This window comes from Lathyrus oleraceus, chromosome 7 (genome assembly GCF_024323335.1).
Source record: "Lathyrus oleraceus cultivar Zhongwan6 chromosome 7, CAAS_Psat_ZW6_1.0, whole genome shotgun sequence".
Taxonomy (NCBI): domain Eukaryota; kingdom Viridiplantae; phylum Streptophyta; class Magnoliopsida; order Fabales; family Fabaceae; genus Lathyrus; species Lathyrus oleraceus.
Window position 1 is genome coordinate 338,730,863 of NC_066585.1, and position 72,089 is coordinate 338,802,951.

Sequence of the window (72,089 nt, forward strand, 5' to 3'; positions counted from 1 at the left end):
TACTTGAATTTGGTCTGACTTCATGATTTTACTTGAATGCCTTCCTCTCATCCAAATGCCATGAAATTTTACATGCTTGCTATGTTAGATGTTAGGATTGAGTGTGATTTATTTCATAATTTTTGAGATTGTTTGAGTTGACTTTTGAATGAAGTCTTTGCTGTTGACTTTTGTATGCTTCTCTTGCCATGCTTTGCATCCTTTTGCATATGAAATGACCATGATGCATGATATAATTATGAATCCAATTGAGAATGCTTCTTGAATGTTTAAACTTGGTTTGGGTTGACTTTTCCTTGCTGCCTTGATTTTTTCTTTCATCTTTGACCCTAGGCTAGTCCTAGTGGTCTTCTAAGCTTATGTTGAGTTCATCTGTTTCAGGTTGAGCACCAATGCCCCAGAGACCTTTCAATTTTGATTGAGTTGGTTTGTTTATCATGTGCTAACACTTGTTTTGTAGGTTGACTCATATTGCTTGAGTCCTTGTGCCTTGCACAATTGATCCCTCTGTGGTTGACTTTTGTTTATCCATTTGCTTTTGATTTTGACTGTTGAGCTGTTTGCTAATAAGTTTGACTTTTTCAGGTACTTTAGTTGCTTAAGTTCTTTGAACTTGCTTGCTTGCTTTGCTTTTTAGCATTTGCTTTGAGGTATAAATACTTCTTCTTCATGTAGTCTGGAGACCCGGTCTGTTATTTGACCGGGCAAACTGTCTGAAGTCCTCCTTAAGAGGCAATGCCTGTGTTTGTTTATATTTGTCCCAAGCAGGAAAAGTCCTTCAAGTAAGGCAATTGGTGGAAGGTAGGGATAAGCAATCTATCCCCCACTATTCAGTGTGTCCTCTCTTTGCTCCCATTACATGGTTGAAGCATTGCGATAAAAACCCAAGATCTATCGAGTCAATAATGTGGAGAGAGTTCCTACTTTCTGAACTCCCACACTTTCTTTGATGCTCTCTCTGATATGAGATTGAAGCAATGAGGCACACCCCTCATCTCCTATTCATCTGCTTCACCTTAGCCTCTCAATGGCAAGGTTAAGAGCGACCTTCACCTATTACAGTGGACTTTTAAAGTCAAACCCTCTTGTGTAAGCCCCCATTGTTTGGCTATAGAGTGTGTTGTTTGCTATTCATTGATTGACTGTTTGCTTCATGTGCACTTGCTTGCCTGTATGCTATGCATTTATCATCATCATCAATTGCCATTAATGCATGATCATCTCATTTATCTTTGTGATGCTATCATTGTTGTTTGCCCATTGAGGACAATTGTAAGTCCATTGCCTTGGCATTTGTTCCTATGACATGGAAGGATAGAGTGTAAGACCTCATTGGTCACTCATATCTTCTGTTTATCTGTGTGTATGTGAGGATACAGTTATAAGTCCCTGTGAGTTGGCATCTGCTTTCCTGTGATCATAGTTTGTTCATCTGTTTGTATGAGAGGTTGCAATTATAAGTCCCTGTAAGTTGGCATTTGCATTCCTGTGATCATATTGTTGCTTTTGTTCTTGTATGTGAGGATCCATTATAAGTCCCTGTAATGTGGCATTGGATTTCCTGTGAGCATACTGTGAAGTTAACCTAAGTCCAGACAAATTGGCAGTTGACTTCCATATTTCATCTTTGTTTTTCTTTTGAGGAGATTGGTGTAAGACCATTGAGTGGCATCTGATATCCATTTCTGTTTTAGGAGACTGGTGTAAATCCATCTATTGGTATCCGGTATCCGCTTTATTTCTTTGCCTGTGGAGATTAGTGTAAGACCATTGAGTGGCATCTGATATCCCATTTTGTTTTAGGAGATTGGTATAAGACCATTGATTGGCATCCGATATCCGCTTTTGCTTGCTTTGCCTGTTTATTATTATTAATTGCTATTCCAAAGGACACACTTGAATCATCTGTTATATGATTTCAAGAAGTGAACCTTCTAAGAAGTTTTACAATCCATTTCCATCTATTCATCATTCATTATGTCCTAAACCTTTTCACACTCTACCTTTCAAATTTGACCTAAGTGTTGTGCAAACATCTTCATGTTTTCTAACTAAAAACCTGGACCCAAGTCCTTGACTTTTTTCAAACTCCATTTTCATAATACTTCTTTCGAATCAATCTTAATCATACTCTGACTTCACTTTTCATAATCACAATCAATTAACTTCACTCATTCACTTGTTTTGGCTCTGTCCATTGTTAATCTTTTCATGCATTAGCCATAGGTTTCAATTATCTTTGTGGTTGATGTAAATCTTGCCTATCCTTAGTGAGTCGACAGTAAGACTTCCGTACTGAAAACAGGGCTAACCCCTCAAGTACGTCGAAGCTATCCTCGCATGGTGGATGTTGTTTTTGGTCGAGTGTTCTCCCATTGATAATGAAAAGCCTCAGTGCTTGTGTTTAAAACTGAATCCACCAACTTTTGGAAATCTTTTAGCCGAACTACGGTGTTCTGATCCTTACCTTTGATGGAAGGTACGTAGGCAACGGGTTCATCCGTTCGAACCCAATAACCCAATAACCTAATAAAATGTATATTCTTTTCTCATCATCCCAATCATGTTTGCACAACCTTTATGTCATAACAAATAACAATTTTTTACAACAAGTGTGAAAAGGGCTCCCTAGGAGTACCTAGGACGTAGTGGGTGCCTAACACCTTCCCATTGCGTAATTTACCCCTTACCCAGAATCTCTGATCTTTTTATTAGTTTTCTACGTGTAAAACTTCTTAGGCTTTTGTTCGCTTTTTAGCCAGTCCTTTGGATAAATAAAAGTGCGGTGGCGACTCGAAATTTTCAATGTATCCCTAGCTTATGATTTAATCGATAGATCATATAGCGACGAATACACCGTCACAGAAAAGTGGCGACTCTGCTGGGGAGAATATACATCAGAATCCTTGGTGGTATTGCCTACTTTTCACCCTTTGTTGTGCTATATTATTATTTGTCATTTGACATATTTTTGTACAATTTGGGATCACTGTATTGATTGTAATGTGTGAATTGCTTGATATACATTTGCTGTTTGCTTTGGTGATCTGTGAGATGAGTTCTATACCCGAACTCGAGTGCTCTCTAGGATAGGAGAATGGCATAGTCTTGTTGACTGGTGTGGAGTATTCCTTAGCCAGTTGACTTGCGAGCCCATTCACTTGGTGGAGGTCATGTTGGATTAATAATGTCACACAAGTTATTTGTGGTTAGGCATTATTCTTTCAATCATGTTCCGCAGAAGCCAAGGACCTTAGTTTACCAAACCCATCTTGGCCTATTTTTTAGGACCGTAGTGCGGAGGTCGTTCAGATGTCAGTTCTGATACGATTGTCACGCGATACTACACTCATAAGAGTTTCTCTTGAGAATATTCTTGGAATACGAGTATTCGTTCCTCCGATAATATTCGAAAGATGGAACGATGATTATGGGAACCTCTGATAGAACATGTCTGGCAGGTTTAAACCCTAGTACACTCCCTTTGGGTGGTTCTTAACCAAGACTCCATGCTCGTGACTCTCAACAAACCCGTGATTCGTGGTTGAGTCGTTCAAACATTGTTAATATCAATGGATCCCGGATCAGGTGTAAAACCTAAATCCACCAAAGCGGCTGGTTGATATTAGGAATGTTTGAACCGGTTCATGTACCGTTAATATCAATGGAACTTGGGTGTCGATAAGGTGAAAACCTAAAATCCACCAAAATGGATGATTGATATTAGGGATACATAGAGCTTTCCCACGACCTTTGTTTGGTGTGCTTTGCTTGATCCTTGAGTGTGTTTGTTGCATTCATGCATTCACGCATTCATCCGCATTCATGTCATCAAAAAAGAGAAATTTTCAAGGAATTTAAAGGGTTATTTGCAAAATTTTCAGACATGGAAAGACCGAAAAGGCATACAAAGAAATACAGCTTCAAGCAGCCTGATGTAAAAGAGTTAAGGAATCTGACATCGTATGTATTAGATCCCTTGGGTTTCAAAGCTCGATATGGGAAGCTTCTGCCGCTGTTGACTACTCAAGTGGATGAGGGATTGATGAGCACTCTTGCTCAGTTCTACGATCCGCTCTATCATTGCTTCTTATTTCCGGACTTCCAGCTATTGCCGACCTTGGAAGAATACTCTCACCTCATTGGGATTCCGATTCTGGACCAAGTGCCGTTCAGTGGCTTAGAGAGTATTCCAGCTGCTCGAGAAATTTCTAGCCTGTTGCACATAGATGAAGATCTGATTAGAGCTAATCTGACTACCAAAGGCGGAATTCAAGGTTTTCCTTCCGAGTTCCTCATTGCCCAAGCTACCTTTTATGGGAAGGCCATGAGTGAGGATGCCTTTGAGGCTCTATTCGTATTGCTCATCTATGGATTGGTGCTGTTTCCCAACTTCGACAAGTTCGTCGACATGAATGCCATTAGGATCTTTGCAGTCCTTAATCCAGTTCCGACCTTGTTGGGTGATGCGTATGTCTCCATGCACTTAAGGAATATGAAGAATGGAGGAGTCATTGTCTGCTGTTTACCCCTGCTGTACAAGTGGTTTATTTCGCACTTGCCGCAGACAGTTGCTTTCAAGGAGAACAAGGGATGTCTACGGTGGTCTCAGAGACTCATGTCTCTCACCAATGATGATATCACCTGGTATGATCGCGTGTACGATACCGTTCAGATCATCAATTCTTGTGGCGAATTCCCCAATGTGCCTCTTCTTGGTACATGTGGTGGGATTACCTACAACCCTACGCTTGCACGTCGTCAGCTTGGGTTCCCCCTAAAGGATAAACCCCATAACATTCTGTTAGAAGGTGTGTTCTTTCAGGAGGGTAAAGATCCCCAAGGCCTGAAAGCCAGATTTGTCCGCGCTTGGCGCAATATTCGCATAAAGAGTAGGAATGAATTGGGTCCAAAGAACTGCATTGCTTTGGAACCCTATACCTCTTGGGTCAGACAGAGGGCTGCTACCTACCTGATGCCGTATGATCATCCGAAACCTACACTGTTGGATGTGGCTGGGCCTTCAACCCTCCCTACCCAACGTGTAGAGGAGTTGAGAGAAGAAGACCTTTCGCGTGCCTGGATCCGCGAGAGAGAGGAATTGCTGCAGCAGCTCAAGGAGAAGGATGATATGATTGAATTTCTCGAGCACCGAGTGATCGATGATCCGAACGACACTTGGACTTCTCTGCTTCCTCAGTCTTCCAAATTCTGGAAAAGGAAGTATGATCAACTTGCTAAGGAGAAGGCTGATATGGAGACTGCCTATGAGAGAGAGATCAAGAAGTTGTACACTTCTCGTCTTCCAGCATCCCGAGCTAATAGGGATCCATAAGATGTTATTTACCTTTTCTCTTTGTAATATTTAAAAGAATGCTGTACTTCTTTGTCTTAATATTTTGAATGAAATATTTTCCATGAGCAATCAAAATGTTTAAATATTCGAAATGTTGCAAATGATACCCTAAGGGTTCCTTGAAAATCAAAGCATTTGCACAAAGCATTTCATGCATCATTCCTGCATAAACAGGTACCCATGTTTCTGGTCTTCTGGTTCTAACCCTCTGCTCTTCATTTATTTTGAAGACAAGCTGACTCACCGGTATTATACGAGAGTCAACTCCGCCAGAATCATGGAGCAGTTGGAACAAGAGAACCAGAGTTTGAGAGATGAAGTCGCCAGACTTGGCGCTCTGATGGAGCAACTTCTTGCTGCCCAGAATCAGCCTGCTCCTCAACCAGCAACTCCGGTTCAGCGGACTGTTATATCTGAAATAGCTACATCAACGGTGCCTGTCAGTGCCCATCAGCCAAATGCCATGCCTCCCGGTTTTCCTTGGGGGATGCCTCCAGGCTTTATGCCCGATCTGCCAGCTCCTACGTTTGCTCAAATGCCGGCATCTAGCCCGATCCCTATTCCCGTTCCTCCTGTCGTGCATACCATGCCTAGGGTAGACGACACCATTTATCATTCTGAGGCATCTGAGGGCTCAGATGTTCACGAGAAGATGGATGCTATGAACGATCAATTCCTTGAGCTGAGAAAGGAATTGAGAACTCTCCGTGGCAAAGATCTCTTCGGCAAGTCAGCAGCCGAACTTTGTCTAGTTCCCGGCGTTAAAATACCAGTCAAATTCAAGGTCCCAGACTTTGAAAAGTATAAAGGGAACACTTGTCCTTTGGCACACTTAGTCATGTATGCCAGAAAGATGTCCACGCAGACCGACAACGATCAACTCTTGATCCACTACTTCCAAGACAGTTTGTCTGGTGCTGCTCTCCGTTGGTATATGAGTCTGGACAGTGCCAACATCCGCTCTTTCAACGATCTTGGCGAAGCTTTCGTCAAGCAATACAAGTACAACGTTGACATGGCGCCTGACAGAGATCAACTCAGGTCTATGTCACAAAAGGACAAGGAGTCGTTCAAGGAGTACGCCCAGAGATGGCGTGAGCTGGCAGCTCAAATCACTCCACCATTAGAAGAGAAGGAGATGACCAAGATCTTTCTGAAGACTCTTGGGTCATTTTACTATGAGAGAATGGTGGCCAGCGCTCCCTCTGATTTCACCGAGATGGTGAACATGGGGATGCGTCTCGAAGAAGGTGTCCGCGAAGGACGGTTGGCAAAAGATGATGGTTTTTCCTCTAAGCGATATGGAGCATTTAAGAGGAAAGAAGGTGAAGCGCATGCCGTGCAATCTCAGCCAAAACAAAGAAGACCCTCTGTTCAGAGGAAGCCTGCACGACATTCCGGTCATCAGCACCAGGTGGCTCACGTAGCACCTGTTTTCAAGGACAATGCTCCTCAACGTCAGCAATATCAACCTCAACAGTATCAACATCAGCAACAATATAAACAACCCCAGTATCAACAACAATCTCGTCCACAGCAACAGGCTTACCAGCCTCGTGGGAATACGAGTAATCAAGCAAACGCAGGTTATGAAAGGAAGAAGATCAGCTTCGATCCAATTCCGATGTCGTATACGGAGTTATATCCCTCTCTGATAGAGCGGAAGTTGGTTTCTCCAAGAGATCCTCCGGCTATACCGGCCAACCCTCAGTGGTGGTATAAGCCTGACGAGCATTGCGTCTATCACTCTGGCGCTCCGGGCCATGACATTGAAAATTGTCTCCAGCTGAAGACTAAGGTTCAAGACCTTATGAGAAGCGGAATTCTGAGTTTTGAAGACTCCAACCCAAATGTCACCAGGAACCCATTGCCTTCGCATGGGAAATCTGTGAATATGATCCAGGAGGACCTTGGGAAGTACAAGGTTAAATACGTCAGCCATATCCGACAGTCATTGGTTGGATTACATAAAATGCTGTGTCAGCACAGCTATTTGAAGCATAACCATGATCAGTGCCGCGTCTGCTCGGTCAATCGTTTGGGTTGTGACCAAGTTCGCAAGGAATTACAAATGCTGTTGAACGAAGGTACCATTGAGATTCTCCAGAATCGCAATGTGGATGTTGTTGAGCCCGAGGTAAGTGTCATCTCCCCGGTGTTCAAATTGCCTGAGCCTGTTGTTATTCGCTACAATAGCAACAAGCCGAAGGCTCCACCTGCTTTGATCATCAAACCAGCCGGCCCTGTGCCGTATTCATCTGATAAAGCCGTACCTTTCCGGTACAATCCTGTTGCTGTCCAGGATGGGGTTGAGGTACCTCTGCCGTCTACTTCCGTGACCACTATCGCTGATGTTAGTGGGTTGACCCGCAGTGGTCGTGTGTTTTCTGTGCCTGCTAAGGCTACCGCTTCTGACACCGTTGTGCACCCTGTAGGGAATGCTGTGAATGTTCAGAATCCGGCACTTGCTGTTGCCCAGCCTTCCTCCTCTGTACAAAAGACTCCTGTTTCTTCAGGTGGCCCGAGTGGCATTATTGATGAAGAATCTGATGAGATGCTGAGGCTCATCAGAAAGAGTGAGTACAATATTGTAGACCAGCTTCTACACACGCCCTCCAAGATTTCTATTCTTTCTCTATTGCTGAATTCAGAACCCCATCGGGAATCTCTGCAGAAAGTCTTGGACCTGGCGTACGTTGATCACGACGTCACCCTGGAACAATTTGATAGTATTGTTGCAAACATCACCGCTTGCAACACTCTGAGCTTTTGTGACGCTGATCTCCCTGAGGAGGGAAGAGACCACAACATGGCTTTACACATATCAATGAATTGCAAATCTGATGCAATGTCCAATGTACTGGTGGACACTGGATCATCTCTGAACGTATTGCCAAAATCCACACTCTCTCGTCTGTCATATCAAGGTCCTCCTATGAGGCAGAGTGGGGTTGTTGTGAAAGCATTTGATGGGTCGCGCAAGACCGTGATTGGGGAAGTTGATCTCCCAATCAAGATAGGACCAAGTGATTTCCAGATCACTTTTCAAGTAATGGATATCCACCCATCATACAGCTGTCTCTTAGGCAGACCATGGATTCATGAGGCTGGCGCCGTGACATCCACCCTACACCAAAAGCTGAAGTTTGTCAAAAACAAGAAATTGGTTGTAGTAGGGGGAGAAAAGGCTCTCCTGGTCAGTAATTTGTCTTCTTTCTCGTACATTGATGCAGAGGATGAAGTTGGAACTCAGTTTCAAGCTTTATCTATTGATAAACCAATCGAGAAGAAGTCTCCTTCATTCACTTCCTACCGTGATGCAAAGCTGGCCATTGAATGTGGTGCAGTTGCTGGATTAGGGAAAGTGCTTGAACTTGAAGATAACCGATCCCGGGCTGGCATTGGCTTTGGTTCTGGGGCATGCAATGAGCAAGGTCTGTTCACCAGTGGAGGATTCATCCATGCTGATCAACCTGCTGAAGAAGAAGCTGTTGCTATCTTTGAAGAAGATGCAGAAGATTTGAACAATTTTGTCATTCCTGGTGGTGTCTTGCCACAATTGGGTCGCTGTGGATGTTCCTACGGTCATTCATAAGTCAGCGTTGATTTGTTCATTTTGTTTAAAACCCTTCTCCCATGCCAAAAGGAGAAGTGATGACATTGTTGGCAGCATTTAATACAATGATGTTTTCATTCAATTAATGCATTGTTTAACATTTGTTTTTCCTTTGTTTTCACTTTTTGCTTTTGCATGAAATCAGTGATCACAAAAAACCATGAAAAACAAGAAAACAACTTTTTCATCTGCATAAATGATTTGCTTGTTTAAAATTCAAAAGCTTTTCATTATCCAGAATCATTATGCAGGGATTTCTAAACCCATTGAACATAATGATCCAACGCCATCTCCCAATCTTGAAGTCCTTGTATCTGGGGCAGAGGAAGATGATGATGAAGGGGATTCCTGACGAGATTACCCGCCTTCTTGAGCACAAAAGAAGCTCATTCAGCTGTATCATGAGAATCAGCAAAACAGTCAAACTGGGACATTAAAAAAAAAAAATCAAAAAAAAAAAAAAAAAAAAAAAAAGAAAGAAAGAAGAAAGAGGGTGAAAAATAAGAAAAAATCAAAAAAACAGGAAAAATTTTTTCAAAATTTTTCCAAGGGAAAAAGAAAAAGTATACCCTCAAGTCCCAAGTTGACTGATGCTGAATGGATTCAGAGTCGTTATGACCAGTTGAATTTGATCGAAGAGAAACGATTAACTGCCACGTGCCATGGTCAGCTATATCAGCAAAGAATGAAGAAAGCATTCGACAAGAAGGTCAAGCCTCGTGTGTTCCGAGAAGGTGACCTTGTGCTCAAGAAAGTTTTGTCTTTCGCGCCCGATTCCAGGGGCAAGTGGACTCCAAACTACGAGGGTCCATATGTTGTTAAGAGAGCCTTTTCAGGCGGTGCTTTGATGCTTACAACAATGGATGGGAAGGATTTCACTCGTCCTGTGAATTCAGATGCAGTTAAAAGATACTTTGCCTAAAAAAAAGTATATGCAAATGAAAAAAAACAAATGAAAAAAACAGAATAGCTCGCTAAGTTGAAAACCCGAAAGGGCGGCTTAGGCAAAAATGAGCGTCTCGGTGGAGAACCCGCAAGGGTAATCCAGGCAAAAATTAGAGACTTAAAAAAAAAAAAAAGAATATATTTGCATCCCGCTAGATTGAGTACCTCACCCTGGGGCAATCTAGGCAAAAATTAGGGATTTGGCAAGTAACTGCATCCTGACAAGACTTTTTGTTCATCAGTCGTCATTTTGTCAGAAAATTCTCGATTCGTCGTCAACTGAAGCTTCGGATACATCGAGATTCAAATTGGTAGAGAAAGGATCATTATGTTCAATGTAGCCCTCTTCCAATATATATCACTGATTTCAAATTTGTATAGATCTATGGAGTCTTGCCATTTGCAGACTACCATTCCATCAAATCAATTTGAGCTTTTTATCCAATTATTTGCACTCTTATTTGTTTCAATTCAACAAATGTTTTGCATGTTTTAAATTGATAAAATGTCATTGTTTTAAACAAATCAAATTTTTTCAAATTTTTTTGTTTAAACAAAGTGAACATTCACAAGATTGAAAGGATACTCAAGAATATCTCAGTGCTCTCCCGAGGGTGGCATGATTCCCAACAGGTAAGACATTTGTTCATATTCCTGGTTTGGCGGTACCTTCTTTCTTCAGATATTTGTTGAGGTTGTTCCTCAGACAGAGTTGTTGATGGGGTTGTTTCCCAGTACAGTCGCAAGCAGTGATTTGTTGTTGAAGGCTTCGTTTCTCCAGCAGCAGTTTCCCCCAGCATGGGTGTTTTATTGTGAAGTTTCGACGATTGATGGTTTGTCATCCTGGTACCCCGTCACTCTCTCCAGTGGGTCGTATTCCCCAGAATTTATTTGTCTCCTCAGCACAGTCATGAGTGTAACTGATTGATTGATACTCCCCCCGGAGTCGCGAGTAGAGCTGTTATTAATATCCCCACCAGGGTTGCAAGTGGATTTGTTACCGCTTTTCCCCTGCAGTGTGTCAGCGGATTTGTCTGTTTCCTCAGCACGTTTGTTTTCTTTTGAAGACTCGGTAAGTCAGTGGTTTGATACCCGGTACTTTACCTTTTCCCCGGCGAAGTCGTCTGTGGAATTGTTGCTGTCTCTCCATCAGAGTTTTTCTCTTCAGCAGGGCAGGATTTATTTTCCTACTCAATGGTTGTTTGGGTTGACATCCCAGTATTGCATCCATCTTTTCCTCAGCTTAGTCTGCAGGATGCTTGTTGTGGCGGTTTTGCCTGTGAATACTCCTTCAATCCCGATATGGTCGGATGATGGCTCTAGCCTCCAGTGAACGGATTAATTTCCTGACTGTTTGTGATCCCCAGTAGAGTGGCTTATATTGCAGAATCTACTTGTTGTGATCAGTTTGCTATGTGTATTCTCCCCAAGTGGAGTGGTTCGTCGCAGAATCTACTTGTTTGATCTGTCCTCCCTCAGTGGTTTGTTCCCAAGAGAGTAGCCGACAGTTTTCCCCAGTAGAGTTGCTTATGCAGTTAGATTCTACCTGGATGATATCATTCTCCCTCAGTGGGTGGACCCCCAGCGGAGTTGTGTGGATTTGCTTCTACAGCAGTTTGTGCTCGTGCGTATGCACTTGTTGTTTCTCAGTTGACACTGAGATCCCCTGCAGATACTTTGGGACTTCTCTTGTTCCCTACAGATTCGTCTTGGTGGCTGTTATGCCCGTTGTGACTTTCTGTACCCTGTTTTGGGTTGTTTCCTGATATCTCTGATTCTCTGCTTCTTCAGCAGTACCCGCAGATCTTTGCTTTACAGCATGTAGATCTCCGCAGATTGGCTCTCCAGCTGGTTTTTCCCCTGGAAGTATAATACCGGACGTTACTCCTGAACCTGTTTGTGTTAGAATTGTCTGTTTTGTCAGCATTCATCAAACATAAATCAAGCATATTCATGCATATTCATTAAACATTCAGATATTCATGTTGCATTTCTCGCCATATATCTTTTGTTTGTCGTGTCTCCTACTATGGTGATATAGATCTCTTTATAGATCTCCCCAAGCAGATGTCGGGTGTTTAAAATCTCTCCATATAGAGTCAACCCCATAAGCAGAGAATGTTTGTCTTTACTCCTGCAGTTCCCCACTGAGATATATCCTCGTGGATGACGGTTTCTTCCGTTTCCTCCCAACACATATATTGGGATGGATTTTTCCTATTTGAGCTATATCCTCATTAGGACGTGTCTTTATTCAGTCTGTCTTTTCGGATCATTCCCAAATTGGCTATTTGTCAGATATCTTGTGTTTCCCAGTGGGTTGTTCCCCAGTGGAATGTTTTTTGGGCCTATGCCTACAAACCAGCAGTTGTAAGTCCTATCTTTCCTGGCTTTCTTGACAGAATTTGTGGTTATACACCTTTTATTCTCCAGCCAGAGTTTTTGGTTTTCTACCTACTACCCGGTAGTTGTAAATCCTATTTTTCTGCTCTTCAAGCAGTGGGTGGTTTGTTATAAACCCTATTTTGGTTTCCCGTGCGGATTCGTGATTTGTTCTATCCCCACGCGGAGTTGTTGGTCTTCTACCCCGTATTCGGTAGATGTAAACCCTAATTTTGTGGTTATCTTCATTCAATTCTTGATGTTGATTTTCCTCTATTTGGATAAGTTGCTCAGATCAGCACTTTTATCCCTAGCAAGTCTTTTGTGGATAAATTGCCGTATGCTAGCAATTTTATCCCAGTGGGTCTTTTCACCGTATGCTAGTGATTTGTCCCCGGATCATTGGTTGTTTATCAATGTATCCCCAGCTAGTCCCTGTCGATAATTGCCGGATGCTTGCAAATTATCCTCAGCAGATCGCCTTTCATTCACCCTTTTGTTGGTAATGTCTGTTGCTCCTTTTGATTGGTCATCATTATATACCTATTCTGGTACCCCGATGCCTTTCTTTTCGGTTTTTTATCCTTAAACAACCCAGTAACCGGTTCAGGATAATCTTCCATGCGAGGTAATTATTCACGTTTTGACGGCTATGAATAATATATCTCATGCGCTCTTTAGTTGGAATCCTTTGTTGATTTTCCCCAACTGAGCAAGATTCGTATTCTTTGTAGAATCGAATAGCCATCCTTTAACCAGTTTGCGTTTTGGATGATGAGTGTTTTGGAACACACACCAATTCACGCCTTTTAGCCATCCTTTAACCAGTTTGCGTTTTGGATGATGAGTGTTTTGGAACACACACCAATTCACGCCTTTTAGCCATCCTTTAACCAGTTTGCGTTTTGGATGATGAGTGTTTTGGAACACACACCAATTCACGCCTTTTAGCCATCCTTTAACCAGTTTGCGTTTTGGATGATGAGTGTTTTGGAACACACACCAATTCACGTTTTTGACCATCCTTTAACCAGTTTGCGTTTTGGATGATGAGTGTTTTGGAACACACACCAATTCACGTTTTTGACCATCCTTTAACCAGTTTGCGTTTTGGATGATGAGTGTCTTGGAACACACACCAATTCACGCTTTTTGTCCATCCTTTAAACAAGTCTGCTGTTCTAGCTTTCTTTCGGATGATGAGTGTTTTGGAACACACACCAATTCACGTTTTTTGACCATCCTTTTAACAAGTCTGCTGTTCTAGCTTTCTTCAGGGTGATGAGTGTTTTGGAACACACACCAATTCACGTTTTTTGACCATCCTTTTAACAAGTCTGCTGTTCTAGCTTTCTTCAGGGTGATGAGTGTTTTGGAACACACACCAATTCACGTTTTTTCAGCCATCCTTTAAACAAGTCTGCTGTTCTAGCTTTCTTCAGGGTGATGAGTGTTTTGGAACACACACCAATTCACGCTTTTTGTCCATCCTTTAAACAAGTCTGCTGTTCTAGCTTTCTTTCGGATGATGAGTGTTTTGGAACACACACCAATTCACGTTTTTTGACCATCCTTTAAACAAGACTGCTGTTCTAGCTTTCTTTCGGATGATGAGTGTTTTGGAACACAAACCAATTCACGTCTCCGGATCTTATCCTATAAACAACCCAGTACCCGGTTCAGGATAACTTTCCATGCGAGGTTATTATTCACGTTTTGACGGCTATGAATAATATATCTCATGCACTCTCTTGTCGAACATTTTGTTTGTTTCCCCAACTGAGTAAGATTTGCATTCTTTACAGAATCAAATATCCATCCTATAAACAAGTTTGCTTTCGCTCTCTTCAGGATGATGAGTGTTTTGGAACACACACCAATTCACGTCTTTGGTCGGTCACCTGTTACATACCTACAACCCGGTATCCTTGGTGTTCCTTCCTGTTGTTTGTTACCCTTATGCCGGTAACATCTCATTTCTTTGTTGCTTCCCTCAGTGGAACTTTTTGTTGCTTCTCCCCCAGGAGTCAGCTTGTGTCTCTCCAATGGATTTATTTTCCATTGGGATTTCTTTTCCCAGTGTGAGTCCTTCACTCCCCAGTGAGTTCTCCTGTCTGTTTTCTGTTGTTCCTTAATCAGAGTCGTGTCTTGTTCACGCTGTGTCAGTTTCATCTTCCCCAGTTCGGAGTCGTGTATCGTTCACACATTTCTTTTTTCTTTTATTATCCCCAATTAGAGTCTTGATAGAGTCTCTGTTCCTGGTGAGTGTACTACTCCGATGGATCGTCTTTTCTTCTGTGTGAATCATATTCCCCACAGAATTTGTGTCTTTTGCATACATACATCTGCATCATGAGGTCTCTTAGGGACCAAAATTCGTCTCATTACTGTTATTTAAGTCCATTCTACCGCGTCGAGATGAAGATTTCTAAACTTCACTTCTCCGGCTAGAATGACCTTAAATAGGGGCATCTGTAAGACCCCAATTTTGGGCCCTAAGATCCCTCATGGCCCATATCATATCATATCATAACCTCAAGGATCATTGCATGCCTTTGTCCCTTCCTGGTGGGTTAGATTGCCTTGTGGGTTTGTTTTTGGATCACCAAGCATACTTTGCATTTGTATATCTTTGCTTTCATATGTTTATCACTCAAAAAATACAAAAATATTGTCAGTCTAACCTTGTTGCTTGCAGTTGAAGCAATCATCAGCAATTAGGTCAAAGTCAGTCATTGATCAGTCAAAGCCATGGATGGTGGCCATTCTTGCAGAATTTGGGCACCATGATCAATAATCAAGAGTTCATATAACTTGGGACATCATTTGGAATCAAGGTCTCAAAGAATTAGGGTTTGGAATTCATCAGAAGTGGTTCAGTCATGCAAAACCCTAGACAAGTCAACAGAAAGTCAAGCTTGGTCAACTGTGGATTTAATCAATGATTTGATGGATAGAATTGATTTGAAGGAGCTCATTCATGCTTGTATAAGCCTCATATATCATGTCAAGCCTCATCATGGAAGAAAATCAAGCCAATCAGAAAAATTTCCAAAAATAGCAAGTGGACCTGTAATTTTAACTGCCAAAAATGGAAACTTCTTGATCCTCAACTTACATCATGATACAAGCTTCAAATGAATTTTTGCCCAACATGAAAGTTGAAGATCTTGTCTTCCCATTTTCAAAAAGTCCAAGAACTCTCAAATCCCATGTGTGGTTGTCAAGATATGATCAAATCATTTTCACCAATTTTTGAACTTCACAGAGCCATATCTCTCAAACCATAAGGCCAAATTTGGTGGGGTTTTTTCCTACACACCACATTTTTCATCCTCTTTCCAAAAATATAAATTTCATGACCTAAAACCTTACCATTCAAAATGGCATTTTTGGACCTTTTCATTTAAAATCAAAGTTTGACTCAAAGTTGACTTTTTGATCCTTTGACTTTTTCTCATTTTTGCCAATTGGGAAATGTTTTAAATCACATTTGAAACTTGTTCCAAGCCTTAAACCATGTTCATTGCACCATTACATCACCATTATGGACCAAAATGCCAAATTGGTAAAATGTGCAAAATGACTTCATTTGAACAAGGCAAGCTAGCAATCCAAGTACAAACCAAAAACAGCAAAAGCAAGGTCATTTACAGCTGGTTGCAGGCCCAATTCGGGTACAGCTTTGCACCACCATTTCCATTTGTACACAATTAGCAAAATGGCATTTGGATTTCATTTGACAAAACCTGGTTAGCACATGATTAAGCAAGGATAAACAGAGGTATAAGAGCTCATTCTCAGCATTTCTAAACCTAGTTTTTGACAGCCACCAAACAGAAAAACACATATTCTCTTTCTTGCATTTTGGCATTTGAACAATTTCTGCAAAACCCTTGAAGAAACTCGAGCAAGCCTTGCATCCTTCATCATCCAGCCCATCTTGTGAAGCTTTTTGAACCACCATTTCTCAACTGGAACTTCATCTGCAGAACCTGTTTTCTCCAAGCATCTCAAATGGCAGTTTGAATCGTGGGAGCTTCCAAGCATCATCAAGCTCATTTTCCTCAAGGATTCATCATTGCCAAGCATCATCTTCACCTGTTTGCCTTTAAATCCATCAAAGCAGCCCTGTTTTCGATTTTTCTTCCAAAACAAGTAAGTAACCGACCTTCTCCTTTTGCCATGCCATAATGTGTTTATGAAAGGTTCTTATATGCTGGTTTCAATGCACTTTATTTCATTTAAAATGGTGCTCTTATGAGGGAGAAATCTGAGTTTTTATTTTTGCCTCCAAACCTATTTCCCATCGATTTGCTCACATGGTTGTGATTTCATGAAAACCATTGCTATGTGATGTTTGTATTCAGTTTGATGAAGCTATTGATATGCGTATGGTTGATTTCTGGGCATGTTGATTCTTGTTGATTCTGCATATTATTGATGAAGGCATGTTGCTGTTTTGAAACCCTCATACTGTTTCCAGAAATCCAGCTCATATGTTTTGGTTGCTGTGTGTTATATGTTGTATAAGCATCAGGAGTGTATTATCATGTGGTATCCATGTTGTTGTTTGATTTTTATTTGTTAATGAACATGAAGATAGTGCCCTGCTGTTTGAAACCCCATGAATATCCCAGGAAATCCATGTGAGACATGTTGTATGCTGTTGTTTGGGTTGCAGCATGAACATTACCAATGCCATGATTAGTTGTATGTTGTTGAAATTTCGATTGATGATGATGTTGGTGAACCAAATTTCAAACCATTGCTGCTAAAACCTTACTGCTGCTGTTAAACATTACCCTGCACCAGAAAAATCCCATGTTTGTTGCTGTTTAGTTGTTCTCAAATGTTGCATGGGGATAGAATGTCATGGCCATGTTTGACTTTTGATGTTGGTTTATGTTTGTTGTTCATGATGATGAAGTTGAATGATGAAGCTTGCCCTGCTGTTTTGAGCCTTATGAACATTGTCCTAAAAATCCATTTGATTGTGCTGTATGCTGTTGATTGCCTGCTGCTACACATTGCCAAATGCTATGCTGCTATGTGCTGTTGTTCATGTGTTGGGTGATTTAAATGATGAACATGATGATGAATGGATACTGCTGCTGTTGTTTGTTTTGATTGCATGAGCCACTACCACTTGCTATGCCATATGCCTTGCTGTTTATTTTTTTCAATTAATGATGAGTTTTCAATGACAATGTGTATGCTGTTGTGATTGCTTAGATGAACTAGGTTTGAGTTTTGTTGATGAACATGAGCTGCCATGCTAATTAAACCCTGCTGCTATTTGAAACCCCATGAACCATGCTGCTGAAACTTGCCATGATAAATCCTGTTGTTTTTCCAGAAAACTAGCTCATGTATGTTGATTGCTGTTTGTTATATGAGCATCATGGTTGTGTTGCATTTGTGGTTTCCATGTGGTTGTTTAATTTCGATATGATGATGAGCATGGATGATGAATATGAAGATGCTGCTAAAACCTTGCTGTTGTTCAAACCTGCCCTGTCCAGAAATTCCATTTGTTTTTGTTTGTTTTGTTGTGGGTTAATGATGATGCTGTTACCATACTATGGAAATATCGATTGATTGTTGAATGTTAGTGATGATGTTGCTACTGCTGTTACATGAACTATAACTCTGCCCAGAACTTGCATGTTTGTTGTGTTGGGTCGTAGATGCTTGATCATGGTATGATTGTTATGTTGCATGCTGCTGTTAGTTGATTTTGTTTTGTTGGATTGCTTGAAGATAAGTTGCCAAGCCATGCTGCACATAAACCCTAGGGTTTTTCTTAAACCCAGAATCTTCAATCCATTGGCCACGGTACTGTTTTATTGCCAGCCAGCCAATCACGTTATTTCCCACACCTCCCCAATGCACGGTCGTTTCACTTAAGTTGGCCATCAACTACAAGACTGCCACCGTTGACTTCATGTTGACCCCATATGCCATGCATTTTGTTCATGCTTGCCTCCATATTTCATCCAACTTCAATAAATTATTTCTCATTCAATTTAATTCCAAAAATCCTGAATTTTTTCCATCATGACCACAATTGAGTCTAGTATTTTATGGTGAATTTTAATTAATTTTTCAGTGGCTGGATTTTAAATGATAATTATTTTCTTCACATGTGTGCATAAATGATACATTGAGCCATTCCTTTTGTGAAATTCTCATGTTGCATCCAATGAGCCTGAAATTTTTTGTGGTGAAACTAGACACATTGACCTTCATTTCCATATAAAGTTTGTGCATTTATCATTTGTGGATTGAGAATTATGATTTTCTGAAGTTATGTGTTACATTTGGTGCTACACCATGATCATGTATTTTCCCAATTTTTGTTCACATGCTTTCTCTTATCCAATTGACCCCAAATTTTGCATGAGTGATCTATCACATGTCTAGTTTGTGTATGAATTTTCTTGGAATTAATCTTGCTGTTTTCCATTTGAGTGAGAATTTTCTTCCATGCTTGGTCATTTGTTGACTTTTTGTGCTATGCATTGCCAAATCTTTTGTGAAATCCTCATACCATATTGTATGTCCCTGAAATTTCATATGTGATAACTAGACATCTCAAGCTTTGCATTGGTGTTAATCTCATTCATTTCTCTTCTGTTTTCAAATTGATATGATTTTTTGAAGTTGACCCATGCTTGTTGACTTTCACCATGCTTACTTGAATTTGGTCTGACTTCATGATTTTACTTGAATGCCTTCCTCTCATCCAAATGCCATGAAATTTTACATGCTTGCTATGTTAGATGTTAGGATTGAGTGTGATTTATTTCATAATTTTTGAGATTGTTTGAGTTGACTTTTGAATGAAGTCTTTGCTGTTGACTTTTGTATGCTTCTCTTGCCATGCTTTGCATCCTTTTGCATATGAAATGACCATGATGCATGATATAATTATGAATCCAATTGAGAATGCTTCTTGAATGTTTAAACTTGGTTTGGGTTGACTTTTCCTTGCTGCCTTGATTTTTTCTTTCATCTTTGACCCTAGGCTAGTCCTAGTGGTCTTCTAAGCTTATGTTGAGTTCATCTGTTTCAGGTTGAGCACCAATGCCCCAGAGACCTTTCAATTTTGATTGAGTTGGTTTGTTTATCATGTGCTAACACTTGTTTTGTAGGTTGACTCATATTGCTTGAGTCCTTGTGCCTTGCACAATTGATCCCTCTGTGGTTGACTTTTGTTTATCCATTTGCTTTTGATTTTGACTGTTGAGCTGTTTGCTAATAAGTTTGACTTTTTCAGGTACTTTAGTTGCTTAAGTTCTTTGAACTTGCTTGCTTGCTTTGCTTTTTAGCATTTGCTTTGAGGTATAAATACTTCTTCTTCATGTAGTCTGGAGACCCGGTCTGTTATTTGACCGGGCAAACTGTCTGAAGTCCTCCTTAAGAGGCAATGCCTGTGTTTGTTTATATTTGTCCCAAGCAGGAAAAGTCCTTCAAGTAAGGCAATTGGTGGAAGGTAGGGATAAGCAATCTATCCCCCACTATTCAGTGTGTCCTCTCTTTGCTCCCATTACATGGTTGAAGCATTGCGATAAAAACCCAAGATCTATCGAGTCAATAATGTGGAGAGAGTTCCTACTTTCTGAACTCCCACACTTTCTTTGATGCTCTCTCTGATATGAGATTGAAGCAATGAGGCACACCCCTCATCTCCTATTCATCTGCTTCACCTTAGCCTCTCAATGGCAAGGTTAAGAGCGACCTTCACCTATTACAGTGGACTTTTAAAGTCAAACCCTCTTGTGTAAGCCCCCATTGTTTGGCTATAGAGTGTGTTGTTTGCTATTCATTGATTGACTGTTTGCTTCATGTGCACTTGCTTGCCTGTATGCTATGCATTTATCATCATCATCAATTGCCATTAATGCATGATCATCTCATTTATCTTTGTGATGCTATCATTGTTGTTTGCCCATTGAGGACAATTGTAAGTCCATTGCCTTGGCATTTGTTCCTATGACATGGAAGGATAGAGTGTAAGACCTCATTGGTCACTCATATCTTCTGTTTATCTGTGTGTATGTGAGGATACAGTTATAAGTCCCTGTGAGTTGGCATCTGCTTTCCTGTGATCATAGTTTGTTCATCTGTTTGTATGAGAGGTTGCAATTATAAGTCCCTGTAAGTTGGCATTTGCATTCCTGTGATCATATTGTTGCTTTTGTTCTTGTATGTGAGGATCCATTATAAGTCCCTGTAATGTGGCATTGGATTTCCTGTGAGCATACTGTGAAGTTAACCTAAGTCCAGACAAATTGGCAGTTGACTTCCATATTTCATCTTTGTTTTTCTTTTGAGGAGATTGGTGTAAGACCATTGAGTGGCATCTGATATCCATTTCTGTTTTAGGAGACTGGTGTAAATCCATCTATTGGTATCCGGTATCCGCTTTTATTTCTTTGCCTGTGGAGATTAGTGTAAGACCATTGAGTGGCATCTGATATCCCATTTTGTTTTAGGAGATTGGTATAAGACCATTGATTGGCATCCGATATCCGCTTTTGCTTGCTTTGCCTGTTTATTATTATTAATTGCTATTCCAAAGGACACACTTGAATCATCTGTTATATGATTTCAAGAAGTGAACCTTCTAAGAAGTTTTACAATCCATTTCCATCTATTCATCATTCATTATGTCCTAAACCTTTTCACACTCTACCTTTCAAATTTGACCTAAGTGTTGTGCAAACATCTTCATGTTTTCTAACTAAAAACCTGGACCCAAGTCCTTGACTTTTTTCAAACTCCATTTTCATAATACTTCTTTCGAATCAATCTTAATCATACTCTGACTTCACTTTTCATAATCACAATCAATTAACTTCACTCATTCACTTGTTTTGGCTCTGTCCATTGTTAATCTTTTCATGCATTAGCCATAGGTTTCAATTATCTTTGTGGTTGATGTAAATCTTGCCTATCCTTAGTGAGTCGACAGTAAGACTTCCGTACTGAAAACAGGGCTAACCCCTCAAGTACGTCGAAGCTATCCTCGCATGGTGGATGTTGTTTTTGGTCGAGTGTTCTCCCATTGATAATGAAAAGCCTCAGTGCTTGTGTTTAAAACTGAATCCACCAACTTTTGGAAATCTTTTAGTCGAACTACGGTGTTCTGATCCTTACCTTTGATGGAAGGTACGTAGGCAACGGGTTCATCCGTTCGAACCCAATAACCCAATAACCTAATAAAATGTATATTCTTTTCTCATCATCCCAATCATGTTTGCACAACCTTTATGTCATAACAAATAACAATTTTTTACAACAAGTGTGAAAAGGGCTCCCTAGGAGTACCTAGGACGTAGTGGGTGCCTAACACCTTCCCATTGCGTAATTTACCCCTTACCCAGAATCTCTGATCTTTTTATTAGTTTTCTACGTGTAAAACTTCTTAGGCTTTTGTTCGCTTTTTAGCCAGTCCTTTGGATAAATAAAAGTGCGGTGGCGACTCGAAATTTTCAATGTATCCCTAGCTTATGATTTAATCGATAGATCATATAGCGACGAATACACCGTCACACCAGGGAAGAGAGTACTACTGGAGCAAACAAAATCTTCCACAACACTCTGCTCTGGGGATTCTTGCTGGAGAAGAAAACGAAGTCTTCAACAACATTCTGCTTAGGGAACAACCCTAACAAAAGCTCTGCTTGGGGGACAACCCCAACAATCCAGCAAGAGAAAGAGGATACAACCAAATGCCAGGAATATGAACAAATGTCTTACCTGTTGGGAATCATGCCACCCTCGGGAGAGCACTGAGAGATTCTTAAGTATCCTTTTGTCATCGTGAATGTTCACTTTGTTTAAAACAACAATTTTGAAAAAATTTATTTGTTTAAAACAATGACATTTTATCAATTAAAACATGCAAAACATTTGTTGAATTGAAACAAATAAGAGTGCAAGTAATTGGATAAAAGCTCAAATTGATTTGATGGAATGGTAGCCTGCAAATGGCAAGACTCCATGGATCTGTACAAATTTGAAATCAGTGATATATATTGGAAGAGGGCTACATTGAACATAATGATCCTTTCTCTACCGATTTGAATCTCGATGTATTCGAAGCTTCAGTTGACGACGAATCGAGAATCCTCTGACGAAAAGACGGCTGGTGGCCAGAAAGTCTTGTCAGGATGCAGTTACTTGCCAAATCCCTAATTTTAGCCTAGATTGCCCCAGGGTGAGGTACTCAATCTAGCAGGATGCAAATATACTCTTTTTTTCAAGTCTCTAATTTTTGCCTGGGTCACCCTTGCGGGTTATCCACCGAGACGCTCATTTTTGCCTAAGCCGCCCTTTCGGGTTTTCAACTTAGCGAGGCATTCTGTTTTTCATTTGCATATACTTTTTTTTAGGCAAAGTATTTCTTGACTGCATCTGAATTCACAAGACGAGTGAAATCCTCCCCATCCATTGTTGTAAGCATCAAAGCTCCGCCTGAAAAGGCTCTCTTAACAACATATGGACCCTCGTAGTTTGGAGTCCACTTGCCCCTGGAATCGGGCACGAAAGACAAGACTTTCTTGAGCACGAGGTCACCTTCTCGGAACACACGAGGTTTGACCTTCTTATCGAATGCTTTCTTCATTCTCTGCTGATATAACTGACCATGGCACATGGCAGTCAATCGCTTCTCTTCAATCAAATTCAGTTGGTCGTAACGACTCTGAATCCATTCAGCATCAGTCAACTAGGGACTTGAGGGTATAATTTTTCCTTTTTTCTTTTGAAAAAATTTCTGATTTTTGATTGATTTTTTTCTTTTGATTTTGTTTTTCATCCTCTTCCTTTTTTTTACATTACATTTGTAATGCCCCAGTTTGACTGTTCTGCTGATTCTCATGATACAGCTGAATGAGCTTCTCTTTGTGCTCAAGAAGACGGGTAATCTCATCAGGAATCCCCTTCAACATCATCTTCCTCTGCTTCGAATACAAAGAATTCAAGATTGGGAGATGGCGTTGGATCATTATGTTCAATGGGTTTTAGAAATCCCTGCATAATGATTTTGGTTAATGAAAAACTTTTGAATTTAAACAAGCAAATCATTTATGCAGATGAAAATGTTGCTTTTATTCTTGTTTTTATGGGTTTTTTTTTGTGATCACTGATTTCATGCAAAAAGCAAAAAGTGAAAACAAATGGAAAAACAAATGTTTTAACAATGCATTAATTGAATGAAACATCATTGTATATATGCTGCCAACAATGTCATCACTTCTCCTTTTGGCATGGGAGAAGGGTTTTAAACAAAGTGAACAATTACTTTGATCTATGGATGACCGTAGGAACATCTACAGCGACCCAATTGTGGCAGACACCACCAGGAATGACAAAATTGTTCAAGTCCTCTGCATCCTCTTCCAAGATAGCAGCAACTTCTTCTTCAGGTTGGTCGTCATGGATGAATCCTGCGCTCTTGAACAACCCATGCTCATTAAATGCCCCAGAACAGTAGCCAATGCCAGCCTGGGATTGGTTAACCAGGAATAAATCCATCAATAGCACTCAGTCTAGCAAATTCCTCCTCTGAGTTCACAACTCTCTTCCTCAAAACAGTCCATAAATCCGACAGAGTTGGCTCTGGTTATAGTACCGGCGAGGTGCGTCTTCAAAATAAGTGAAGATCGCAGGGTCAGACCACAGAACGGGAGACCGGAACAAAACACCCGCTTATGCAAATGATGCATGAAGTGTTTGTGCATATGCTTGTTTTTGATTTCAAAGAAACTCGAGGGTTTTATTTGCAAACTTTGAAATATTTAAGCATTTTGATCGTATATGAGAATATCTCATCAGATATATCAGGTGAAAAAATTTTCCCGGTTTTTTCATGTTTGAAATTTTTGCAAATAAACTCCTTTGAGTTCGTTGAAAATTTTCTTTGTATCTGATGATATAGATGCAGATGAATGCATGAATGCATGAATGCAACAATCACACTCAAGGATCAAGCAAGTCACACCAGACAAAGGTCATGGGAAAGCTCATTGTATCCCTAATATCAATCATCCATTTTGGCGGATCATGGTTTTCACCTTATCGACACCCAAGTTCCATTGATATTAACGGTACATGAACCGGCTCTAACATCCTTAATATCAATCATCCATTTTGGCGGATTATGGTTTACACCTTATCAACGCCCAAGTTCCATTGATATTAACGATGTTTGAACGACTCAACCACGAATCACGGGTTTGCTGAGAGTCACGAGCATGGAGTCTCGGTTAAGAACCACCCAAAGGGAGTGTACTAGGGTTTAAACCTGCCAGACATGTTCTACCAGAGGTTCCCATAATCATCGTCCCATCTCTCGGATATTATCGGAGAAACGAATACTCGTATTCTAAAAATATTCTCAAGAGAGACTCTTATGAGTGTAGTATCGCGTAACAATCGCATCAGATCTTACATCTGAACGACCTCCGCACTACGTCCTAAAAAATAGGCCAAGATGGGCTTGGTAAACTAAGGTCCTTGGCTTCTAAGGCACATGATTGAACGAATAATGCCTAACCACAAATGACTTGTGTGACATTATTAATCCAACATGACCTCCACCAAGTGAATGGACTCGCAAGTCAACTGGCTAAGGAATACTCCACACCAGTCAACAAGATTATGCCATTCTTCTATCCTAGAGTGCACTCGAGTTCGGGTATAGAACTCATCTCACAGAGATCACCAAAGCAAACAACAATTATATATCAAGCAATTCAAACATTACAATCAATACAGTTATCCCAAATTGTACAAAAATATGTCAAATAACACATAAACAGATATCATACAACAAGGGTGAAAAGTAGGCAATACCACCAGGGAAGGTCTAATGTTATCCCCAGCAGAGTCGCCACTTTTCTGTAGCGGTGTATTCGTCGCTATATGATTTATTGATTAAACCATAAGCAAAGCATACAATGAATCGAGTCGCCACCGCACTTTTATTTATCCTAAGAACTGGTTAAAAAGCGAACAAAAACCTAAGAAGTTTTACACGTAGAAAACCAATAAAAAGATCAGAGAATCTGGGTAAGGGGTAAATTACGCAATGGGAAGGTGTTAGGCACCCATCACGTCCTAGGTACTCCTAGGGAGCCCTTTTCACACTTGTTGTATAAAAATATTTATTTGTTTATGACATATTGTGCAAACATGAATGGGATGATGAGAAAAGAATGTACAAGTTAGTTATTTTTGTGTTTGAACGGATGAACCCGTTGCCTACGTACCTTCCATCAAAGGTAAGGATCAAAACGCCGTAGTTCGGCTAAAAGATTTCCAAAAATTAGTGAGTTCATTTTTAAAACACAAGCATTAAGGCTTTTCATTACCAATGGGAGAAAACTCAACCCGAATCAACAATCCACCATGCGAGGACGACTTCAACATACTAGTGAGGGGTTAACCCTATAATAAGTATGGAAGACTTACAATCAACTCACTAAGGATAAGGTAAGATTTACATCAACCACTATGGTAATTAAAACCTAAGGCTAATGCATGAAAACATATTAACAATGGACAAAGCCAAAACAATTGAATGGGTGAAGTTAATTGATTATGATTATTCACAAAATATGGTCAAGGTACGATTAAGATTGATTCAAAGAAGTGTTATGAAAGGTGGAGTTTGAAAAGTCAAGGACTTATGGTCCAGGTTTCTAATTTGAAAAGACATGAAGATGTTTGCACAATAAGTCAAAGTTTTTGAAAGCAAAGTGTGAAAAGGTTTAGGACAAAGAGGGTGTGGATAGTGGAATGTAAAACTTCTTAGAAAGGTTCACCTCTTGAGATCATATAGAAGATGATTCAAGTGTGTCCTTAGGAATAGGCAACGAGCAAGTAAAGATAAAGGCAAGGTGATACCGGATGCCATCAATGGACTTATACCAATCTCACAAACAAAAGCGGATATCGGATACCAATAAATGGATTTACACCAATCTCCTAAAATAAAACAATGATACCGGATGCCATCAATGGTCTTATACCAATCTCACAAAGCAAAAGCGGATATCGGATACCAATAAATGGGTTTACACCAATCTCCTAAAGTAAAATAAAACTTGGATGTCAGATGCCAATCTGTCTGGACTTATACCAACCTCCAAAGGATGATCATGGGAGTACAAATGCCAACAGCATGGTCTTACAATTGCATCCTCACATACAACAAACAAACAATGCACTAAGCAATAGACATGAGTGACCAAGTGAGATGGTCTTGCACTCTGTCCCTTCCAAATCATAGGAACAATGGCCAATCAATGGACTTACTGTTGTCCTCAATGGGTAAACCAAACATGGATCACAAAGATATGCAATGATGATCATGCAATAATGAACAATCAATGATGATAAGTGCACAAAGGCAAGCAGGCAAACATGTACAAATGCAACAAGCAATCAATCAAACAAATTCATTTAGCACACGCTATAACCAAACAATTAGGCTCAATCAAAGGGTTAGACTTAAAAAGTCAACTGGAATAGGGTAAATGGTGCTCTTAACCTTGACATTGAGAGCCAAGGTGAAGCAGATGAAAGGATATGAGGGGTGTGCCTCATCACTCTTATCCCTGGTCAGGGAGAGCATTGAATATCAGAAGGTGTGGGAGTTCAGAAAGATGGAACTCTCTCCACAAGTTAGACTCGATAGATCTTGGGTTTTTACTCACTATGCATCAACACATGTGGTGTGAGCAAGGTGAGTGACTCACAAAATAGTAGGAGATAGGCTACATATCTCTTTTGTCTACCAATTGCCTCACATGAGGTCTTTTCCTGCTTGGGGACAAAATTTAAGCAATCACAAACATTGCCTCTTAAGGAGGACTTCAGACAGGTGCCTGGCTAAGTAACAAGCCAGGTCTTCCAGACTACATGGAGACAAGAGAGTCTACCTCAATGCTTAAGCAAAGCAAAGAAATAGGAAGTTCTCAAAGGAACTAAAGCAACTATGGTACCTGAAATCAATCAATTATATTCAGTATACCAATCACAAAGTCAAAACAGACAAGATATGAACCAACAGTCAACACAGTCAATCACATGTGCAAAGCACAAACTCAAGGCAAGTGAGCTAAGCATCCTACAAAATAAAACAAGTTAGTTCATAACAATCAACCAAATTGAATCAACTTGAATTAATCTCTTCAAAGCATTTGCTTCTTAACCTGAAAAGTCAAACTCAAACATGAGAAGTAAGACCACTAGGACAAGCCTAGGGTCAAAAGGAGGTGAAAAATTCAAAACAGCAAGTGAAAATTGATCAAAATCAAGATTTATCAAACAAGAATAGAATCCAATTGGTCTCACATCAAAACTATGCACCAAATCCATTTCATAAGCTAAACATGTCAAACTAGGCAAGTTGGGAACTCAATGGTGTAAACAGAATGAACACAAGCATATCAATACCAAAATGGCTCAATAAATTCCAGGAAAAATCATGCTTAAACAGAACACATTGAATGAGCAACACACCAAATTTCATGTCATTTGGACAAAGGGAAGAAAGTCAATTAAAATCAACAAATCATGGTATGCAAAAGCAAGCTCAAACAAAGCCACAAATCAATTATCAACTTTAGGCAAGTGTAAAACAGAAATGGCATAAGATAAATGAACCACACCAAAGCCAAAATGAAGTTAAACATGTTAAGAATCAATCCACAAAATTTCAGTTTCATATGATAAGGCATGAGAATTTCACAAGTCATGTAAGTTGAACACTCCACAAAAGTTCAAAAAATGACTAAACAGCAAAGAAAATCCCAATCAAATAGGAAATGAATTTAAAAAATTTACAAAAAATCATGCTCAAACTAGACATACAGAAGTAATCACATGCAAAAATTCAGAGCAATTGGCATAGCATAAGCATGGAAACAAAATTCAAGAAGTTGGACAAAACCTAGTGTGACATACATTGTTACACTCATGAAGATCACATCATATCTCTCAATCCAGAAATTCAAAATTAGCAAACCATATACCAAAATCACCAGGAATGAGTCTAGATCATGCATATAAAATTTCAAGCATTTTGGAGCAAGCATCAACATTTCATGAATGAAATGGCAAAACATATGCAAAAAACATACATGAACAAAGACGTTAGACCAAAATAAAAACCAGCCGTGCACAACCTGTGTTATCATGCCTATAAAAAACTAGATGAAAAATGGAGATGAATGCAAAAATTCCCAACCAATTTGGATGCTCCATGAATTATTTATGATTTTTTAAAGTTTAATCATGAAATGAAATAAAATTGGAAACACAAAATGAAATTAAAATGGCGCAATGGCAAACTGGTAAATACAGCGCTCACTTAATGAAACGCTGCGTTTCATTAAGTGAGGTGTCAAGCCATTATTGGACACACGGCGCGGGAAACACCAATTCAAACGCAAGGCAAGGCAATGTGAATCAAACGCGAAATCTGGAACGGAACTTGAATGTTCATCGCGCGTTCTTGATGTTCATCATCATCATGAACTTTTTCTCACAAAAACTAGCAAGCGATATACCAATCGAATCATCACATCATGTAGATCACTAATCTAATAAGCAATTAACCTAATTCTAATCATGCTTCGCGGATCGAGCAAAAATAAGTTTCACATCCAAACTTTAAATCAAGATAACTAGATCAATTCTCAATGAAATTACACGATTCAACTTGCAGCAAGCTCAACAATAAGAGATCTATCAAAGCCACATCATGATTTTAGCAATTGTAAGAATCGAATTCTTACCTCTTGAAATTGCAGATCTTGATTCTGGTGATTTCAAGGCTTGGAGGTTGAAAACAGATAGCCTATGATGATTAGGAAGATGAAAGGAAGTGGAATTTTAGCTCGACAGCGCTCGATGATGAAGAAACTTCAAGATGCCATGGATGCTCAAGATGCCAACAGTTGCGATTCATCCGGTTTCTTCCACAATTCTCCTTCAACAGTTGTTCAATAACACCTGCAAGTGAAGATCAACACGAGAGAAAGCAAAAAGAATGATGAATTCTTGATGAACAAGTGAAAAAAAGTGTGAGAAAAATTGAGAGAATTTGGAGAATTTTTGCTTTGGATCTGAGAAAATGAATTGTGATCTCGATTTTCTGTTACAATTAAGTATATATACCATGGCTTAATCCAATTGTTAATCAAGTTTAGCCAAATCAAGTGAATTAGTGAAAATGCAAAAAATGTTAAATGGCCAAAATGACCTTATGCACAAATGACCAATGGAACAGTAGAAATGCATTTGAAGCAAATCCAAATTTCAGTTTATGAGCTGTTGGAAGTGGTTTGGAGTGAAAATCATGTATATTTTTCAAATTGACTATTTTTCCCACCAAAATGCAAAATGAACACTTGAAAAATGGACTTTTGATGTGATGATTTTTGATGAAATATAATGATGGATTATGATAGTACATGTCAAATGGGATTTGCTCAAAAAAGAATCACCCAAATTGGCCAAATGGTTCATGAGTTATGCCACTTTGAAGTTCAAGATTTTTTTGAAAATGATTTGATCATAACTTGCCAACCACAAATGAGAAAAAAGTGTTCTTGGACTTTTTGGAAAGGAAAGAGCAAGATCTTCAACTTTCATGTTGGACAAATTTTGATTTGAAACTTAATTGGACATGTAATCTTGAGGAGAAGGACTTTCCATTTTTGGCAGTTGAAAATTATAGGTCCTTACTATTTTGGGAAACTTTTTGTCTGACCTCCAATTCCTCAATGATGATGTTTGACATGTTATATGAGGCTTGTATGGACATGAATGAGACCTCTCAAACCATTTCCCACCTTCAAATCACTGATTAAATGCACAGTTGACCACAGTTGACTTTGCTAGGGTTTTGGTTGACTGAGCCATGTTCTGATGAATTTCAAGCCTCTACCACTTGAGATCTTGATACCAACTGGTGTCACAACTCATATGAATCTCTTATGAATGATCATGGTGCCCAAATTCTTCAAACATGGTCACCATCTATAGCTCAATGAATGATTTGACTGTTTTGACCTAGTTTGCTTCATCTGCAAGTAACATGGTTAGATGACAATATTTTTGTACTTTTGGTTAGTAAACAAATGAAAATCAATGATATACAAATGCAATACATGCTTGGTGATCAAAAATCATACCCCTAAGATAGCCCACCCACTAGGAGAGAAGCAAAGGTGTACAATGATCCTTGAGGCAATGATATGATATGATATGATGCCATGAGGGATCTTAGGGACAAAATTGGGGTCTTACAATCAGATTTAGAGTCTTCAGACATCATATATGAACTTCAATGCCAGATTCTGTATGTGATTTTTTAAGAAGTGTTCTTGTTCAGAGTCAGATATGATTTCTTCATTGCCTGATCAACTTTTTTGGACTACATTAGATGCCAGATATTGTTTTTCTCGAATTCATTTTTCCTTAGAAACCTGCACACTTAGAGAAAATTATTAGGGTACCAAATTTTTTTATTCTTTTTGATGATGACAAAAACTCATACTTTTGATCCAACAATGGTACTTTACAAAGAAACATATTTTAATGTCAGAGTCAGATAGAGTATGACCCTCTTAGATTTGAAATCTCCCTCTAAGTCTGATACTTAGAATTTTTTTTAAAGATATTTGTATCAGAAAAAGGGTTTCTGGGGTAGAGTTTCTTACAAGATCTTCTTAGATTGCTTGACTTGTTTTTATTTGTTTCTTAGATACTGATTCACTTTTCCTTGTTCAGATATATCCTGTAAAGACACTCGCAATTGATTTAGAATGTAATCAGTGCATTCTGAGAGTTAGATATATTATTTCATCAGAAAGGCTACTATTCATTTCTCCCCCTTTTTGTCAGACTCAAAAAGTTAACAAAAAAAAACACAAAAGTTTAAACCAGAGAAAGCACAAACTTCATTGATAATTCAGAGAGATACAAAGCAGAACATTCAGAAGAAAGGGAGCCTTAGAGGAAAAAACTCTTAGAAAAAATACAAGCAATTAATCCTAGAGTGCCTAAGGGTTTGGAGGAGGCATCTGCTGAAGTAGCTGAGCAAGCAGGTTCTAGATGATGGAGTTGACTTGATCTTGTTGGTCAAGTCTAGATATTATGAATTGTTGTTCTTTTTGAAGCTCTTCTAGAGTCTTAAGAACCAAAGGAGCTAGATCAGATGTTGATGACTCTCCTCGAGTCAGAGCAACGTCATATGTCTTCACAACTATGCGAGCAACTTCTTCAACGTCAACTTTTGCTTTAGCTTCAGCAGCAACAACAGCTTCAGCAACAACTCTCTCTTCATCTTCTTTCCTGGCCATTTCTTCAGCTTCCTGCGCCAGACGCACCTCCAGCCTCTTTTCAACACCTCTGATATAGTCATTTCTGACTTGTTCAGAAAGTCCCTTGAGCTTGAAGACTTCAGATGTCACCCATATAAGAAATCCATTCTAGTGAGTCCTTACTTCAGAAGGATTATCATTGAGCCTAGATTCTTCAGATAGTTGCCTGTGTCTCGGAGTGGTGTTCTCTAAGAACTTGGCAAAAATCTCATCGATGGTTGGAATGGTGAGGTCAGGTTCAGAGATTTGAGAGGTGGGTTCAGGTGGATTGTGTGTGGGTTTAGAGATGGGTTTAGAAGGAGATGGAATGGTTTTAGAAGGTTCTGAAGTGGGTACAGAAGAAGTTGGTATATGTGCAGAAGATTCTGGTACAAACTGAGTCTGTTCAGATTCAACTGTGACTTGAAGTTGTGCAAGAGTAGGGGATGTTGGGTCAGGGATGTCTGAATGTTCAGAGTTTAAGGTTAGGTCATAATATGAAGGGTAATTTGGGGTAAATAAGGGAGGTGATATGGGTTTGTTTAGATAGATGGCATAAGATAAGGGATTGAGGTAGTTGTGAGGTTAAATTGTGGTAGTGGAGGTGAGGATGTGTTTGGTTCAGAAATGTGGGTTTTAGAAGGAATGGGGATGGATAACGTTGGTTCAGAGGGAGATATGATATGAGGTGGTTGAGGTAGGGCTGAGAGAGTTTGCTTAGAACCAGGACTTAAGGGAGGTTCTGAGATATTAGACTTACACGGTGCTGAGAAGCTCAGAGGCACAGGTTGTTTCTGAGATGCTGAAGATTCTCTCAGCTTCTGAGTCTTCTTCTTCTTCTCAGAGGGCTCTCTCTTCCTCTTCATGAAATTTGGTGGCTAATCTAGTAGCATGTCCAAGTTGAACCCATAAATATCTATTCCTTGGGCTTCCAGATCCTGAAGATAACGGGAAATTACCTCTGGGGGATCAATCTTAGAGAAGAGATACATCCCATTGTATATCTCCCTATGATCCTTTAGAGCTTCCCAGGAGGCGTCCAAAGTGGGTTTGACTCTAACCTTGTCAATTAGCCCCATGCTCTTCAGATTCTTGGCATTCAGAGACTTGCTCACGTCCACTGTGACGTCTTCCATCATATTGATAGAGATGAGGTGGTCCAACATCCCAATCTCTATCAGAGCATCAGAAATTAGTCTCCTCAAAGGAATGTAAATTCTGGGTTTCATGTTGTTTCTGGTATCTCTGACGGAGTCCCTCAGATACTTGAAGAGGAGGGAGGGAGGGTTTAGCTTCAGCCCTTTGTGCAGACAATACATGATGCACTTCTGGTCCATATTGATGTAGTTAGAGGAGCTGGAAGCTAGACGATGATGGATTGTACCCATAATGATCTTCAACCAAACTCTCAGATTTTGGTGAAGTTCTTTGTTCTTATAAGTTCTCCCTTCTGGGTTCTGAGAGAAAATGGTAGGCATAACTTCCCGGGACATATACTTTTCCCTAAGGTTGATGTTGTATATCCTTCTTCACTAGAGGCTTGGCAATTGACTTCTCTGTGATCACTGTCTTGACCCCCAGAACATAGGATACGATGCAGTGGTCATCATAATCAGTGAACCTCCAAAATTCCTTCACCAGGAAAATGTCAACTAGCCCATAAAGGCGTTTGAAGTAGTTTCCCCACCCTTGGTTCTCCAGTTCTTTAGTTAGATCTATGCCATTCCTCTTGAGGTTGTCAAAAGCAACCAAAAGTTTACACAAAAAACCTCCAGTTTTTCAAAAGGGGTGGTGTAGCACCTCAAAATTTGCCCTCCTCATTCATTGGAACAAAACCCTAGCTAACTAACTAATCGGCAGCAGCCTCCAAACACTGAAGAGAAAAAACTCACTTGCACAGAATCACTTATATCAATTCCATCTCACATAAACTCTAACATTGCTTTGCAAACCCAACCGTGCAATTCAATTTCAATCGATCTCTCCAATCAGGTTTGCCCTATTTCCATTACTTTGTGTTTTCAATTTGAAAATTTTGAAGTATGAGACATTATGGATGAATTTGGGAGAGTGGGTATCGTTAGGTTTTGCATGTGGGTTTAGATGTGCATGAATGTGTAGAACAATACCTTGAATGTTTGATCACTCAGTTTCTGAAATGGGTACCATAGGATTTAGGGGTTTCTGAAATCGGGCTGTTATCAAATGAAGAACCCAGAACCCGTAGGCATTCGCTAGCCCATCGCTAGGCGAGCCTGCAGCGAAGCTTCGCTAAGCGAAGCAGTAGCGATCATGACAGCAGTTTTCTTTTTCTGTTTGCTCTTCAATCTGATTTGTGTTTGTTGTGACATGTTTTCTATTGCACCCGTGCACTATTTACCTGACTTTGAGTTTTGATACCCTTTTGATGCATTTGTTTGACAAGAGGTTTAGGCCTCCTATCTTTGGTTGTTTTTTGTGAGCTTTTTGTGAATTTTAATAGAATGACTCATGTGGTTGCTATGGCTCTTCTGTTTGGTGCAACTCTTGATTGCACCCCATCTTGTTATTCTAACGTGTTTGTTGGGTTTTTTTGTGAGGGCTCACATGACTCTTGAAGAGATAGCTTGCTCGGTATTCCGCTTTATTTGTGGGATACCATTTGGAGGTTTATTCTGATTGCTTTGCTGACTTGTTTTCTTTGATGGTGCTAGCTTGAGAGACCTTCGGGTTTCTTGTTTCTTTAGTTGCTGTTACTTCGGATCTTTATCCATGTGGTAGATCTCTTGATCCCTTTTACATTTTTCCAGCATTTTACCGCTTTCTTAGCTGGAAGACCTCGATAAGAGGCAATGTTTTTGTGTGTTTACTTTTGTGCCCCAAGACCTCCAAGGAGAGGCACCAGTGGTAAAGACCTCCATGAAGAGGCAATTGACGGATAAAAGGGATTAATAGTCAATCCCCCGTTATTCAGTGTATCGTTCTTTATGCTCACACTACGTGTCGATGCTTCAGAACAAAAGCCCAAGATCTTTTGTCCAGTCAGTCAGTGGAGAGGGTTCCATCTTCCTGAATCCCCACGCTTTGTCATGAGCTCACCCTGTCCAGTGTTAAGAGCTATGAGGTCTTATCCTCATTACCCTTTCGATCTGCTCACCCTGACGTTCAATGTCAGTGGTTAAGAGCCCATTTGATTACCTATCCATGGCTTGTTTGTCGAGGTTGATATGACCCCTCTTGACTAAAGCCCTACCCACGTATGCTTGAGCCCCCTTGTTGGTATGTTCACTTTATGCTATATGTTTTTGTGTGGTGTGATCGTCTCCCCATAGGATTGCTAGGCTTCGTATAGTCTCTCGTCTGCATGTCAATTAAGGTAGCACGGTTCCTTCGTCTAGGACTTCCTTTTTGCATGAGCATTCCTAAAACACAACAAACTCTTTGATTTTTCTTCTCCTAAGAACACGTTAACTCCTTCTACTACAGGTGAGTAAGTCTCCAAAGGTCGAGCATCCGGTAGATTGCGTAGTAACGTCGTTCCTCTAAAAAACACAAAACAAACAAAAATAGGTTAGCCGAGCTACGGTGCTCTGATTCTCAATCCTTCCTGAGATACGTATGCAGCAGGGTAGGGCCTGTGCGAGCAATAACTTTTTCTTTTCCCTACTTTGATTTTCTCTCTTTCGCATTGCATATAGGACTTTTTATACACACACTTTAGACATAAATAACAAACGTGGATCCTGTGGAGTACCACAGACGTGAAGGGGTGCGATAACCTTCCCTTCACGTAACCGACCCCCTTACTCAGTTTTCTTTGGTTCGAGACTTTGTTTTATCCGTTCCCTCTTGGTTATGCAGTACTACATTTCCCTCCTCTTAGGATAAAAGTACATAGCTGGCGACTCTACTCTTTCTCCGCGCCACCTCTTTTTCGCGTTTGTACTTGGATTCGGGAAATCCAGGGAGCGACAGCTGGCGACTCTGCTGGGGATTTATTTTCCCTAGTGGGCCTTTCCTAGCGTCTGTCTGTTTATTGTCTATTGTGTGTTATTTATTTATTGCTTTGTATACTTATCTGCTTGCATTGCATCCTATGTGCGCTTTACTGTTTCATGTATACTATGCTGGATGTGTATCTGTTTTGCTGTTGGGTGGGATTCGCAAGAGGTAAAAGGTCCAATACACAGGCTATGAGTGAACTTTATGACACCTAGGAATAGAGTGATTCATGGGAAGCGGGTGGTATGGCGCCACTTAGCGGAACATGGTATCACGAGCAGTTCAGATTCTGATGGGGTATTATCGTTGCATACACCTGGTGTGCATATGATGATATTCTTGAAAGGATTATTTATCCCGCGTTTCTCTTGACCTTACCCTGGCCTAGATTACACCCGTGAGTGGGGCGGGAATGAATCATTTACAGGTACTGATGGAGACTTATTCTGTTGGTGACCGTGTACTGATGGTGACTTGTTCTGTTGGTGACCGTGTCCTGATGGTGACTTTGTTTGGTTCTTGTTGGTGACCGTTGGTTCTAAAGTATGGGTTCTAAGTTGATGACTGTGTTCTATGGATCCCGGTTCCGAATTCATGCTGAAGTTCTGATCCTGTGCCTTGTGATACACAGCCGACCAGCCATTGTTTCGTCATTTTGCATCATAGCATGTTTATTTTCAAAAAAAATGCATAAAAAAAAGTTAACCCGCATATGCATATCATTTTTCGGGTTTATTCATGATAAAACATAGCATACGCATCATACACACATCATTCTTGCATCATTACAGGTGTTCTTAGAGAGGATTTCTCATTCTGGTCCCCGTTTTAGGCAGAATTGCTGAGTATCGTTCGCACCGTTACGCAACAAGGCGGAATCAATAGAAGACCATGGATCAATTTCAAGCAGATCTAGCAGAGATGAGGACCAACATGACCCAATTCATGAGTATGATGCAAGGGGTAGTGCAAGGGCAAGAGGAACTCCGAGCCTTGGTCTAGAGACAAGAAACTGTGATTCCCCCTGTTGGTTAGAATCCGCCAGAAGAAACCCCAGTCGATGACGCTGCTGTTACCAACCCTGTCAACAACTATGCTATTGGTGACGAATTGCGTGGTATCAGGATCGATGGACAACCCATCATTACAGAGGCTGCTAATGCTCGAGCGGCATGTGCTCCAGTTCATCATCCTTCTCATTTGGTTGACAAGCAAGAAGATATGTTCACTATTCCCAGTGATGATGATGAATTTGGAAAGGCGGAAGAGAGAGATAGAAAGGTTGACGCCCTTGCTGAAAAGATTCGTGCCATGGAGTGCCAAAATTCTTTGGGTTTTGATGTTACTAACATGGGTTTAGTAGATGGTTTAAGGATCCCATACAAGTTCAAAGCGCCATCTTTCGACAAGTACAATGGCACTTCTTGTCCCCGAACTCATGTGCAAGCTTACTACCGGAAGATATCCGCTTATACTAATGATGAAAAAATGTGGATGTACTTTTTCCAACACAGCTTGTCTGGAGCCTCTTTGGATTGGTACATGGACTTGAGAAAAGAATCTGTCAGAAGCTGGAGAGAGTTAGGTGAAGCTTTTCTGAGGCAGTACAAGCATAACATGGACATGGCTACGAGCAGAACCCAGTTGCAGAGCTTATTTCAAAAGACCGGTGAGAGTTTCAAGGAATACGCCCAGAAGTGGCGTGAGCTAACTGCGAGGGTACAACCTCCGATGTTGGAGAGAGAATTGACTGATATGTTCATTGAAACCCTGCAAGGTGTGTTCATGGATCGTATGGGAAGTTGCCCATTTGGTAGTTTTTCAGATGTTGTGATTTGTGGAGAAAGAATTGAAAGTCTTATCAAAGCGGGAAAAATCCAAGACCCTGGTTCTTCAAGTGCTAAGAAATAATTTTCAGGGGCACCCAGAAGGAGAGAGGGTGAGACAAATGCTATACGTAATCAGAGAAGTGGAAACAGAGGACAACAAGACCGTCAAGTTGCTGCTGTGACTATCCCAGCAACCCAGCCTCAACAACAACAAAGGGGACAACCACAACAACAACAACAACGCCAATTCCAACCAAGACAAAGAATTCCAGATCGTCATTTTGATCCGTTGCCAATGACTTATGCTGAATTACTCCCTGAACTACTCAAGTTAAAGTTTGTTGAACTTCGCACTATGGCTCCATTAACAAGGATTCCCGCTGGTTATGATGCTAATGTCCGTTGTGATTTTCATTCTGGTGCGCCAGGGCACCACATCGAGAATTGTCGGGCTTTTCACCATAAAGTTCAAGATTTGATTGATGCCAAGACGATTAACTTTGCTCCTACTCCGAATGTGGTGAATAATCCTATGCCTCAACATGGAAGGCCCAAAGTAAATAGTGTGGAAGATGGGGAAAATTTGAACTTGGTAGACAATGTTAATGATGTTCAGACTTCGTTGTTTGTAGTGAAGGAATGTCTGCTTAGAGGGGGAGTATTCCCGGGATGTGACAAGAATTGTTCAGATTGTGGTAATCACGAAAACGGATGTGTGAAATTGAAAGAAGGTATCCAGGAATTGATGAATGAAGGTTGTTTACAGTTTGATCGAGTAGTGAAAGACCGTGGAGAGGTATCGATTGTTACCATTTACTTTACACCGTCAGAAGGTCCTGTACATGCTCCAAGAACTATTAATGCGCCTGTGACTATTGGTACTCCCGTGACCGTAGCTGCACCCGTGACCATATCTGCTCCGGTGACTGCTGTAACACCCTTCTAAAATACCCCAAATATTTAATTAAAATAACAACATATATAAATCAGAGTAATTATGCATCCAAGGGTGTCACACAACATTTCACACTATTCATCAAAGTAGCTTGTCATGCTCATTTATTTATCAAATAAAACAGTTGCATAATACGCAGCGGATAGAGATCAAATTATCGTTCAAAACATGTAACATATTACATGTAAAATGGTTCACCACCAATCAATAAAATATTCAAAACATCCCATCCCGATGTTACATCTATCAGAGCATGACCCACCAAGGAGACTACACTAGACTCCAAGTATTAGCTTCTACTCAACTCATTGCTCGTTACCTGAAAAATAGTTGTAAGGGTGAGTTCCTCAATCGATATAATAAGCATTATAGAATATAATGTCATGTTAAGTAATTTAACACATTAATCACCCTAATCGTATTCACACATTCAGTAACGGCACACCAACTCAAACATCATACTCAACACCAATACAACTCATATTCATACTCACTAGCAACACCACACACGTATAATATTGGAATACATCCATTCATATTATACGCCATACATAATTTATGCAATGAGACTCCACACATGCGGTACCGACTATTCTTGAACATATAGTTCAAGCTCACCGATCAAATCCAGATACGGCTACTAAGCTCACTAGTCCCACTCATTTGAGATCTAATGACTCACTCACTAATTCCTCACCATGGGAATTAGCTACAGCCCCGAAGGCTATGCTATGCACACTAATCATCTAGCATGCAACATCAACAACAAATCCACAATGATTCACTCACTAATTCCTCACCATGGGAATTAGCTACAGCCCCAAGGCTATGCTATGCACGCTAATCATCTAACAATGCAACATCAACAACAATCCACAATGGACATATGCTCACACTCTAAGCCATACAACAGCCCATTCACAAATACATGCATAATATATACATTCACAGCATTATGCATATCATCATACATCATCAACACATGTATCAACACATCATATCATGCCAAATAATTAAACACAGTATTAGCACACTCTACTAATACCTATACTGCTCAAAACAGCGGGAAATAATCCCTACTATATCACACACCGATATAGGCAACCACCAATTAGGCACACAACATTTAAATTAACAATTTTTCCATACTGCAACAGCGTTAACCGGTTAACGCCCTGGGTTAACCGGTTAACACAGGCAAAACACGCTTACTGCCCAAAACTTATCAGTGTTAACCGGTTAACGCCCTGGGTTAACCGGTTAACGCAGGCAAAACAACACTAATTCTCAATTCGTAACAGTGTTAACCGGTTAACACCCTGGGTTAACCGGTTAACGCAGACAAAACAGTAGTTCCTGCGCTAACACAAAGCAGAATGCAGAATTCTCCGCATTTTCCGCCGTTAGAGGACTTCCGGACCTCCGATTCCAATTCCGTAAAAAGCTATACGTTAGGGAAATTACAACACACTCAAATACAGGTTCAATTTCAGTTTTTTACACAACATATCCATCACAATTTTCAGCATTCAATAATCCCAATTAGGGTCAATTCAACGGTTTATCACTACCCATTGCATGCTAACCCATAATACCCGTTAAACGACGATAAACCCCCCTTACCTGAGTTAATCCGGCAAATCTTTGAGCTCCAAGATCTTCTCTTCTTCAACCTTCTTCCTCTTGCTCTGCCTCTTGCCCTTTTCCTCTTTCAGCCGCTTCTCTGAGTTTCACGTGAAACCTTATTTTCCAAATGAAACTCTTTTTACTTATTCCAACTTATATATTTTCCAAATTATATTATTATTCCAATAATAATAATAATTTAATAATTCCAAAATAATAATAATAATAATAATCCAATTATCTAATTAAATTAATAAATATATTATTAACTTAATTTAAATAAATAATCATATTATTATCGGGGTGTTACAACTCTCCCCCACTAAAAGAGTTTTCGTCCTCGAAAACATACCTCAAGCGAACAACTCTGGGTAAGACTCCTTCATCTTACTCTCAAGTTCCCAAGTCACATTGCCACCTGCTGGTCCTCCCCAAGCTACCTTCACCAAGGCAATCTCTTTACCCCGCAACTGCTTCAACTCTCGATCCTCGATCCTCATAGGTGATGTTTCAACAGTCAGGTTATCTCTCACCTGTACATCATCTACTTGGACTACATGAGACGGATCATGAATGTACCTCCTCAACTGAGACACATGAAAAACCTCATGCAAATTCGCAAGCGACTGCGGTAAAGCGATACGATAGGCTACCTCCCCTATCCTCTCCAAAATCTGATAAGGACCAATAAATCGAGGTGTCAACTTCCTCGACTTCAAAGCTCGACCAACACCAGTTATCGGAGTAACACGAAGAAACACATGATCTCCCTCTTGGAACTCAAGTGACTTCCTCCTCTTATCATGATAACTCTTCTGACGACTCTGAGCAATTCTCATCTTCTCCTGAATCATCTTAATCTTTTCCGTAGTTTGTTGGACAATCTCCGGTCCAACTACAGCACTCTCACCGGACTCATACAAACATAAAGGTGTCCGACATCTCCTACCATACAAAGCTTCAAACGGTGCCATACCAATGCTCGAATGAAAACTATTGTTGTAGGTAAACTCAATCAAAGGTAAATAACAATCCCAAGCACCTCCCTTTTCCAAAACACAAGCTCTCAAAAGATCCTCTAATGACTGAATCGTCCTCTCAGTCTGACCATCAGTCTGCGGATGATATGCAGAACTCAATCTCAGCTTAGTTCCCAAAGCCCTCTGCAAACCTTCCCAGAACTTCGATGTAAATCTAGGATCTCTGTCTGAAACAATACTCGACGGAATACCATGCAAACTTACAATCTTCTCAATATACAACTCAGCTAATCTCTCTAACGGATAATCCATTCTGATCGGAATGAAATGAGCTGACTTCGTCAATCTATCCACAATCACCCAAATAGCTTCAAAATTCTTACTTGTCCTCGGCAAACCAGAAACAAAATCCATACTGATACTATCCCACTTCCACTCTGGAATAGCCAACGGTTGCATTAGCCCAGACGGCTTCTGATGCTCAATCTTTGACTTCTGACAAGTCAAACAGGAATAAACAAAACTCGCAATTTCTTTCTTCATTCCCGGCCACCAAAATAACTTTTTCAAATCATGATACATCTTCGTAGCTCCAGGATGAATACTCAGGCCACTACGATGTCCTTCTTCTAGAATACTCTTCTTAAGTTCGGTAACATCCGTAATACACACCCGATTACTAAATTTCAAAATGCCATTCTCATCAACTCTGAATTCACCACCTTGACCTTGATTCACTAGAGTCAACTTATCAACCAAAAGCATATCGGATTTCAGACCCTCTCTAATCTCATCCAGAATACCACTCGTTAATTTCAACATTCCCAATTTAACACTATTGTGAGTACTCTCACACACCAAACTCAAGTCTCTAAACTGCTCAATCAAATCCAATTCCTTAACCATTAACATAGACATATGTAACGATTTCCGGCTCAGCGCATCAGCTACTACATTTGCTTTACCCGGATGGTAATTCAAACCAAAGTCATAATCCTTCAGAAATTCTAACCATCTCCTCTGTCTCATATTCAGCTCTTTCTGATTAAACAAATACTTTAAACTTTTATGGTCACTGAAAACCTCAAATCTCGACCCGTACAAGTAATGCCTCCATAACTTCAGAACAAACACTACAGTTGCTAACTCTAAATCGTGTGTCGGATAGTTCTTCTCATGAACTCTCAGTTGTCTCGAAGCATAAGCTATAACCTGCTTATTCTGCATCAACACACCACCCAAGCCCAACAATGAAGCATCACAGTAAACCTCAAATGATTCCGACGAACTCGGTAATATCAGAATAGGAGCAGTAGTCAACCTTCTCTTTAACTCTTGGAAACCTTCTTCACATTTTAAATCCCAAACAAACGCTTGCCCCTTTCTAGTCAACATCGTCAACGGTAACGCCAACTTAGAAAATCCCTCAATGAACTTCCTATAATAACCAGCCAAGCCAAGAAAACTTCGAATCTCCGCAACAGACTTCAGAGCTTCCCACTTAGACACCGCTTCTATCTTAGAAGGATCAACAGCAACACCACCTCTTGAAATCACATGACCAAGAAAACTAACCTCCTCTAACCAAAATTCACACTTAGACAGTTTAGCAAATAACTTCTTTTCTCGGAGAACTTCTAAAACCACTCTCAAATGCTCAGCATGCTCTTCTTCAGATTTCGAATACACCAAAATGTCATCAATAAACACCACAACAAACTTATCTAGGTACGGATGGAAAATCCTATTCATATACTCCATAAATACTCCAGGCGCATTAGTCACACCAAAAGGCATTACAGAATACTCATAATGTCCATACCTTGTTCTGAAAGCAGTGTTCTGAATATCCTCAGCTTTCACACGTATCTGATGATACCCAGATCTCAAATCTATTTTGCTGAACACACTCGCACCAACCAACTGGTCCATCAGATCATCAATCCTCGGTAAAGGATACCGATTCTTGATCGTCACTTTGTTCAGTTGCCTGTAGTCCACACACAACCTCATAGTACCTTCTTTCTTCTTAACCAACAACACTGGTGCACCCCACGGTGACACACTCGGACGAATAAATTTCTTATCCAACAGATCTTCCAACTGACTCTTCAATTCAGTTAACTCAACAGCAGACATACGGTACGGAGCCGTCGATATCGGTCTAGTACCAGGTACCAAATCAATCGAGAACTCAACTTCACGCTCTGGCGGCAATTCATTCACTTCTTCAGGAAACACATCAGGAAAATCACACACCACGGCTAGATCACAAATCACCAGTTTATCTCTAGCCTCCAAAGTCGCTAACAACATAAACAACTCTGCCCCATCTGCTACTGCCTCATCCACTTGTCTCGCTGATAGAAACAAATCCTTTCCTTCCTCAACCTCAGGAAATATCACAGTCTTATCAAAACAATTGATAGAAACTCGGTTAAACACCAACCAGTTCATACCCAAGATAACGTCAAGCTGCACTAGTGGAAGACACACAAGGTCTATCCCAAAATCTCTACCAAAAATACTCAAAGGACAGCTTAAGCAAACTGAAGTAGTAGTCATTGAACCCTTTGCAGGAGTATCAATCACCATACTACCATACATCTCAGATATCTCTAACTTAAGTTTCACAGCACAATCCAAAGATATAAAGGAATGAGTAGCACCGGTGTCAATAATAGCTACAAGAGGAAAACCATTTATATAACACGTACCTCTGATCAAACGATCATCTGCAGAAGTCTCAGAACCCGATAAAGCAAAGACCTTGCCTCCTGACTGATTCTCTTTCTTCGGCTTAGGACACTGTGGACTGATATGACCCAACTCTCCACAGTTGAAACAAGTTACAGTCTTCAACCGACACTCTGCAGCCAAATGACCACCTTTTCCACACTTGAAACACTTCATCTCAGCACTGGTACACTCATGGACACGATGTCCAGCCCGACCACATCTATAACACTTAGCAGGGGCACTGGAGTCTCCCCCACTAGGCCTCTTCATCCCACTCTGCTTCTGGAAACCTTTGCCAGCTGCATACGGTTTTCCACGATCATTCTGATTCTTGCCTTTCCTATCAACCCTTTGCTGATAGCTCTCTGCTCTGGCTTTGGAATCCTGTTCAAAAATCCTGCAACAGTCAACCAAGTCAGAAAACACTCTGATCCGTTGGTATCCAATAGCCTGCTTGATCTCGGGACGCAACCCGTTCTCAAACTTCACACATTTCGAAAATTCTCCAGCAGCCTCATTATAGGGAGTATAATACTTTGACAGCTCTGTGAACTTAGCAGCATACTCAGTAACAGACTTGTTACCCTGCTTCAACTCTAAGAACTCCATCTCTTTCTTTCCTCTGACATCTTCTGGAAAGTACTTCCTCAGGAATCTCTCTCTGAACACAGCCCAAGTGATTTCAGCATTCCCAACAGTTTCCAACTCAATGCGGGTAGCAACCCACCAATCATCAGCCTCTTCTGACAGCATATGCGTACCGAACCTGACCTTCTGGTTATCGGCACACGCAGTCACTCGGAAGATTCTCTCTATCTCCTTCAACCACTTCTGAGCGCCATCTGGATCGTATGCTCCCTTGAACATTGGAGGATTGTTCTTCTGGAACTCACTCAGTTGACGAGCAGCTCCCATTCCCACCACATTCGGATTTCCCCCAAGTACTCCAGCCAGCATACCCAGAGCCTCAGCAATCGCAGCATCGTCTCTACCTCTTCCAGCCATCTCTATTTTGAAAGCCCAAACAAACTAAAACAATAAATACTGATAGGGTTACACAACACCTATACCGTACAGGGGAAACAGAATAATTACGACTCGACTCGACCGACTATGCTCTGATACCACTAATGTAACACCCTTCTAAAATACCCCAAATATTTAATTAAAATAACAACATATATAAATCAGAGTAATTATGCATCCAAGGGTGTCACACAACATTTCACACTATTCATCAAAGTAGCTTGTCATGCTCATTTATTTATCAAATAAAACAGTTGCATAATACGCAGCGGATAGAGATCAAATTATCGTTCAAAACATGTAACATATTACATGTAAAATGGTTCACCACCAATCAATAAAATATTCAAAACATCCCATCCCGATGTTACATCTATCAGAGCATGACCCACTAAGGAGACTACACTAGACTCCAAGTATTAGCTTCTACTCAACTCATTGCTCGTTACCTGAAAAATAGTTGTAAGGGTGAGTTCCTCAATCGATATAATAAGCATTATAGAATATAATGTCATGTTAAGTAATTTAACACATTAATCACCCTAATCGTATTCACACATTCAGTAACGGCACACCAACTCAAACATCATACTCAACACCAATACAACTCATATTCATACTCACTAGCAACACCACACACGTATAATATTGGAATACATCCATTCATATTATACGCCATACATAATTTATGCAATGAGACTCCACACATGCGGTACCGACTATTCTTGAACATATAGTTCAAGCTCACCGATCAAATCCAGATACGGCTACTAAGCTCACTAGTCCCACTCATTTGAGATCTAATGACTCACTCACTAATTCCTCACCATGGGAATTAGCTACAGCCCCGAAGGCTATGCTATGCACACTAATCATCTAGCATGCAACATCAACAACAAATCCACAATGATTCACTCACTAATTCCTCACCATGGGAATTAGCTACAGCCCCAAGGCTATGCTATGCACGCTAATCATCTAGCAATGCAACATCAACAACAATCCACAATGGACATATGCTCACACTCTAAGCCATACAACAGCCCATTCACAAATACATGCATAATATATACATTCACAGCATTATGCATATCATCATACATCATCAACACATGTATCAACACATCATATCATGTCAAATAATTAAACACAGTATTAGCACACTCTACTAATACCTATACTGCTCAAAACAGCGGGAAATAATCCCTACTATATCACACACCGATATAGGCAACCACCAATTAGGCACACAACATTTAAATTAACAATTTTTCCATACTGCAACAGCGTTAACCGGTTAACGCCCTGGGTTAACCGGTTAACACAGGCAAAACACGCTTACTGCCCAAAACTTATCAGTGTTAACCGGTTAACGCCCTGGGTTAACCGGTTAACGCAGGCAAAACAACACTAATTCTCAATTCGTAACAGTGTTAACCGGTTAACACCCTGGGTTAACCGGTTAACGCAGACAAAACAGTAGTTCCTGCGCTAACACAAAGCAGAATGCAGAATTCTCCGCATTTTCCGCCGTTAGAGGACTTCCGGACCTCCGATTCCAATTCCGTAAAAAGCTATACGTTAGGGAAATTACAACACACTCAAATACAGGTTCAATTTCAGTTTTTTACACAACATATCCATCACAATTTTCAGCATTCAATAATCCCAATTAGGGTCAATTCAACGGTTTATCACTACCCATTACATGCTAACCCATAATACCCGTTAAACGACGATAAACCCCCCTTACCTGAGTTAATCCGGCAAATCTTTGAGCTCCAAGCTCTTCTCTTCTTCAACCTTCTTCCTCTTGCTCTGCCTCTTGCCCTTTTCCTCTTTCAGCCGCTTCTCTGAGTTTCACGTGAAACCTTATTTTCCAAATGAAACTCTTTTTACTTATTCCAACTTATATATTTTCCAAATTATATTATTATTCCAATAATAATAATAATTTAATAATTCCAAAATAATAATAATAATAATAATCCAATTATCTAATTAAATTAATAAATATATTATTAACTTAATTTAAATAAATAATCATATTATTATCGGGGTGTTACAACTGCTGGTGTTCCCGTGATTGTTAATGCTCTAGTAACTATCAGTACTCCTACCACCATTGCTGCTTCTAGTGGAAGACTTTTTGAGAATAGTAGAGCAATGCCGTGGCAATATGACAATGGTTTTTGCAGAAATAGAAGACCAGAGAATCAGACCAGATCAGTAAATCATACTCCAGTGACGATTGGTTCGTCAAATAAGACTCCAGTAACAGTTGGTTCGGCTGTGGGTAATGTGGGAGGACCCGGAGGATTTACGAGAAGTGGTCGTTTGTTTGCGCCACAGGTTCCGAAGGATAACAATGCTGAGGCTCTTGCTAGAACAAAAGGAAAACAAGTTGTAGTTGAAGAAGAACCAATGCGGAAGGAAGTGCCCGAGAGTTCTTTTGAGGAGGACGTGGAGGAATTTATGAGAATTATCAAGAAGAGTGATTACAAGATCGTGGATCAGTTGAACCAGACACCGTCAAAAATCTCTATTCTCTCTCTGCTGATGTGTTCCGAGGCACATCGTAACGCCCTGTTGAAAATGTTGAATATGGCTTATGTGCCTCAAGAGATTTCTGTTAACCAGCTTGAAGGTGTTATTGCAAATGTTAACACGAGACATGGTTTGGGATTCACTGATTTAGACTTGACACCTGAGGGTCGCAATCACAATAGAGCTCTGCATATCACGATGGAATGCAAAGGCGCGGTTTTGTCGCATGTTCTGGTTGATACCGGTTCTTCTTTGAATGTGCTGCCTAAAAAGGCTCTGAGTAAGCTTGATGCCGAAGGGGTTGTTCTCACACCTAGTGATCTTGTTGTCCGTGCTTTTGATGGATCCAAGCGATCGGTTTTTGGTGAAGTCACGTTGCCTGTGAAGATCGGCCCGGAAGTGTTTAATATTGTCTTCTATGTGATGGATATTCAACCAGCATATAGTTGTCTGTTGGGGCGTCCTTGGATACATGGAGCCGGAGCAGTTTCTTCGACTCTCCACCAAAAGCTAGAATATGTGTGGGATGGTCAAGTTGTGACCGTGTGTGGCGAAGAGGACATCTTTGTGGGCCATTTATCCTCCTTCAAATATGTGGAGATGGATGGCGAAATTCATGAAACTCTATGTCAAGCTTTTGAGACTGTCAGTATTGAGAAGGTGGCTTTTGTTGAGCAGAAGAAACCAGGTACCTTGATCGCGTCCTATAAACAAGCTCTGGAGGTCATTCATTCCGGTAACACAGAAGGCTGGGGCAAGGTGATTGATGTGCCCGTAAAATAAGACATGTTTGGCGTTGGTTATCAGCCTTTTCAATCATCAGAGCAGGGTGTCCAGAATCAGAAAGGGTCGTGTATTTTCACTAGTGCTGGATTGATGAACCACGGGGATGTCTTTGCAACAGACAGTGAAGATGGTGACAATGATTGTGATATGGATAATTGGGTGCGCCCGTGTGCTCCAGGGGAGAAGATCAACAACTGGACTGCTGAAGAAATAGTCCAAGTTACTCTTTAGACAGAGTAATTTTCTTCTGTTTTTCATTGTGCATGAAAACCCTACGCTCTGCCCAAGGCGTAGTGGTTCATTGTAGGGCCACATCATGTTTTGAATTTTCAATGATTATCATTAATAAAGGACGTTTTGCAATCAAATTTGTGTTCACTGTCTTTCTGTTTTTATTACTTTCATTTTCAAAACAATAAAAATGGCAATGTTTTTTTTTGTGACTTCCTTGAACTCTTTTCTAAAATAAAGCATGAAACATCGTTCGTGCAGAATTGATCTTGCGGATTCCATTAAAAACAGTTCTGTTATGGCTCAGTATGACTTCGATAATCCCATTTACCAAGCTGAAGAGGAAAGTGAAGAAGATTGTGAACTCCCCAAAGAATTGGCCAGACTATTGAAGCAGGAGGAAAGGGTCATTCAACCTCATCAGGAAGAGTTGGAAGTCATTAACCTTGGTACTGAGGATGCAAAGAAAGAGATCAAGATAGGGGTGCTTTAGAGGAAAAGGTCAAGAGAGGGCTGATTGAAATGCTGCAAGAATATGTGGATGTATTCGCATGGTCGTATCAAGATATGCCTGGTTTGGATACAAATATTGTGGTGCACAGGCTACCTCTCAGAGAAGATTGTCCTTCGGTAAAGCAGAAGCTTCACAGAACTAGTCCTGATATGGCTGTCAGGATCAAAGAGGAGGTTCAGAAACAGTTGGATGCAGGTTTTCTAGCAGTTACCAATTATCCCCCTTGGGTGGCCAACATCGTACCCGTGCCGAAGAAGGACGGTAAAGTCAGGATGTGTGTCGATTACCGAGATTTAAACAGAGCCAGTCCGAAAGATGACTTCCTATTACCTCACATTGATGTATTGGTCAATAACACTGCTCAGTCCTCGGTTTTCTCTTTCATGGATGGATTTTCTGGCTATAATCAGATCAAGATGGCGCCAGAAGACATGGAGAAGACGACATTCATTACACCTTGGGGCATGTTCTGTTATAAGGTAATGCCATTTGGGTTGAAGAACGCCGGTGCTACCTACCAAAGAGCTATGACGACTCTCTTTCATGACATGATGCACAAACAAAATTGAAGTGTACATGGATGATATGATTGCAAAGTCTCAGACAGAAGAGGAGCACTTGGTAAACTTGCAAAAGTTGTTTGAAAGATTGAGAAAGTTTAAACTGAGGCTGAATCCAAACAAGTGTACATTTGGAGTGAGATCTGGAAAGCTGTTAGGTTTCATTGTCAGTGAGAAAGGGATTGAGGTTGATCTAGCGAAAGTAAAATCTATTCAAGAAATGCCTGAACCAAGAACGGAAAAACAGGTTCGTGGGTTTTTAGGGAGGCTAAACTACATTGCACAGTTCATATCTCACCTAACAGCTACGTGCGAACCGATATTTAAATTGCTAAGAAAAGATCAAGCAATCAGGTGGAACAATGATTGTCAAAAAGCGTTTGATAAGATAAAAGAATATTTGCAGAAACCTCCAATTCTTATACCTCCAGTTCCTGAGAGGCCTCTGATAATGTACCTTTCAGTAACAGAGAATTTGATGGGGTGTGTATTGGGACAGCATGACGAGTCTGGTCGAAAAGAGCATGCAATATACTACCTTAGCAAAAAGTTTACCGACTGTGAAACAAGATATTCGCTGCTCGAGAAAACTTGCTGCGCTTTGGCATGGGCTGCTCGCCGACTAAGACAGTATATGTTGAACCATACTACCTTGTTGATTTCTAAGATGGACCCAGTAAAGTATATCTTTGAAAAGCCGGCTCTTACCAGACGAGTGACACGTTGGCAGATGATTTTGACAGAGTATGATATCCAGTACACGTCGCAAAAGGCCATCAAGGGTAGTATTCTGTCTGATTACCTTGCCGAGCAACCAATTGATGACTATCAGCCGATGATGTTTGAATTCCTCGATGAAGATATCATGTACCTAAAGATGAAAGATTGTGAAGAGCCTCTTGTCGAGGAAGGACTGGATCCCGATGACAAGTGGACACTGATGTTTGATGGGGCGGTAAATGTGAATGGAAATGGTGTTAGGGCAATACTCATTAATCCTAAAGGTGCACACATACCTATTTCTGCCAGATTGACTTTTGAAGTAACCAACAACGAAGCTGAGTACGAGGCCTGTATCATGGGGATTGAGGAAGCCATCGATCTAAGGATCAAAACTATGGACATTTATGGAGATTCTGCTCTAGTGATTACCCAAATCAATGGAGACTGGAATACTCATCAGCCGCATTTGATTCCTTATAGAGATTACACCAGAAGGATCCTGACTTTCTTCAAGACAGTAAAGTTGTATCATGTACCCCGAGATGAAAATCAAATGGCTGATGCCTTAGCCATATTGTCTTCCATGATTAAAGTTCATTGGCAGAATCATGTGCCACACATTGCTGTGAATCGACTCGAGAGGCCTGCGTATGTGTTTGCAGCCGAGTCTGTTATTAATGAGAAGCTGTGTTTTATGATATTAAGAATTTCCTCAAAAGCCAAGAGTATCCTGAAGGAGCATCAAAGAATGACAAGAAGGCACTGAGAAGGCTAGCTGGAAGCTTTTACTTGAACAAGGATGATGTGTTGTACAAGAGGAACTTTGACATGGTTCTGCTCAGATGCGTGGTTAGACACGAAGCAGACATGTTAATGCAGGAAGTACACGAGGGATCTTTCGGTACCCATGCTGGTGGTCATGCAATGGCCAAGAAGTTGTTAAGAGTCGGTTATTACTGGATAACCATGGAATCTGATTGTTTCAAATACGCTCGGAAGTGCCACAAATGTCAGATCTATGCAGATAACGTGCATGTACCACAAAACCCTATGAATATTATGAATTCTCCTTGGCCATTCGCGATGTGGGGCATCGATATGATTGGAAAGATTGAACCTACTGCTTCTAATGGACATCGCTTCATCCTAGTCGCGATTGATTACTTTACCAAGTAGATGGAAGCAGCTTCCTATGCCAGTGTTACCAGACAAGTGGTTGCTCGATTCATTAAGAAAGAAATTATCTGTCGTTATGGGGTTCCTGAGAGAATCATCACTGATAATGGTTTGAATCTCAATAACAAGATGATGAAAGAGCTTTGCAAAGACTTTAAGATCGAACACCACAATTCTTCTCCTTACAGACCAAAGATGAATGGTGCCGTAGAGGCGACAAACAAGAACATTAAGAAGATTGTGCAAAAGATGGTTGTGACGTACAAGGATTGGCATGAGACGTTGCCTTTCGCTTTGCATGGGTATCGTACCTCAGTGCGTACGTCAACCGGGGCAACTCCGTTTTCACTTGTGTATGGCATGGAGGCAGTCTTGCCAGTAGAAGTTGAAATCCCTTCTTTGAGGGTGATGATGGACGTAAAACTTGACGAGGCTGAGTGGGTTCAAGCCAGGTTTGATGAGTTTAATTTAATTGAGGAAAAGCGATTAGCAGCTGTGTGCCATGGTCAACTATATCAGAGAAGGATGAAGAAGGCCTTTGATCAGAAAGTGCATCCTCGAAGCTATCAGATAGGTGACTTAGTTTTGAAGAGGATCCTTCCTCCCGATACAGATAACAGGGGCAAGTGGACTCCGAATTATGAAGGTCCATATGTTGTTAAAAAGGTCTTTTCTGGTGGAGCCTTGATGCTTACAACTATGGATGGTGAAGATTTTCCGTCTCCTGTGAATTCAGATGTAGTCAAAAAATACTTCGCATAAACTGACCCGCTGGACAAAGAAAGAAAGTCCAGGCAAAAAAAAGGGGCATCCCGGCGAACCAAGAGAAAAAGAAAAGAAAAAGGTTCGGGCAAAAGTTAGGGATAAAGAATAAAAATAATATGTACACCCGGTAAGTCGAAAACTTGAAAAGGCGGCTTAGGCAAAAATGGGTATCCCGGTGGATTGAAAACCTGAAAAAGGAGGTCCAGGCAAAAGAGGGATTAAAGCGAAGACTGCAGTCTGAGTTATCTGTACTTCATCGCGTTTTAGTGTCTACCATCTTGAAGGATATGATCGGTCCAATTACTCTTCTCAGAAAGCAAAGAATTTGGGGAAAGTGAAGATCTATGAGTCATAACAGAATTGGAAAATAGTGGAATGTCGTGTTCACATTGCCAATAGGATAGTTTATTTTCTCTTTTGGCACAATTACCTCTTCCTAGGAATTGCTTCCTGATGTATTTGCCTTTATAGGCCATTTTCAATCAATAAAAGTCGTTATTCAGTCAAGTTGCTCTCTTGTTTTTTTTTATTTCTACTGTTTTGTTTGCAAAAAACGTCCGAATTTTTGATAAACATTGCATCTAAAAACATGAAGGCTAGACAATGACGTGCGGAAAGATAAAAACATCTGAAAATCATTTTGAATGTTGAGTACACTTGAGTATATTTTGTCCATACGATCCCCTGGGGCATGTATGTCTCGCCGTTTTGCAGGTTACTATCTTTGATTGATGGCTAAAGCAGATGAGCCAAAGTTTGTTCGAAGGAAGACCCTGCTGTTTCAACACTGTCCAATCGTGTAAGAAGTTGGGTCGTCTAAGTCGAGTTCAGAATTTGTTTCCCCAGCATGGTCGAGAGGTTGGCGTTTTTCCGACAAGTGACTCCCCAGTTGAGTTGGTTTCTCTACCGTTCCGAGAATGTCAGATCAGTAAGTATCCTCAGTAGAATTGTTGCATGTCCCCACAGAGTTGGAAGAATCGAATCAGAAATTGTGTGCTCAGTGAAGTGATCATTTGCTTTCCTAGCAGGAGTTTTTCCTCCCTCTGCATCTTGCATGTAGTAATCATCATTTGCATTCGCATTCTCAAATCGCGTAGCATTTCCATTCAGTATGGAGCATTACGCCATGGAAAACTCAAACATATGCATACATGTATTAAACCAGATTGGATCATATCCCCAGAAGAGACGGATCATTTTTCAACATCAGTATAGCACATTTGCAATAGTTGCTCTTGGCAACATTCATAATCGATAATCCCAGTGAGATTTATTTTCTCACCAGTCTGTGAAAGGAAAGCTTGATTCTCTCCCCAGTGAAGTCACCAGTAAGTGTCTGCCTTATTTTGACATATGTAAATATCATCCTTGCGATACCGGTAAGTGTCGCGTTGATCCCCGTAAATGTCTGTGCTTTTCTTTGATGTCGGCGAACATCATCCTTCGATGTCGGTAAACGTCGAATTCCAATCGTTGGCCATCAGTAAATGGCATGTCTCTCATGGTGTCTACAAAAAATCGTTCTGTCAACACCCGTGTGTGTCCTTTCTTTTTTTGGTGTCGGTAAACATCATTGTTCGGTGTCGGTAAACATCAGCCGCTTGTTAACCATCGGTAAATGGTTTGGTCGTTTAAGATTCCCCAACAGATTCGCTATCCGTAAATATCGAGTATTTCATTTTCGCCATCGGTAAATGGTTTCGTTTCATAAATGTATTCTTTCCTTGGTGTCTGTAAACATCATTGTTCGATGTCGGTAAACATCGAGTTCCTTCCCAGTCATCGATAAATGTCTGGTCTTGTTTCACTTATGAACGCTATTGTTCGATGTCGGTAAACATCGAGTTCCTTCCCAGTCATCGTTAAATGTTTGGTCTTGTTTCACTTGTAAACATCTTGGTTCGATGTCGGTAAACATCGAGTTCCTTCCCAGTCATCGGTAAATGTCTGGTCTTGTTTCACTTATAAACATCTTTGTTCGATGTCGGTAAACATCGAGTTCCTTCCCAGTCACCGGTAAATGTCTGGTCGTGTAGCGCTTTCCTTGATATCGGTAAATATCAAATCTGTTTTGAAGCCGCCATCGGTAAATGGCCTCGCTTTCTTTGATATCGGTAAATATCAAATTTGTTTTGAAGCTGCCATCAGTAAATGGCCTCGCTTTCCTTGATATCAGTAAATATCAAATCTGTTTTGAAGCCGCCATCGGTAAATGGCCTCGCTTTCTTTGATATCGATAAATATCAATTCTGTTTTGAAGCCGCCATCGGTAAATGGCCTCGCTTTCCTTGATATCGGTAAATATCAAATCTATTTTGAAGTCGCCATCGGTAAATGGCCCCGCTTTCTTTGATTCGTCACCTACAGAGTGAAAATTCTCCGGTTCTTTTGGTATTCAATCCCTATTTACCTTGAAAGTCTGATAGCCGCTGCTTTCATCCGTTCAGGTTCCCAGTTGATTGAATAGGGGCAGCTGTAGCACCTCAAAATTTGCCCTCCTCATTCATGCATTCATTTTAGGTCATTTAACATTTCATATTGCATTTCATCATGCCAATCAGAATGGGCTCCAAGAGTTTATCATCCAAGAAGCTTGGATATCATCCAAGTCACTTGGTCTCATTTTCAGAGGTTTTCTTTAAAGGATCAAGCTTAATGGGCTCAATACAGTTCCAAATTCAACTGTGAAGTCAAAAGTCAACTATTGGTCAACTGAGGGTCAAATGGCTAGGGAATGACTTGAGATACTTCCAACATATTCAAATAGGGTCTATTCATCATTCAAAACGTTAATCTTGAAGGAGCAAAAGTTTGTTCATGAGTTGTCATGCTTGCTAGGCGAGCAGAATGGTTCGCCTAGCGAGTCCCAAGAAAAGCCACTAGAATCACCTGCGCTCAGAAGAACTTCCTGAGCTGTCTTGCTCGCTAGTCGAGCAAATTCTTCGCTAGGCGAAGCCCACGCGTTTTGAAAATAGAAAATATAACAGAAAAGATCATGGGCTTGAATTGCCTTCATTCTGAGCCCACCAAGCCACGAAAATCAGAGTATAAACTCTAAAATTTCATTGGAACAAGACCCTAGCTAACTAACTAATCGGCAGCAGCCTCCAGACACTGAAGAGAAAAAACTCACTTGCACAGAATCACTTCTATCAATTCCATCTCACATAAACTCTAACATTGCTTTGCAAACCCAACCGTGCAATTCAATTTCAATCGATCTCTCCAATCAGGTTTGCCCTATTTCCATTACTTTGTGTTTTCAATTTGAAAATTCTGAAGTATGAGACATTATGGATGAATTTGGGAGAGTGGGTATCGTTAGGTTTTGCATGTGGGTTTAGATGTGCATGAATGTGTAGAACAATACCTTGAATGTTTGGTCACTCAGTTTCTGAAATGGGTACCATAGGATTTAGGGGTTTCTGAAATCGGGCTGTTATCAAATGAAGAACCCAGAACCCGTAGGCATTCGCTAGCCCATCGCTAGGCGAGCCTGCAGCGAAGCTTCGCTAAGCGAAGCAGTAGCGATCATGACAACAGTTTTTTTTCTGTTTGCTCTTCAATCTGATTTGTGTTTGTTGTGACATGTTTTCTATTGCACCCGTGCACTGTTTACCTGACTTTGAGTTTTGATACCCTTTTGATGCATTTGTTTGACAAGAGGTTTAGGCCTCCTATCTTTGGTTGTTTTTTGTGAGCTTTTTGTGAATTTTAATAGCATGACTCATGTGGTTGCTATGACTCTTCTGTTTGGTGCAACTCTTGATTGCACCCCATCTTGTTATTCTAACGTGTTTGTTGAGTTTTTTTGTGAGGGCTCACATGACTCTTGAAGAGATAGCTTGCTCGGTATTCCGCTTTATTTGTGGGATACCATTTGGAGGTTTATTCTGATTGCTTTGCTGACTTGTTTTCTTTGATGGTGCTAGCTTGAGAGACCTTCGGGTTTCTTGTTTCTTTAGTTGCTGTTACTTCGGATCTTTATCCGTGTGGTAGATCTCTTGATCCCTTTTACATTTTTCCAGCATTTTACCGCTTTCTTAGCTGGAAGACCTCGATAAGAGGCAATGTTTTTGTGTGTTTACTTTTGTGCCCCAAGACCTCCAAGGAGAGGCACCAGTGGCAAAGACCTCCATGAAGAGGCAATTGACGGATAAAAGGGATTAATAGTCAATCCCCCGTTATTCAGTGTGTCGTTCTTTATGCTCACACTACGTGTCGATGCTTCAGAACAAAAGCCCAAGATCTTTTGTCCAGTCAGTCAGTGGAGAGGGTTCCATCTTCCTGAATCCCCACGCTTTGTCATGAGCTCACCCTGTCCAGTGTTAAGAGCTATGAGGTCTTATCCTCATTACCCTTTCGATCTGCTCACCCTGACGTTCAACGTCAGTGGTTAAGAGCCCATTTGATTACCTATCCATGGCTTGTTTGTCGAGGTTGATATGACCCCTCTTGACTAAAGCCCTACCCACGTATGCTTGAGCCCCCTTGTTGGTATGTTCACTTTATGCTATATGTTTTTGTGTGGTGTGATCGTCTCCCCATAGGATTGCTAGGCTTCGTATAGTCTCTCATCTACATGTCAATTAAGGTAGCACGGTTCCTTCGTCTAGGACTTCCTTTTTGCATGAGCATTCCTAAAACACAACAAACTATTTGATTTTTCTTCTCCTAAGAACACGTTAACTCCTTCTACTACAGGTGAGTAAGTCTCCAAAGGTCGAGCATCCGGTAGATTGCGTAGTAACGTCGTTCATCTAAAAAACACAAAACAAACAAAAATAGGTTAGCCGAGCTACGGTGCTCTGATTCTCAATCCTTCCTGAGATACGTATGCAGCAGGGTAGGGCCTGTGCGAGCAATAACTTTTTCTTTTCCCTACTTTGATTTTCTCTCTTTCGCATTGCATATAGGACTTTTTATACACACACTTTAGACATAAATAACAAACGTGGATCCTGTGGAGTACCACAGACGTGAAGGGGTGCGATAACCTTCCCTTCACGTAACCGGCCCCCTTACTCAGTTTTCTTTGGTTCGAGACTTTGTTTTATCCGTTCCCTCTTGGTTATGCAGTACTACCTTTCCCTCCTCTTGGGATAAAAGTACATAGCTGGCGACTCTACTCTTTCTCCGCGCCACCTCTTTTTCGCGTTTGTACTTGGATTCGGGAAATCCAGGGAGCGACAGCTGGCGACTCTGCTGGGGATTTATTTTCCTTAGTGGGCCTTTCCTAGCGTCTGTCTGTTTATTGTCTATTGTGTGTTATTTATTTTTTGCTTTGTATACTTATCTGCTTGCATTGCATCCTATGTGCGCTTTACTGTTTCATGCATACTGTGCTGGATGTGTATCTGTTTTGCTGTTGGGTGGGATTTGCAAGAGGTAAAAGGTCCAATACACAGGCTATGAGTGAACTTTATGACACCTAGGAATAGAGTGATTCATGGGAAGCGGGTGGTATGGCGCCACTTAGCGGAACATGGTATCACGAGCAGTTCAGATTCTGATGGGGTATTATCGTTGCATACACCTGGTGTGCATATGATGATACTCTTGAAAGGATTGTTTATCCCGCGTTTCTCTTGACCTTACCCTGGCCTAGATTACACCCGTGAGTGGGGCGGGAATGAATCATTTACAGGTACTGATGGAGACTTGTTCTGTTGGTGACCGTGTACTGATGGTGACTTGTTCTGTTGGTGACCGTGTCCTGATGGTGACTTTGTTTGGTTCTTGTTGGTGACCGTTGGTTCTGAAGTATGGGTTCTAAGTTGATGACTGTGTTCTATGGATCCCGGTTCCGAATTCATGCTGAAGTTCTGATCCTGTGCCTTGTGATACACAGCGGACCAGCCATTGTTTCATCATTTTGCATCATAGCATGTTTATTTTCAAAAAAAATGCATAAAAAAAAAGTTAACCCGCATATGCATATCATTTTTCGGGTTTATTCATGATAAAACATAGCATACGCATCATACACACATCATTCTTGCATCATTACAGGTGTTCTTAGAGAGGATTTCTCATTCTGGTCCCCGTTTTAGGCAGAATTGCTGAGTATCGTTCGCACCGTTACGCAACAAGGCGGAATCAATAGAAGACCATGGATCAATTTCAAGCAGATCTAGCAGAGATGAGGACCAACATGACCCAATTCATGAGTATGATGCAAGGGGTAGTGCAAGGGCAAGAGGAACTCCGAGCCTTGGTCTAGAGACAAGAAACTGTGATTCCCCCTGTCGGTTAGAATCCGCCAGAAGGAACCCCTGTCGATGACGCTGCTGTTACCAACCCTGTCAACAACTATGCTATTGGTGACGAATTGCGTGGTATCAGGATCGATGGACAACCCATCATTACAGAGGCTGCTAATGCTCGAGCGGCATGTGCTCCAGTTCATCATCCTTCTCATTTGGTGGACAAGCAAGAAGATATGTTCACTATTCCCAGTGATGATGATGAATTTGGAAAGGCGGAAGAGAGAGATAGAAAGGTTGACGCCCTTGCTGAAAAGATTCGCGCCATGGAGTGCCAAAATTCTTTGGGTTTTGATGTTACTAACATGGGTTTAGTTGATGGTTTGAGGATCCCATACAAGTTCAAAGCGCCATCTTTCGACAAGTACAATGGCACTTCTTATCCCCGAACTCATGTGCAAGCTTACTACCGGAAGATATCCGCTTATACTGATGATGAAAAAATGTGGATGTACTTTTTCCAACACAGCTTGTCTGGAGCCTCTTTGGATTGGTACATGGACTTGAGAAAAGAATCTGTCAGAAGCTGGAGAGAGTTAGGTGAAGCTTTTCTGAGGCAGTACAAGCATAACATGGACATGGCTCCGAGCAGAACCCAGTTGCAGAGCTTATTTTAAAAGACCGGTGAGAGTTTCAAGGAATACGCCCAGAGGTGGCGTGAGCTAGCTGCGAGGGTACAACCTCCGATGTTGGAGAGATAATTGACTGATATGTTCATTGAAACCCTGCAAGGTGTGTTCATGGATCGTATGGGAAGTTGCCCATTTGGTAGTTTTTCAGATGTTGTGATTTATGGAGAAAGAATTGAAAGTATTATCAAAGCGGGAAAAATCCAAGACCCTGGTTCTTCAAGTGCTAAGAAATAATTTTCAGGGGCACCCAGAAGGAGAGAGGGTGAGACAAATGCTATACGTAATCAGAGAAGTGGAAACAGAGGACAACAAGACCGTCAAGTTGCTGCTGTGACTATCCCAGCAACCCAGCCTCAACAACAACAAAGGGGACAACCACAACAACAACAACAACGCCAATTCCAACCAAGACAAAGAATGCCAGATCGTCATTTTGATCCGTTGCCAATGACTTATGCTGAATTACTCCCTGAACTACTCAGGTTAAAGTTTGTTGAACTTCGCACTATGGCTCCATTAACAAGGATTCCCGCTGGTTATGATGCTAATGTCCGTTGTGATTTTCATTCTGGTGCGCCAGGGCACCACATCGAGAATTGTCGGGCTTTTCACCATAAAGTTTAAGATTTGATTGATGCCAAGACGATTAACTTTGCTCCTACTCCGAATGTGGTGAATAATCCTATGCCTCAGCATGGAAGGCCCAAAGTAAATAGTGTGGAAGATGGGGAAAATTTGAACTTGGTAGACAATGTTAATGATGTTCAGACTTCGTTGTTTGTAGTGAAGGAACGTCTGCTTAGAGGGGGAGTATTCCCGGGATGTGACAAGAATTGTTCAGATTGTGGTAATCACGAAAACGGATGTGTGAAATTGAAAGAAGGTATCCAGGAATTGATGAATGAAGGTTGTTTACAGTTTGATCGAGTAGTGAAAGACCGTGGAGAGGTATCGATTGTTACCATTTACTTTACACCGTCAGAAGGTCCTGTACATGCTCCAAGAACTATTAATGCGCCTGTGACTATTGGTACTCCCGTTACCGTAGCTGCACCCGTGACCATATCTGCTCCGGTGACTGCTGGTGTTCCCGTGATTGTTAATGCTCTAGTAACTATCAGTACTCCTACCACCATTGCTGCTTCTAGTGGAAGACTTTTTGAGAATAGTAGAGCAATGCCGTGGCAATATGACAATGGTTTTTGCAGAAATAGAAGACCAGAGAATCAGACCAGATCAGTAAATCATACTCCAGTGACGATTGGTTCGTCAAATAAGACTCCAGTAACAGTTGGTTCGGCTGTGGGTAATGTGGGAGGACCCAGAGGATTTACGAGAAGTGGTCGTTTGTTTGCGCCACAGGTTCCGAAGGATAACAATGCTGAGGCTCTTGCTAGAACAAAAGGAAAACAAGTTGTAGTTGAAGAAGAACCAATGCGGAAGGAAGTGCCCGAGAGTTCTTTTGAGGAGGACGTGGAGGAATTTATGAGAATTATCAAGAAGAGTGATTACAAGATCGTGGATCAGTTGAACCAGACACCGTCAAAAATCTCTATTCTCTCTCTGTTGATGTGTTCCAAGGCACATCGTAACGCCCTGTTGAAAATGTTGAATATGGCTTATGTGCCTCAAGAGATTTCTGTTAACCAGCTTGAAGGTGTTATTGAAAATGTTAACACGAGACATGGTTTGGGATTCACTGATTTAGACTTGACACCTGACGGTCGCAATCACAATAGAGCTCTGCATATCACGATGGAATGCAAAGGCGCGGTTTTGTCGCATGTTCTGGTTGATACCGGTTCTTCTTTGAATGTGCTGCCCAAAAAGGCTCTGAGTAAGCTTGATGCCAAAGGGGTTGTTCTCACACCTAGTGATCTTGTTGTCCGTGCTTTTGATGGATCCAAGCGATCGGGTTTTGGTGAAGTCACGTTGCCTGTGAAGATCGGCTCGGAAGTGTTTAATATTGTCTTCTATGTGATGGATATTCAACCAGCATATAATTATCTGTTGGGGCGTCCTTGGATACATGGAGCCGGAGCAGTTTCTTCGACTCTCCACCAAAAGCTAGAATATGTGTGGGATGGTCAAGTTGTGACCGTGTGTGGCGAAGATGACATCTTTGTCGGCCATTTATCCTCCTTCAAATATGTGGAGATGGATGCTGAAATTCATGAAACTCTATGTCAAGCTTTTGAGACTGTCAGTATTGAGAAGGTGGCTTTTGTTGAGCAGAAGAAACCAGGTACCTTAATCGTATCCTATAAACAAGCTCTGGAGGTCATTCATTCCGGTAACACAGAAGGCTGGGGCAAGGTGATTGATGTGCCCGTAAAATAAGACATGTTTGGCGTTGGTTATCAGCCTTTTCAATCATCAGAGCAGGGTGTCCAGAATCAGAAAGGGCCGTGTATTTTCACTAGTGCTGGATTGATGAACCACGGGGATGTCTTTGCAACAGACAGTGAAGATGGTGACAGTGATTGTGATATGGATAATTGGGTGCGCCCGTGTGCTCCAGGGGAGAAGATCAACAACTGGACTGCTGAAGAAATAGTCCAAGTTACTCTTTAGACAGAGTAATTTTCTTCTGTTTTTCATTGTGCATGAAAGCCCTACGCTCTGCCCAAGGCGTAGTGGTTCATTGTAGGGCCACATCATGTTTTGAATTTTCAATGATTATCATTAATAAATGACGTTTTGCAATCAAATTTGTGTTCACTGTCTTTCTGTTTTTATTACTTTCATTTTCAAAACAATAAAAATGGCAATGTTTTTTTTGTGACTTCCTTGAACTCTTTTCTAAAATAAAGCATGAAACATCGTTCGTGCAGAATTGATCTTGCGGATTCCATTAAAAACAGTTCTGTTATGGCTCAGCATGACTTCGATAATCCCATTTACCAAGCTGAAGAGGAGAGTGAAGAACATTGTGAACTCCCCAAAGAATTGGCCAGACTATTGAAGCAGGAGGAAAGGGTCATTTAACCTCATCAGGAAGAGTTGGAAGTCATTAACCTTGGTACTGAGGATGCAAAGAAAGAGATCAAGATAGGGGCTGCTTTAGAGGAAAAGGTCAAGAGAGGGCTGATTGAAATGATGCAAGAATATGTGGATGTATTCGCATGGTCGTATCAAGATATGCCTGGTTTGGATACAGATATTGTGGTGCACAAGCTACCTCTCAGAGAAGATTGTCCTTCGGTAAAGCAGAAGCTTCGCAGAACTAGTCCTGATATGGCTGTCAGGATCAAAGAGGAGGTTCAGAAACAGTTGGATGCAGGTTTTCTAGCAGTTACCAATTATCCCTCTTGGGTGGCCAACATCGTACCCGTGCCGAAGAAGGACGGTAAAGTCAGGATGTGTGTCGATTACCGAGATTTAAACAGAGCCAGTCCGAAAGATGACTTCCCATTACCTCACATTGATGTATTGGTCAATAACACTGTCCAGTCCTCGGTTTTCTCTTTCATGGATGGATTTTCTGGCTATAATCAAATCAAGATGGCGCCAGAAGACATGGAGAAGACGACATTCATTACACCTTGGGGCACGTTCTGTTATAAGGTAATTCCATTTGGGTTGAAGAATGCCGGTGCTACCTACCAAAGAGCTATGACGACTCTCTTTCATGACATGATGCACAAAGAGATTGAAGTGTACATGGATGATATGATTGCAAAGTCTCAGACAGAAGAAGAGTACTTGGTAAAATTGCAAAAGTTGTTTGAAAGATTGAGAAAGTTTAAACTGAGGCTGAATCCAAACAAGTGTACATTTGGAGTGAGATCTGGAAAGCTGTTAGGTTTCATTGTCAGTGAGAAAGGGATTGAGGTTGATCTAGGGAAAGTAAACGCTATTCAAGAAAGCCTGAACCAAGAACAGAAAAGCAGGTTCGTGGGTTTTTAGGGAGGCTAAACTACATTGCACAGTTCATATCTCACCTAACAGCTACGTGCGAACCGATATTTAAATTGCTAAGAAAAGATCAAGCAATCAGGTGGAACAATGATTGTCAAAAAGCGTTTGATAAGATAAAAGAATATTTGCAGAAACCTCCAATTCTTATACCTCCAGTTCCTGGGAGGCCTCTGTTAATGTACCTTTCAGTAACAGAGAATTCGATGGGGTGTGTATTGGGACAGCATGACGAGTCTGGTCGAAAAGAGAATGCAATAGATTACCTTAGCAAAAAGTTTACCGACTGTGAAACAAGATATTCGCTTCTCGAGAAAACTTGTTGCGCTTTGGCATGGGCTGCTCGCCGACTAAGACAGTATATGTTGAACCATACTACCTTGTTGATTTCTAAGATGGACCCAGTAAAGTATATCTTTGAAAAGCCGGCTCTTACCAGACGAGTGGCACGTTGGCAGATGATTTTGACAGAGTATGATATCCAGTACACGTCGCAAAAGGCCATCAAGGGTAGTATTCTGTCTGATTACCTTGCCGAGCAACCAATTGATGACTATCAGCCGATGATGTTTGAATTCCTCGATGAAGATATCATGTACTTAAAGATGAAAGATTGTGAAGAGCCTCTTGTCGAGGAAGGACCGGATCCCGATGACAAGTGGACACTGATGTTTGATGGGGCGGTAAATGTGAATGGAAATGGTGTTAGGGTAGTACTCATTAATCCTAAAGGTGCACACATACCTTTTTCTGCCAGATTGACTTTTGAAGTAACCAACAACGAAGCTGAGTACGAGGCATGTATCATGGGGATTGAGGAAGCCATCGATCTAAGGATCAAAACTATGGACATTTCTGGAGATTCTGCTATAGTGATTAACCAAATCAATGGAGACTGGAATACTCATCAGCCGCATTTGATTCCTTATAGAGATTACACCAGAAGACTTTCTTCAAGACAGTAAAGTTGTATCATGTACCCCGAGATGAAAATCAAATGGCTGATGCCTTAGCCATATTGTCTTCCATGATTAAAGTTCATTGGCAGAATCATGTGCCACACATTGCTGTGAATCGACTCGAGAGGCCTGTGTATGTGTTTGCAACCGAGTCTGTTATTAATGAGAAGCTGTGGTTTTATGATATTAAGAATTTCCTCAAAAGCCAAGAGTATCCTGAAGGAGCGTCAAAGAATGACAAGAAGACACTGAGAAGGCTAGCTGGAAGCTTTTACTTGAACAAGGATGATGTGTTGTACAAGAGGAACTTTGACATGGTTCTGCTCAGATGCGTGGTTAGACACGAAGCAGACATGTTAATGCAGGAAGTACACGAGGGTTCTTTCGGTACCCATGCTGGTGGTCATGCAATGGCCAAGAAGTTGTTAAGAGTCGGTTATTACTGGATAACCATGGAATCTGATTGTTTCAAATACGCTCGGAAGTGCCACAAATGTCAGATCTATGCAGATAACGTGCATGTACCACAAAACCCTATGAATATTATGAATTCTCCTTGGCCATTCGCGATGTGGGGCATCGATATGATTGGAAAGATTGAACCTACTGCTTCTAATGAACATCGCTTCATCCTAGTCGCGATTGATTACTTTACCAAGTAGATGGAAGCAGCTTCCTATGCCAGTGTTACCAGACAAGTGGTTGCTCGATTCATTAAGAAAGAAATTATCTATCGTTATGGGGTTCCTGAGAGAATCATCACTGATAATGGTTTGAATATCAATAACAAGATGATGAAAGAGCTTTGCAAAGACTTTAAGATCGAACACCACAATTCTTCTCCTTACAGACCAAAGATGAATGGTGCTGTAGAGGCGACAAACAAGAACATTAAGAAGATTGTGCAAAAGATGGTTGTGACGTACAAGGATTGGCATGAGACGTTTCCTTTCGCTTTGCATGGGTATCGTACCTCAGTGCGTACGTCAACTGGGGCAACTCCGTTTTCACTTGTGTATGGCATGGAGGCAGTCTTGCCAGTAGAAGTTGAAATCCCTTCTTTGAGGGTGATGATGGACGTAAAACTTGACGAGGCTGAGTGGGTTCAAGCCAGGTTTGATGAGTTTAATTTAATTGAGGAAAAGCGATTAGCAGCTGTGTGCCATGGTCAACTATATCAAAGAAGGATGAAGAAGGCCTTTGATCAGAAAGTGCGTCCTCGAAGCTATCAGATAGGTGACTTAGTTTTGAAGAGGATCCTTCCTCCCGATACAGATAACAGGGGCAAGTGGACTCCGAATTATGAAGGTCCATATGTTTTTAAAAAGGTCTTTTCTGGTGGAGCCTTGATGCTTACAACTATGGATGGTGAAGATTTTCCGTCTCCTGTGAATTCAGATGTAGTCAAAAAATACTTCGCATAAACTGACCCGCTGGACAAAGAAAGAAAGTCCAGGCAAAAAAAAGGGGCATCCCGGCGAACCAAGAGAAAAAGAAAAGAAAAAGGTTCGGGCAAATGTTAAGGATAAAGAATAAAAATAATATGTACACCCGGTAAGTCGAAAACCTGAAAAGGCGGCTTAGGCAAAAATGGGTATCCCGGTGGATTGAAAACCTGAAAAAGGAGGTCCAGGCAAAAGAGGGATTAAAGCGAAGACTGCAGTCTGAGTTATCTGTACTTCATCGCGTTTCAGTGTCTACCATCTTGAAGGATATGATCGGTCCAATTACTCTTCTCAGAAAGCAAAGAATTTGGGGAAAGTGAAGATCTATGAGTCATAACAGAATTGGAAAATAGTGGAATGTCGTGTTCACATTGCCAATAGGATAGTTTATTTTCTCTTTTGGCACAATTACCTCTTCCTAGGAATTGCTTCCTGATGTATTTGCCTTTATTGGCCATTTTCAATCAATAAAAGTCGTTATTCAGTCAAGTTGCTCTCTTGTTTTTTTATTTCTACTGTTTTGTTTGCAAAAAACGTCCGAATTTTTGATAAACATTGCATCTAAAAACATGAAGGCTAGACAATGACGTGCGGAAAGATAAAAACATCTGAAAATCATTTTGAATGTTGAGTACACTTGAGTATATTTTGTCCATACGATCCCATGGGGCATGTATGTCTCGCCGTTTTGCAGGTTACTATCTTTGATTGATGGCTAAAGCAGATGAGCCAAAGTTTGTTCGAAGGAAGACCCTGCCGTTTCAACACTGTCCAATCGTGTAAGAAGTTGGGTCGTCTAAGTCGAGTTCATAATTTGTTTCCCCAGCATGGTCGAGAGGTTGGCGTTTTCCCGACAAGTGACTCCCCAGTTGAGTTGGTTTCTCTACCGTTCCGAGAATGTCAGATCAGTAAGTATCCTCAGTAGAATTGTTACATGTCCCCACAGAGTTGGAAGAATCGAATCAGAAATTGTGTGCTCAGTGAAGTGATCATTTGCTTTCCTAGCAGGAGTTTTTCCTCCCTCTGCATCTTGCATGTAGTAATCATCATTTGCATTCGCATTCTCACATCGCGTAGCATTTCCATTCAGTATGGAGCATTACGCCATGGAAAACTCAAACATATGCATACATGTATTAAACCAGATTGGATCATATCCCCAGAAGAGATTGATCATTTTTCAACATTAGTATAGCACATTTGCAATAGTTGCTCTTGGCAACATTCATAATCGATAATCCCAGTGAGATTTATTTTCTCACCAGTCTGTGAAAGGAAAGCTTGATTCTCTCCCCAGTGAAGTCACCAGTAAGTGTCTGCCTTATTTTGACATATGTAAATATCATCCTTGCGATACCGGTAAGTGTCGTGTTGATCCCCGTAAATGTATGTGCTTTTCTTTGATGTCGGTGAACATCATCCTTCGATGTCGGTAAACGTCGAATTCCAATCGTTGGCCATCAGTAAATGGCATGTCTCTCATGGTGTCTACAAAAAATCGTTCTGTCAAAACCCGTGTATGTCCTTTCTTTTTTTGGTGTCGGTAAACATCATTGTTCGGTGTCAGTAAACATCAGCCGCTTGTTAACCATCGGTAAATGGTTTTGTCGTTTAAGATTCCCCAGCAAATTCGCTATCCATAAATATCGAGTATTTCATTTTCGCTATCGGTAAATGGTTTCGTTTCATAAATGTATTCTTTCCTTGGTGTCTGTAAACATCATTGTTCGATGTCGGTAAACATCGAGTTCCTTCCCAGTCATCGATAAATGTCTGGTCTTGTTTCACTTATGAACGCCATTGTTCGATGTCGGTAAACATCGAGTTCCTTCCCAGTCATCGGTAGGCGAAGCCCATGCGTTTTGAAAATAGAAAATATAACAGAAAAGATCATGGGCTTGAATTGCCTTCATTCTGAGCCCATCAAGCCACGAAAATCAGAGTATAAACTCTAAAATTTCATTGGAACAAAACCCTAGCTAACTAACTTATCGGCAGCAGCCTCCAGACACTGAAGAGAAAAAACTCACTTGCACAGAATCACTTCTATCAATTCCATCTCACATAAACTCTAACATTGCTTTGCAAACCCAACCGTGCAATTCAATTTCAATCGATCTCTCCAATCAGGTTTGCCCTATTTCCATTACTTTGTGTTTTCAATTTGAAATTTCTAAAGTATGAGACATTATGGATGAATTTGGGAGAGTGGGTATCGTTAGGTTTTGCATGTGGGTTTAGATGTGCATGAATGAATAGAACAATACCTTGAATGTTTGATCACTCAGTTTCTGAAATGGGTACCATAGGATTTAGGGGTTTCTGAAATCGGGCTGTTATCAAATGAAGAACCCAGAACCCGTAGGCATTCGCTAGCCCATCGCTAGGCGAGCCTGCAGCGAAGCTTCGCTAAGCCTTCGCTAAGCGAAGCAGTAGCGATCATGACAACAGTTTTTTTTTTCTGTTTGCTCTTCAATCTGATTTGTGTTTGTTGTGACATGTTTTCTATTGCACCCGTGCAGTATTTACCTGACTTTGAGTTTTGATACCCTTTTGATGCATTTGTTTGACAAGAGGTTTAGGCCTCCTATCTTTGGTTGTTTTTTGTGAGCTTTTTGTGAATTTTAATAGCATGACTCATGTGGTTGCTATGACTCTTCTGTTTGGTGAAACTCTTGATTGCACCCCATCTTGTTATTCTAACGTGTTTGTTGAGTTTTTTGTGAGGGCTCACATGACTCTTGAAGAGATAGCTTGCTCGGTATTCCGCTTTATTTATGGGATACCATTTGGAGGTTTATTCTGATTGCTTTGCTGGCTTGTTATCTTTGATGGTGCTAGCTTGAGAGACCTCCGGATTTCTTGTTTCTTTAATTGTTGTTACTTCGGATCTTTATCCGTGTGGTAGATCTCTTGATCCCTTTTACATTTTTCCAACATTTTACCGCTTTCTTAGTTGGAAGACCTCGATAGGAGGCAATGTTTTTGTGTGTTTACTTTTGTGCCCCAAGACCTCCAAGGAGAGGCACCAGTGCTAAAGACCTCCATGAAGAGACAATTGACGGATAAAAGGGATTAGTAGTCAACCCCCCGTTATTCAGTGTGTCGTTCTTTATGCTCACACTACGTGTCGATGCTTCAGAACAAAAGCCCAAGATCTTTTGTCCAGTTAGTCAGTGGAGAGGGTTCCATCTTCCTGAATCCTCATGCTTTGTCATGAGCTCACCCTGTCCAGTGTTAAGAGCTATGAGGTCTTATCCTCATTACCCTTTCGATCTGCTCACCCTGACGTTCAATGTCAGTGGTTAAGAGCCCATTTGATTACCTGTCCATGGCTTGTTTGTCGAGGTTGATATGACCCCTCTTGACTAAAGCCCTACCCACGTATGCTTGAGCCCCCTTGTTGGTATGTTCACTTTATGCTATATGTTTTTGTGTGGTGTGATCGTCTCCCCATAGGATTGCTAAGCTTCGTATAGTCTCTCTTCTGCATGTCAATTAAGGTAGCACGGTTCCTTCGTCTAGGACTTCCTTTTTGCATGAGCATTCCTAAAACACAACAAACTCTTTGATTTTTCTTCTCCTAAGAACACGTTAACTCCTTCTACTACAGGTGAGTAAGTCTCCAAAGGTCGAGCATCCGGTAGATTGCGTAGTAACGTCGTTCATCTAAAAAACACAAAACAAACAAAAATAGGTTAGCCGAGCTACGGTGCTCTGATTCTCAATCCTTTCTGAGATACGTATGCAGCAGGGTAGGGCCTGTGTGAGCAATAATTTTTTCTTTTCCCTACTTTGATTTTCTATCTTTTGCATTGCATATAGGACTTTTTATACACACACTTTAGACATAAATAACAAACGTGGATCCCGTGGAGTACCACAAACGTGAAGGGGTGCGATAACCTTCCCTTCACGTAACCGACCCCCTTACTCAGTTTTCTTTGGTTCGAGACTTTGTTTTATTCGTTCCCTCTTGGTTATGCAGTACTACCTTTCCCTCCTCTTGGGATAAAAGTACATAGCTGGCGACTCTACTCTTTCTCCGCGCCACCTCTTTTTCGTGTTTGTACTTGGATTCGGGAAATCCAGGGAGCGACAGGTGGCAAGATTGATGTGAGGAGGGTGATCAAGAACACGAGGTTCTTGATATGAAGTTGTTGAAGGTGTAGTAGTTTGGGTTTTAACCTATTGTGGAGCTTCAACTAGTTACTCAAAATCATTCATTTGTTGATAATATTCAAATACTCGTTGTTTGTTGAGGATTCATATTGCAGTTGTTGAAAGAGATGAAGTTGCAAAATAGATGAAGTTGCAAGGAGGTTGAGGTTGCAGAGAGAATGAAGGCAAAGGTTCGTGTACGTTGTGAGAGTGAAAAGTGTGAAAGTGGGAATTGTGGTAATATATATACACGTTCAAAACACATGTAAAATGACAACGTTAGATGAATAGGGGACAAAAGTAATTATGATTGCTAAAATCTGAGTTGACAAGCGTGGGGAGAATTAAATGCAACTAATGATGGTTGTCTAATCTCAAAAATATGCACACTGCTCGAGGGGATCTCAACAGTTTGGTTCTTGAGTTCTGAGCTAGACAATTGTCTAGAAGATCCAAAGCCACACGTTTAAGAGAGCACATGTTGATGTTTATAGAGTCAAGAAAACCAAAAGGTTTCTAATTCAGAAAGTTTCTAATCCAGATATCATCTAACTTGTAGAAGTATTAGAACCAGAACCAAAACCAGATAAATTACATATGTTTAAATCAAAGTCTATTTTAACATTAGAGAGGAGAGACACATGTTCAGATTCATTCTGGGCAATCTGCTATATTTAAATGTTACAAAATGAAAAGGAATCTATCTTCAGCTAAGGGTTTTGGGAAGATGTCATCCCATTGATGGTCTGTATCTATGAATTTTAAAATAATTATCCCTTTCTGAACATAGTCTCTAATAAAATGATGTTTAATTTCTATGTGCTTCACTCTGGAATGTAAAATTGGATTCTTACTTAAACATATAGCAGCAGTATTGTCACAAAAGATAGGGATGTTACTCTCATAAATCTGAAAGTCCTCAAGCTGATTCTTCATCCAGAGCATCTGAGTGATGCATAGTGAAGTTGAACTGTATTCTGCTTCTGCAGTTGACAATGCAATGGTTGATTGTCTTTTGGTTGTCCATTAGATGAGGTTTCCTCCCAGAAACTGACAATTCCTATATGTGCTTTTGCATTCCAATCTGTATCTAGCGTAATTTGCATCACAGTACCCATAAAGCCTTTACTCTAATGTTTTCTTGTACATCAGGCCAAGGTTAGGTGTTCCTTTTAGATACCTCAGGATTCTCTTAACATCAGTTAAGTGAGATTTCCTTGGATCTGACTGAAATCTAGCACAAATGCATACACTGAATAATATATCTGGACGTGTATCAGTCAGATAGAGAAGAGAACCTATCATACCACGATAGAGTTTCTGACAAACCTTTTGACTCACCTCTTCTTTCTCCAGAATGCAAGTAGGATGCATGTGAGTCTTTGCTGGTTTTCTTTCTGACATGTCAAATTTCTTCAGAATGTCTTTTATGTATTTGCTTTGATATACATACATGGATTCTGATGTTTGGTTGATTTGAATCCCCAGAAAGAACTTTAGTTCTTGCATCAGACTCATTTCAAATTATGCCTGCATTAACTCAGAAAACTCTTGACAAACAGAGGAGTTAGTAGAACCAAATATTATGTCATCAACATATATCTGACAAATCATAAGACTGTTTCTGATGTTTTTACAAAAAAGAGTGAAGTCCACCTTGCCTCTGATAAAGTCATTCTCTAGAAGAAATGAACTAAGTCTTTCATACCAAGCTCTAGGAGCTTGTTTCAGACCATAAAGATATTTTTTAAGTTTATAAACATGTTCTGGAAGTTTTGAGTTTTCAAAACCAGGAGGTTGATGGACATACACCTCTTCAGAAATATAACCATTTAGAAACGCGTTTTTGACATCCATCTAATATAATTTAATGGAATGATTTACAATAAAAGAAACAAGAAGACGAATATATTCTAACCCCGCGACTGGAGAAAAGGTTTCGTTATAGTCAATACCTTCCTGTTGACTATAACCTAGAGCCACTAAACGTGCTTTGTTTCTTACCACTTCACCCTTTTCATATAATTTGTTTCTGTAAACCTATTTGGTTCCAATCACATGGGTTCCCTTGGGTCTTGGTACAAGATCCCAAACACCATTCTTGGCAAACTAATCAAGTTCTTCTTTCATTTCCAGAATCCATTCGTTGTCTAGAAGAGCTTCTTCACAGGATGTTGGCTCTATCAGAGATACTAGTCCCAGAAGTGTTTCTTCAGAAACTTTGAATGTTGATCTTGTTCTGACAGGTTCATTTTTGTTTCCTAGAATCAGTTCTTCAGAAACATTTTGTCTATTTCTTGATCTTTTCTGATTGATTGTGACTTCAGGTGCTTCTGACACTTCATCAGATTCTTTGGTCTTTTTGTCAGAACCTGCAAGTGTTATCTCCAAATCTGCAAAATTCTCAACTAGCTTTGACTTTTCAGAGTCAAGCTTATCATCAAACCTGGCATGTATTAATTCCTCCAAAATTTTTGTTTCTGTATTGTATACTCTATATCCTTTAGAACATTCTGAGTATCCCAACATAATACACTTTTGTGCCTTAGAGTCAAACTTGTACAAATTATCTTTAGTATTTAG